General features: G+C 40.4%; 1 protein-coding gene across 1 annotated transcript; it reads right to left on the bottom strand.

The window, feature by feature from the left end:
* Positions 1 to 6,946: 6,946 nt before the first annotated feature.
* On the bottom strand, positions 6,947 to 42,276 carry LOC128702373 (anion exchange protein 2). Its single transcript, XM_070102182.1, has 14 exons — positions 42,067 to 42,276; positions 34,879 to 35,035; positions 34,378 to 34,546; positions 31,389 to 31,553; positions 30,956 to 31,229; positions 29,958 to 30,206; positions 29,010 to 29,158; positions 28,449 to 28,723; positions 27,871 to 28,141; positions 26,078 to 26,334; positions 25,521 to 25,735; positions 18,864 to 19,072; positions 11,961 to 12,134; positions 6,947 to 7,766 (listed from the first exon to the last, which is right to left on the bottom strand). The coding sequence occupies exons 1-14, from the start codon at positions 42,152 to 42,154 to the stop codon at positions 7,662 to 7,664; spliced, it is 2,757 nt and encodes a 918-aa protein (XP_069958283.1). The 5' UTR covers positions 42,155 to 42,276; the 3' UTR covers positions 6,947 to 7,661.
* Between the last annotated feature and the right edge of the window lie 29,813 nt (positions 42,277 to 72,089).

Consider the following 72,089-nt stretch of genomic DNA (forward strand, 5'->3'; position numbering starts at 1 on the left):
ACCATATCTGAGTAATTGAAATTTCTCATCGTTGAACTTCGAGTCTTTTGCTTTCGTAGGAGTTTACCTGGAGTTTACCTGGAGAGAGTTCCGGGGGTCAACGCCCCCGCGGCCCGGTCTGTGACCAGGCCTCATGGTGGATCAGGGCCTGATCAACCAGGCTGTTACTGCTGGCTGCACGCAATTCAACGTACGAGGTAGTGATATTCGTGCGTAAATTTCGTACTAATCCCTCCAGGGATTCCAGAGAATACAAGTTGAGGAACTTCAACCGTTCCCAGTAATTTAGATATTTTATCGTACTTATATGTGCCGTGAAGGTTCTCTGCACATTTTCTAAGCCAGCAATTTCACCTACCTTGAAAGGTGCTGTTAGTTTTACAGCAATATTCTAGCCTAGATAGAACAAGCGACCTGAAGAGTGTCATCATGGGCTTGGCATCCCTAGTTTTGAAGGTTCTCATTATCCATCCTGTCTACGGAAAATTTATAGGAGTGATTACTTGTACATACCTCAACATTACATGCATACGAGTAATCTCCTTGGGAGACAACAACGATACTGTTTACCGTAGTCACCCATGTAGACATGTGAGAAAACTTAACCACCTCTGGTCACTGCAGGTGGCCCCTCGACCCTCACAATCTTATCCATATCTATCCGAGACCAGTATAAATTGGGTAGCACCCTCAAGTACGGCGCAACTAATTAAATGTGGACTGTATAGACTATATTAGTTTAACTGAATGAAGGGGGGGGGGGGTAAGTTACACATGGATATACCCATCAAGGAAAAAACACTTGTACATAATCCCACCACTTACCAGATATTCTCTGGTGGTCACTTGATGTGGCTGGATCACCCATAACCTATCCAATTAAAACATACCTAATTGGCCAGTATCAGTCTGCTATAACTAGAAAGGTTACTTAACTGTGGGTGATTGATGCTCCTTATTTCCTCCATTCACCATCTCTTTTCTATGTCCTGCTACACCGACACGGTTCTTATTCCAGCAGGAGGAGGTATCCGTTGGTTTGTCCCGGTTTAGAAGTCGTGATTCCATAAAACTTCGCTATCCTCGGGACGAGAACCACATTCAAAACACTCCCGCCACCTCGTGCCCCAGTTCGACCTATACCCCCGCATATCTGCGCAGGCACAGCGGGAACCCAGTTGGTTCCATTCAAAATACAAATACTTTTTGACCCAAATCAACACTATAGCTTCGGAAATCAAATAATTTCCACACTGTCATTTTCCTAGCGGATGTGATAGATACAATGTTGTAGTCTTTGAAAGTGAGATCCTCTGACACACACACACATACAATACACAATATTGTTTCAGTATACATATCTATACGACACTGCACAGTTCATTACGATGCCTCAAAAGTTGATGTATTCACTGTGCAGAATACCACTCTGCCTATTACTGAGTTAATTTAAATAACGTCCTGAAAGTATTTAACCAAGATAGGACTCGTAGGAATAGATTTAAGGTGGACAAAGTTAAGTTTAGAAAGGATAAATGGAAGTACTGGTTTGGTAATAGAGTTGTAGATGAGTGGAATAAACTCCCAGGAAGCGTCACTGAGGCGAGAACTTTGGGTAGGCCTTAAATATAGGTTAAATGAGTAGTGTGAGTGTGAAATGGCCATGTTTGCTTAGAATTTTCCCTGTTCTAAATATTGGTTAGTCACTTGAAGTTGTTCAAAATCCTTGCTAAAATATAAAGTAATATAAATAATTTTAAAAAACCATATATAAGCTATACTTTAATATTTTTGTAAATTTATGTCTGCCTAAATAACTCATGAAACGACTGTATCCAGATATAAACATGTTAACAGTTCACTACCACTGTAATTTGATCAGCTATCAAAGTTTAGCGTCCCAGTTTTTGTACCAATTACGTGCCTCTATCATCTTTAAACTACATCCCTCAGGATGGGTATGAGTTATTCCTGGAATATATCTGGATGGGGTTTCAGGGGTCAACACCCCCCGCGGCCCGGTCTGTAACCAGACCTTGCGGTGAATCAGGCTGTTACTGCTGGCAGCATATTAAAAATATCAAATTAACTTGTTGCGCCGTTCCTTCACTCTTATAAGAACATAAGAACATAACATAAAAAAGAAGGAACACTGCCACAGGCCTACTGGCCTATGCGAGGCAGGTCCAATTCTCCCACCGGCTTAAGCCAATGGCCCACCTAGTCAGGTCACCTCCACTTAACCCTTTGTAGCGCAATGACCCACCCCCCGGATAAGCCCAATGACCCACCAGTCTGGTCACCTCCACTCAAGGAAGGAGCACGGCATCTGACCCAGTAGCACCAGTTAGTCAGGTCCAACTCACACCCACTCATGTATTTATCTAACCTATTTTTAAAACTACACAACGTCTTAGCTTCTATAACTGTACTCGGGAGTTTGTTCCACTCATCCACAACTCTATTACCAAACCAGTGCTTTCCTATATCCTTCCTGAATCTGAATTTTTCCAGTTTGAAATTATTGCTGCGAGTCCTGTCTTGGCTAGATATTTTTAGTACGCTATTTACATCCCCTTTATTTATTCCTATTTTCCATTTATACACCTCAATCATATCCCCCTTAATGTTGCCTGATTTCTCTTGTTCTTCTTATATTTTCTCGTAACTCGAAACGGCCTCATCTAATCAACTTCAAAATTTCAACGCTTATGCAGTCTGTAGAGTCAAATTACTGGAACAATTGATATGTCCAGGTTTCTCATAACCGAAGTTGTTGAACTCAATGCCTTCAGCTGTTGTATTTTCTAATTTCCTATTTTTATTGTAGGGATTGTGATATTAATTTACATACAGTGACCTGTGAATATCTTCCCTGATTCGCTTCAGATCTCCAGTGTTGATATTAAACTTTGAACAATAAAATGGTATAAAATACCGACAGGTTGTTAGGTAAGACACATGTGCAACAGTTAGGTATCTTTATTTCGAAACGAAATATTGTTTCAGACAATGGAACAATACTCTTCTCCAGACTGAGGGACTGACCACCTCAAAACTTTAAGGGTGATGGACTGATTACATCGTCTTCAAGTCTCTTCTGCTTCTATCAACTTCTCTGTACTCGACTGAAGAAGCCTACTGTGTAGGCGAAACGTTTCGAAATAAAGATACCTAACTGTTGCATATGTGTCTTACCTAACATATTAAACTTTGTTACAGACTATTAGTACTCTGCGCTATTCCAAGTGCATTGAGGTTTAGCGGGTTGGGGTTATGCAATACGGGGATATCTTCCTTGAATCGTGCAGCGACAAAATTACATCTGATTGCTTTTTAATTCTCTTGAAACTTAATTCAGCGTTTCTCATTAAATTCTCAGTTTTCACAAAAAATTACGTGGCAACATGGTAATCCAACCCCATTTGTTGGTGTTCTATCAGTGTGGATTAGTTTATACTCTTTGATGTTAAGAACATAAGAACATAAGAACGAAGGAACACTGCAGAAGGCCTACTGGCCCATGCGAGGCAGGTCCAAGTCTCCTACCGGCTTAAGCCAATGCACCCAACCTAGTCAGGTCAGGTCACATTGACTTAAGGGAGGAACACGGCAACCGACCTGTTAGCACAAGCTATCAGGTCTAACTCACACCCACCCACATCTACTCATGTATTTATCCAACCTATTTTTAAAGCTACACAACGTTCTGGCCTCTATAACGGTACTTGGGAGTTTGTTCCACTCATCCACAACTCTATTACCAAACCAGTACTTTCCTATATCCTTCCTGAATCTGAATTTTTCCAACTTAAAACCATTGCTGCGAGTCCTGTCTAGGCTAGATATTTTCAGCACACTATTTACATCCCCTTTATTTATTCCTGTCTTCCATTTATACACCTCAATCATATCCCCCCTAATTCTACGTCTTTCTAGAGAGTGCAGTTTCAGGGCCCTTAGTCTATCCTCATAAGGAAGGTTTCTGATACATGGGATCATCTTTGTCAGTCTGTGAAGAGTAAAATTAAACATGCACAATAAATAATAGCAACAACAATACTACTACTACTGCTAATAATAATAATAATAATAATAATAATAAGAGGTAAACCATAGAACTAATGAAGGGAAAAGGGTGGGTGGTGCAATGAGGTGTCTATGGAGACAAAGACAATATCCATGTAGTCAAAGAAGGAAATGTATGAGAGTATAGTGGTACCAACACTCTTATATGGGTGTGAAGCTTAGGTTGTGAATGTTGCAGCGAGAAGGAAGCTAGAAACAGTGGAAATGTTTCTAAGGGCAATGCTTGGCATAAATGTTATGCAGAAAATTTGTAGTATGGAAATTAGGAGGAGGTGTGGAGTTACTAAAATTATTATTCAGAGGGCTGAGGAGGGGTGTTGAGGTGGTTTGGTCATTTAGAGAGGATGGAGCAAAATAGCATGACTTGGAGGGTGTATAAATCCATAGTCGAGGGAAGGCGAGGGTAGGAAGCGTCGTAGGAAATGATGGAGGTTTTGTGTACAAGGGCTAGGACAAGCAGTAGGCATGTGTGAGCGTGTTAGCTAAGAGTATGTGGAGACGAATGTTTTTTTTTGGGGGGGACTTGACGAGCTGTTAGAGTTTGAGCAGTGTAACATGAAAGGATTCAAGGAAACCGGTTAGTCAGATTTGAGTCCTGGAGGTGGGAAGTACAATGCCCGCACTTTAAAGCAGGGGTTTGGCATATTTGCTGTTTAGAGTGACATCTAAACTGTCGTATCTGTGCGCCTCTGGCAAGGCAGTGAGTGTGATTGATGGTGAAAGTGTTTCAATTTTGGGTCACCTTGCCTCTGCGGGAGACGGGCAGCGTGCTAAAAATAATAATAATAATAATAATAATAATAATAAAGGAAGAAATGCAAATGAAAATACACAGTAAAATTTCCAATTTATTTCAGATAGTCATTCATACACTATACACACAATCTAAATATATACATTATGAAATAAAAATTAAGAGTACGGTAATTTGTAAGGTACTCAGACACAAAATACATATGTACATAATATTACAACTCATAAATACAACGATAAACAATTTGTTGAGTGTACACCCTTCATTTCCTCCAGCTGCTTTCAAAGTTCAACTAGTCGGAAAGACTGGACAAACTGCCGTCTAATGGGTAACAAAGATTATTGTGTCTCTAATATAAAACATCTAAAGAGTATTGATTCATTGAACTATAAGACATACAAATTCCAAACAAATGGTTAATATTACCAAACATGCTGACACCGACAAAATGGAAAACTTTCCCAAACCTTCTGTTGATAAATAATTACTAATCGGCAGAAATATCAATAGATTATAATTACTGCTTTGATAGCTACCGTTGCTATCTTGTGTGGACTATTGTTTCTCAAGCACACATGTTTCCCTTGGGGAACAAGGAGTGCAGAGACAAGATAAAAGATCAAAATACAAAATAATTCGGTATCCCCCGAAGGAGTATCTTATGATGGTTGCCTGAATGTGTTTTCTTTCTCCACTGTTTTCGTTGATAACTTATGAAAGCTTCATGTGATCAGCTTCAGATTTCCAGTGTTAGTTAACTATAACTATGGAAGGAGTAAAGAACAAAAAGGCACAATACCGTGACCGGAACAATACACAACCCGTATTGGACTGATGAAGCCACTGTGTGGCGAAACGTTTCTTCATTATTATTATTATTATAATCAAGGGGGAAGCGCTAAACCCGGAGGATTATACAGCGCCTGATGATTCAGCCACTGTGCCCCTCACCAACATGGCGAAACGTTTCTTCAATAAAGATTCCTGTATGTTGCATAAGTGTGTCAATCTTCAACTTGTCGGTTTTAAATAATTTTTCACAATCTGCATATAGGAGAGGGAAAAGCTGAAGACGACGTTTCGGTCTGACTTCGACCATTATTATTATTATAATCAAAGGGGAGCGCTAAACCCGTAGGATTATACAGCGCCTGCTGACTTCGACCAGTGTGACTGTAAATGGTCCAAGTCGGACCGAAACGTCGTCATAAGCTTTAGTCCCATGTGCGGGTTATTTATGTAATGGGAAAGAGTTCCTGTAATTATTGGCTTCCGGCCAATCTCGCATAGACTATAAGTAAGTAAGTAAGTAAGTAAGTAAGTTTATTCAGGTATTCACAAATACAGTTACATAGAATTATCTTACATAGCAGCATATGTGTAGAGAACCTAGGATAACCCAAAAAAGTCAGACAGAGTGACTTATTATTTACTACAAGCACATGTACAAGGTATACAGGCCTAGCTGACATCAATAACATACTACCATATAGAAAGCCGCTTGTTATGCAGAGCATTTCGGGCAAATTAGGTCAATTTTGTCCCAGGATGCGACCCACACCAGTCGACTAATTCCCAGGTACCCATTTTACTCATGGGTGAGCATAGACAACCAGTGTAAAGAAACATGCCCAATGTTTCTACCCTCGCTGGGAATCGAACCCAGACACTCGCCGTGTGAAGCGAGAGCTTTAGCCACCAGGCCACGGGGCACCCAGTTTTAGTTTCCATACAATAACTTTAGAGGAACTCTTTTGATCTCACCCTACTTAGAAGTAGAGTGAGATCGTTACTGGATAGTCTAGGGATCAATCTGCCAATTTCATTCTTAAAAACAGTGTTTTATTACGTGAAATATTTTGGCTAGGTCTCATTTGGTTTCAGTTGCTCATAGCTGATGCATCTATAAGTTTAGGCTATGCAGGTGTAAATTTGTCAATATCCAATGATTCCATTCCTGAGCAGCCGTTGATAAGTTGGGGTCACAGTCTAGCCTCTCAGGTTTCAGTAAACGCTCCATGTTGTGATGTAGTCTAGCGCAGGATCACCACCGGGTAGCCCAGGATTCTATGTTCAATAAATTGTTGTGATAGAAACACAGGCCTTATCTCTAGGCTTTATTGAACATAGAATCTTCATAGTACTTCTGCAACAAAATATAATGACTAGTACATCTAATAACTGCTTCTACAGGGAGGGTGATGTCTTGCATATGTCAAGAGAAAAGTCATAACTACAGGCCACATATTTAATCTCACCATGTAATCTGCATCACTAATATATGGATATAAAAGAGAATCACACACCATGTGTTGGCGCCCATGACACACACCAAGCTGTTGTTGTTGTTAAGGGCCCCGAGAGGTGGTGCAGTATTATCCTGCTGCTGCTCCCCACAGGAGCAGTATCACTACAGCATATAAGGGAGAGATTACACTTCACGGTCAACATACAACACCTGAACCTTTTATGATGGTGCGGGTGAGGTGGTCAATGCACATATACATAAGCACACCAAGATGTATACATACGAATATACTCAGGGACACATATGCATGAGTTAAAGAACACCTGCATTGAAAATCTGAAGCTGATTGGATAAGGCGTTTTCAAGTTACAAACAGAAACTTAAAATAAAAAAAAGTTTCGACCACCTAAAAGTACTTCAATGATACATAATGAAATTTTATACATGTTAGTGAAATATAGATTTACCACAAAAAAAGAAATAGTTTCTTTTAGGAACTATGTACATTAGCAAGAGACAGTGTGAATGTTTGTGTAATAGGGCAGCTGAGAGAATTAATTTATTTAAGCCTCAGCTCTGGTGATCATGGTCAGCATCGGTAGGAAGTTGGTGAGCAGCCTCGTAGAAGTCCAGTTCATCTTCATCCTCAGGAAGGTTGGATTCTGTACCATCAAGCTATGGAGAAAATTACAGGTAAATATCAATTACATAATCTTGTTTATTACTTAGCCTAGACGTTCCACACACACACACACACCCACAGGCACAGACAAGGGGACGGTAAGAAACAAAGGAGATATGCCGTATTCGAAGGCCCTATCAGACCCACGTGGGGCAAGGGAAGAGACGAGGAACATACTAAGATCAAATGACAGGTCCGAAGACAATGAAGGTATGTTATATGCAAAGACTCTAACAGCCAACTGCAGTAGCAAGGAACAGCTGATCATGAAAGACAGTTCCCTGAGAATAGAAGTTTCAGATAGGACAGGGACGGAAGGCAAGAACATTTCAATGGAAGGAAACAAAACACCTCAGAGGATGCAAGGGGGACAACTTCGAAGAAATAAAACAGAAGAGGAAAAAATGATTGAAGGCATCATGAAAACAATAGGTGAGGATGATATGACCCAGGCGACAAATTTTCGGAGAATTGGGGGGTTTGCGAGTGGAAGGATACTGCCTGTCAAAGTAATTTTCAAGAAAGGATCAGTTCGAACCAGGATTCTGCAAGAGAAAGCACGACTGAGGGACAAACAGGGGTACCAGAGAGTATACCTCGATCGCGACAGAACACAAGAATGAAGGACTACACTGAAAGAGAGGGTACAGAGACGCAAGGAGGAACGAGAGGCAATGATGAAGATGAGCAGGACCCAGACACAGGAGGAAGGGCAAACACACCCTGCAGAATCTCCCACCGAAAGACTCCGACCGTGACAATCCAAACGCAACTGAGCAACCCAAACCACAACCCACTCATTGTTCCCTCTTCCAGCAACACCCACATCACAAATCTCATCTCAATAGCTGTCCCTTATGGGCATTCTGACCCCACCCCCATCATCACAAACCCCACCTACACCATAGCCCCCCACAGGCCCCCACCAAGGCTCCTGCTTCCCCAACCCCAATATTCTTGCAGGACCACAGCAATAGAAAAGAAGCTGAAAGTTTGGTACACAAACGCGGACGGAATAATAAACATGAGGAGTGGCACGAAAGAACCAGTGAGAAATCCCCAGACATCATAGCAGTCACAGAAACAAAACTCGCTGAGACAATAACAGACACAATCTTCCCACCGGGATATCAGATCCTGAGAAAAGATAGGAGTAGAGGGGGAGAAGTTGCACTGCTCATAAGAAACCGATGGGGATTTGAGGAAATGGAAGGCATGGACGTGATTGGAGAAAGAGATTACATAGTAGATACAATTCAGTCTGGAGAACATAAAGTAGTCATTGGAGTGATGTATAACCCACCACAGAACTGCAGGAGGCCAAGAGAGGAGTACGAAGAAAACAACAGGGCGATGGTGGACACACTGGCTGAGGTGGCAAGAAGAGCTCACTCGAGCAGAGCAAAGTTACTGGTAATGGGCGATTTCAACCACAGGGAGATCGACTGGGAAAACCTGGAGCCACATGGGGGTCCCGAAACATGGAGAGCCAAGATGATGGATGTGGTACTTGAAAACCTCATGCATCAACATGTCAGGGACACTACCAGAGAGAGAGGGGAGGACGAGCCAGCAAGACTGGATCTTGTGTTCACCCTGAGCAGCTTGGACATTGAGGACATCACTTACGAGAGGCCCCTTGGAGCTAGCGATCACGTGGTTCTGAGTTTTGATTATATAGTAGAGTTACAAGTGGAGAAGGAAACAGGAACTGAATGGGAAAAGCCAAACTACAAAAGGGGGGACTACACAGGTATGAGGAACTTCCTGCAGGAGGTTCAGTGGGACAGAGACCTGGTAGGAAAATCAGTAAACGAGATGATGGAATATGTAGCAACACAGTGCAAGGAGGCAGAGGAAAGGTTTGTTCCCAAGGGAAACAGAAATAATAGGAAGACCAAAGCGAGTCCTACCCGAAGGTGTAGGGAGGCAAAAACTAAGTGCACCAGAGAATGGAAAAGGTACAGAAGGCAAAGAACCCAGGAAAATAAGGAGATTAGTAGAAGAGCCAGAAACGAGTACGCACAGATAAGGAGGGAGGCCCAGCGACAGTACGAAAACGACATAGCATCGAAAGTCAAGTCTGACCCGAAACTGCTGTATAGCCACATTAGGAGAAAGACAACAGTCAAAGACCAGGTGATAAGGCTGAGGAAAGAAGGTGGAGAACTCACAAGAAACGATCAAGAGGTATGTGAGGAGCTCAACATGAGATTTAAGGAAGTATTTACAGTGGAGACAGGATGGCCTCTCGGGGGACAGACCAGATGGGGACACCAGCAAGGAATATACCAACAAGTGTTGGATGACATACATACAGATGAGGAAGAGGTGAAACTGCTAAGGGACATCGATACCTCAAAGGCAATGGGTCCGGACATCTCCCCGTGGGTCCTTAGAGAGGGAGCGGATATGTTGTGTGTGCCACTTACCACAATCTTCAACACGTCCCTGGAAACTGGGCAACTACCTGAGGTATGGAAGACGGCAAATGTAGTTCCCATTTTTAAAAAAGGAGACAGAAAAGAGGCACTAAACTAAAGACCTGTGTCACTGACGTGTATAGTATGCAAAGTTATGGAGAAGATTATCAGGAGAGTGGTGGAGCACCTGGAACGGAACAAGAGTATAAACGCCAACCAGCATGGATTCATGGAAGGAAAATCCTGTATCACAAACCTTCTGGAGTTTTATGATAAAGTAACAGAAGTAAGACATGAGAGAGAGGGGTGGGTTGATTGCATCTTCTTGGACTGCAAGAAGGCCTTTGACACAGTTCCTCACAAGAGATTAGTGCAGAAGCTAGAGGATCAGGCTCATATAACAGGAAGGGCACTGCAATGGATCAGAGAATACCTGACAGGGAGGCAACAACGAGTCATGGTACGTAATGATGTATCACAATGGGCACCTGTGACGAGCGGGGTCCCACAGGGGGGAGGTCCTAGGACCAGTGCTATTTTTGGTATATGTGAACGACATGATGGAAAGGTTAGAATCAGAAGTGTCCCTGTTCGCAGACGATGTGAAGTTAATGAGGAGAATTAAATCAGATGAGGACCGGGCAGGACTTCAAAGAGACCTGGACAGACTGGACACCTGGTCCAGCAACTGGCTTCTCGAATTTAATCCCGCCAAATGCAAAGTCATGAAGATAGGGGAAGGGCAAAGAAGACCGCAGACAGAGTATAGGCTAGGTGGCCAAAGACTGCAAACCTCGCTCAAGGAGAAAGATACTGGAGTGAGTATAACACCGAGCATGTCTCCGGAAGCACACATCAACCAGGTAACTGCTGCAGCATATGGGCGCCTGGCAAACCTGAGAACAGCGTTCCGATACCTTAATAAGGAATCGTTCAAGACACTGTACATCGTGTACGTCAGGCCCATACTGGAGTATGCAGCACCTGTTTGGAACCCGCACTTGATAAAGCACGTCAAGAAACTAGAGAAAGTGCAAAGGTTTGCGACAAGGTTAGTTCCAGAGCTAAGGGGAATGTCTTATGAAGAAAGGTTAAGGGAAATCGGCCTGACGACACTAGAGGACAGGAGGGTCAGGGGAGACATGATAACGACATATAAAATACTGCGCGGAATAGACAAGGTGGACAAAGACAGGATCTTCCAGGGAGGGGACACAGAAACAAGAGGTCACAATTGGAAATTGAAGACGCAGATGAGTCAGAGAGATATTAGGAAGTATTTCTTCAGTCATAGAGTTGTCAGGCAGTGGAATAGCCTAGAAAGTGATGTAGTGAAGGCAGGAACCATACATAGTTTTAAGACGAGGTATGATAAAGCTCATGGAGCGGGGAGAGAGAGAACCCAGCAGCAACCGGTGAAGAGGTGGGGCCAGGAGCTAAGACTCGACCCCTGCAACCACAAATAGGTGAGTACACACACACACACACACACACACACATCTTTCTCGGCTGTTACCTATTCAAGCAAGGCGATTTAACAAAGAAAAGTAAATTTTTCTGTGTGCACTGAAAATATACAACAGACGCAAAAAATAATCATTTGTACACAGTGCTACACCTGATGAAGAATTATCGTAAGGGTTATTTAGAATATTCATGAAAAAAACGAAGACTGCACACTGGCAATAGACAAATCTGAATTTCCTTGTTTAACCGTAAAGTATGAGCTCTGGACAAAATTATAAGGTATTGCATATAGCTTACAGCACTGAGCTCCGTTTTGTTGAAAATATATGGAAGAATACAGAGCCTGAGAGGGATGAGTAGGATGAGCACGAAGGGTAGAGCGAGAGAGGCTGGAGACTGTTTCACGGCCCATAAAATGCCCAGCATCAACATCTGCACAAAAGTGAACAAGTGCATCTTAAGTGGGCGAACCTGCAAAGAAACAGAGAGGTCACCTGAAGATTCTCCAACAAAATGAAAGCGGAACTGATGGGATCATGACAGAAATGTTAAAAGCAGGGGGAAATATAGTGTTGGAGTGGTTGGTACTGTTGTTTAATAAATGTATGAAAGAGAGGAAGGTACCTAGGGATTGGCGGAGAGCATGTATAGTCCCTTTATATAAAGGGAAAGGGGACAAAAGAGATTGTAAAAATTATAGAGGAATAAGTTTACTGATAATACCAGGAAAAGTATACGGTAGGGTTATAATTGAAAGAATTAGAGGTAAGACAGAATGTAGGATTGCGGATGAGCAGGGAGGCTTCAAAGTGGGTAGGGGATGTGTAGATCAAGTGTTTACATTGAAGCATATATGTGAACAGTATTTAGATAAAGGTAGGGAAGTTTTTATCGCATTTATGGATTTAGAAAAGGCATATGATAGAGTGGATAGAGGAGCAATGTGGCAGATGTTGCAAGTATATGGAATAGGTGGTAAGTTACTAAATGCTGTTAAGTTTTTATGAGGATAGTGAGGCTCAGGTTAGGGTGTGTAGAAGAGAGGGAGAATACTTCCCGGTAAAAGTAGGTCTTAGACAGGGATGTGTAATGTCACCATGGTTGTTTAATATATTTACAGATGGGGTTGTAAAAGAAGTAAATGCTAGGGTGTTCGGGAGAGGGGTGGGATTAAATTATGAGGAATCAAATTCAAAATGGGAATTGACACAGTTACTTTTTGCTGCTGATACTGTGTTTATGGGAGATTCTAAAGAAAAATTGCAAAGGTTAGTGGATGAGTTTGGGAATGTGTGTAAAGGTAGAAAGTTGAAAGTGAACATAGAAAAGAGTAAGGTGATGAGGGTATCAAATGATTTAGATAAAGAAAAATTGGATATCAAATTGGGGAGGAGGAGTATGGAAGAAGTGAATGTTTTCAGATACTTGGGAGTTGACGTGTCGGCGGATGGATTTATGAAGGATGAGGTTAATCATAGAATTGATGAGGGAAAAAAGGTGAGTGGTGCGTTGAGGTATATGTGGAGTCAAAAAACGCTATCTATGGAGGCAAAGAAGGGAATGTATGAAAGTATAGTGGTACCAACACTCTTATATGGATGTGAAGCTTGGGTGGTAAATGCAGCAGCGAGAAGACGGTTGGAGGCAGTGGAGATGTCCTGTCTAAGGGCAATATGTGGTGTAAATATTATGCAGAAAATTCGGAGTGTGGAAATTAGGAGAAGGTGTGGAGTTAATAAAAGCATTAGTCAGAGGGCAGAAGAGGGGTTGTTGAGGTGGTTTGGTCATTTAGAGAGAATGGATCAAAGTAGAATGGCATGGAAAGCATATAAATCTGTAGGGGAAGGAAGGAGGGGTAGGGGTCGTCATCGAAAGGGTTGGAGAGAGGGGGGTAAAGGAGGTTTTGTGGGCGAGGGGCTTGGACTTCCAGCAAGCGTGCGTGAGCGTGTTAGATAGGAGTGAATGGAGACGAATGATACGTGGGACCTGACGATCTGTTGGAGTGTGAGCAGGGTAATATTTAGTGAAGGGATTCAGGGAAACCGGTTATTTTCATATAGTCGGACTTGAGTCCTGGAAATGGGAAGTACAATGCCTGCACTTTAAAGGAGGGGTTTGGGATATTGGCAGTTTGGAGGGATATGTTGTGTATCTTTATACGTATAAGCTTCTAAACTGTTGTATTCTGAGCACCTCTGCAAAAACAGTGATAATGTGTGAGTGTGGTGAAAGTGTTGAATGATGATGAAAGCATTTTCTTTTTGGGGATTTTCTTTCTTTTTTGGGTCACGCTGCCTCGGTGGGAGACTGCCGACTTGTTGAATATATATATATATATATATATATATATATATATATATATATATATATATATATATATATATATATATATATATATATATATATATATATATATATATATATATATATATATATATATATAACTTGTCAATACTCATTAATATATATAGCAGTAGGTTGGTAGACAACAACCACCCAAGAGATACTACTGTCCTACCAAATGAGTGTAAGACAGAAACATGTATTTGTTTTACCCGTATTTATTCTGGTTTCTTTTTTGTCTCATATACACACAAGATAACAAGTATATCTTGCTACTTTTACTTACACTTAGGTTACATTACACATGCCTGTACACGTTTATGAACACACACTCATCTAAGTTTTCCTTGATTTTTTCTTAAAAGCTCTTGTTCTTATTATTCTTCCTTACATATGCACGGGGAAGTAGAATGAGCATATTTCCTCTGTAAGCCATGCGTGTTGTAAAAGTCTACTAAAATGCTGGGAGCAATGGGCTAGTGAGCCCTATTTCCGTATAGCTTACTAAAAACAATAATTAAAACTAAGTTGGGGTGCTTGAATGTGTGTGGATGTAGTGCGGATGATAAGAAAGAGTTGATTGCGGATGTTATGCATGAAAAGAAGTTGGATGTCCTGGCTCTAAGTGAAACAAAGCTGAAGGGGATAGGAGAGTTTCAGTGGGGAGAAATAAATAGGATTAGGTCAGATGTTTCTAACAGAGCTAGAGCTAAGGAAGGCGTAGCAATAATGATGAAGGATCAGTTATGTGGGGTAAAATAAAGGTCAGGTGTGAAAAGTGGGTTATAGTAAGTGTTTGTGCACCTGGAGAAGAAAGAATTGCAGAGAAGAGAGAGAGATTTTGGCAGATGTTCAGTGAGTGCTTGGGGAGTTTTGAACCAAGTAAGAGTACTTGTGGTGGGGGACCTAAATGCTAAAATGGGTAAAACTATTGTGGAGGAAGTAGTAAGTTTGGGGTGCCAGGGGAAAATGAAAATGGGGAGCCTTTAATTGAACTATGTACAGAAAGAGGTTTGGTAATAAGTAATACATATTTTAAGAAAAAGAGGATAAGTATACAAGATATGATATAGCACGTAATGAAAGTAATGTGTTAGGTTATGCATTGGTGGATAAAAGGTTGATGGGTAGACTTCAAGATGTGGATGTTTATAGAAGGGACAACAGATATATCAGATCATTATTTAGTTGTAGCTAGTTAGATTGAGAGGTAGATGGGGAAAAAGGAAAATGGCAACAAGAAGTAAGAAAGAGAGGTAAAAGTTTATAAAACAAGGGAGGAGGAAATTAGGGTGAGATATAAGCAACTATTGGATAACGGTGAGCTAGTGAGAGTATAAGTAGTGCAGGAGTTGAAGAAGGGTGTTAGAATGCAGAACAGTTTGTGGCTATAGGAGGGTGGAAGAGGAGTGATAGGTGGAATGATGAGGTAAAGGGTGTGATAAAAAATGTATGTCAAACGAGTTAGGTAAAGAAAAACTGGATATCACATTGGAGGGGGGAGTATGGAAGAAGTAAATGTGTTCAGATATTTGGGAGTAGACTTGTCAGCGGATGGGTTTATGAAAGACAAGGTAAACCATAGAATTCACAAAGGAAAAAGGGTGGGTGGTGGGTGGTGGGTGGTGTGTTGAGGTATCTGTGGACACAAAGAACGTTATCCGCAGAGGCAAAGAAGGGAAAGTATGAGCGTATAGTGGCATCAACACTCTTATATGGGTGTGAAGCATGGGGAGTTTTGAACCAAGTAAGAGTACTTGTGGTGGGGGACCTAAATGCTAAAATGGGTAAAACTATTGTGGAGGAAGTAGTAAGTTTGGGGTGCCAGGGGAAAATGAAAATGGGGAGCCTTTAATTGAACTATGTACAGAAAGAGGTTTGGTAATAAGTAATACATATTTTAAGAAAAAGAGGATAAGTATACAAGATATGATATAGCACGTAATGAAAGTAATGTGTTGGGTTATGCATTGGTGGATAAAAGGTTGATGGGTAGACTTCAAGATGTGGATGTTTATAGAAGGGACAACAGATATATCAGATCATTATTTAATTGTAGCTAAGGTTAGATTGAGAGGTAGATGGAGCAAAAGGAAAATGGCAACAAGAAGTAAGAAAGAGAGGTAAAAGTTTACAAAACAAAAAGAGGAGGAAATTAGGGTGAGATATAAGCAACTATTGGATAAAGGTGATCTAGTGAGAGTATAAGTAGTGCAGGAGTTGAAGAAGGGTGTTAGAATGCAGAGCAGTTTGTGGCTATAGGAGGGTGGAAGAGGAGTGATAGGTGGAATGATGAGGTAAAGGGTGTGATAAAAAAGAAAAAGATGCCTTATGATGAGAGGTTTTTACAAAGAAGAAGTGATATATGAAGGATGGAGTATATGGAGAGGGAAAGGTACCTAGGGATTGGAGGAGGGGAGGGGGACAAAAGAGAATGTAAAAATTATAGGGGGATAAGTTTACTGAGTATACCAGGTAAAGTGTATGGTAGGGTTATTATTGAAAGAATTAGAGGTAAGACAGAGAGCAGGATTGCAGATGAATAAGGTTTTAGAATGAATGGGGGGCTTTACAGACCAAGTGCTTACAACGAAGCATATAGGTGAACAATATTTAGATGCATTTAAGGATTTAGAAAAGGTATATAATAGGGTGTATAGAGGAGCAATGTGGCAGATGTTGCAAATGTATGTCAAACGAGTTAGGTAAAGAAAAACTGCATATCACATTGGAGGGGGGAGTATGGAAGAAGTAAATGTGTTCAGATATTTGGGAGTAGACTTGTCAGCGGATGGGTTTATGAAAGACAAGGTGTGGAAATTTATTTGGTCCCTAAAGTTCCACAGGACAGATACGGCGTACGAAGGGGTCCCAGCATAGCCGTAATGGAACGGCTGAGCTGGGTGGCCCTTAAACCCACCCAAACAAAAAGTGTTCTCCCCGAGTTGGCGTGGATGGTAGGCACTTATTTATTTATAGATTTACCCTTCAGGGAAGGAGTAGGTAGTTTTACTGTTAGTATATTAATATTAGGTTTACTAAGGCAACTGTAGATAATAATAATGTAGACCTAAGACCTTAACATAGGCAGTAATAGGCCGATAATGTAGGTAAACACTAGGTTAAGTTAGCTAGGGAGAACTGGCAGCCCTAGCTTGAATGACGAGGCGCGGGTCTCAAAGACACAATAGCGTTCTTCTTAAGACAGACACCAACTGGACAAGACGTGCCGTGATCAGCAGACGGCGCCCCCCACGTGTCTTCACATTCGAGACCTGGGGAAATCTGGTAGAGGCACCTCGATGTACCGTAGATGACCTCGGTCAGGCCCATACAGTAAGACAAGACCTCCACTTTATCTCGTAGATTTCTGGCCAGTGTCTGGGGAGAATTGTGAGTGAGTTTGATCTGTGGGCCCGGTGTGCAGCAGGCAGTGCATGCCCAGTAAGTACCAGTGTCTCTTGGCAGTCTGGAAGCTAGTGTCCGTGTCTGCATAGTTATACTAGGGGATACACACCCTCTTGGATATAGGAATTTCTGAGGTGCAGGCAGGTCACTAATAACGATTGAATGTTGCAGGAATTAAGGCTCCCGGTTGCACGTGGTTTCTGAGGGGAAGTCCAAAGGGGCTAAGGCTAAGCTTAGGAAAGTTGAAGATCAGGATATATGCTGCAACACCAAGTAAGTTAGTCCTTTATACGTGCATGCAGGCGAGTTTCTTGCAACATCAATCATTTGTGAAAATCTGTCCTATAAGCCACTTGTGAGGCTGAGGTACCCACCTCAGAGCTCGGTGTCAACAGAGTTTGCCAGGGTAGGCGACTCACTTGGAGGCAGTCCACACAAATTTTCAAACAAGGTAAACCATAGAATTCACAAAGGAAAAAGGGTGGGTGGTGTGTTGAGGTATCTGTGGACACAAAGAACGTTATCCGCGGAGGCAAAGAAGGGAAAGTATGAGAGTACAGTGGTATCAACACTCTTATATGGGTGTGAAGCATGGGTTGTAAATACTGCAGCATTCCAGGCAGTCCAGATGCCATGTTTAAGGGCAGTGTGTGGTGTAAACATTATGCAGAGAATTCATAGTTTCACAGTGGAGAAATTAGGAGGAGGTGTGGAATTACTATAAGTATTATTCAGAGGGCCAGGGAGGGGTTGTTAAGGTGGTTTGGTCATTTAAGGAGGATGGAGGAAAATAGGATGACTTGGAGGGTGTATAAATCTGTAATTGAGGGGAGGAGGGGTAGGGGTCGTCCTAGAAAAGGATGGAGGGGATAAGAGAGGTTTTGTGTGCATGGGGCTTGGACATATAGCAGGCATGTGTGAGCGTTTTAGAGGAGTGAATAGAGAAGAATGGTTTTTGGGACTTAACGAGCTGTTGGAGTATGAGCAGGGTAATATTTTGTGAAGGGATTCAGGAAAACTAGTTAGCCGGACTTTAGTCCTGGAAATGGGAAGTACAGTGTCTGCACTTTAAACGAGGGATTTGGGATATTGGCTGTTTGGAGTAACAACTTAATTGTAGTATCTGAGCACCTCTGCAGACAGTGATTGTGTGAATGATGGTGAAAATGTTGAATGATAGTGAAAGTGTTTCTTTTTGGGTAACCCTGCCTAGGTGGGAGACGGCCGACGTGTTGAAAAAAATCTGTATGAATGCTGTTAATAATGAAGCAAGTTATATAAAGGGAATCCATATGATTCTGCAATTTAACTGTAAAATACTCAGTGATGGGTTAATTTAATATTAGGCTTTCCTTTATGTTGGCCACAACCTGCATACAACATTGACAGTGATTTTTACAATTTTATTGATAATTTATCAAGCGTGCTTTATATCACTGAATTCCATACCTTCCTAGCATAGGGAGTATCCGGGTAGTACTTGACTGGCATGAGCATAAGAATCGATCGCTCAAATAACTGAATACCAGCCGTGGAAGCAATCCCCATGTACAGGAAGACGCCGAACAGAACTGGCTTTGGTACCAGGTTCAGGGCGTCTGAGAGCAGGACAGCCAGCCCTACTAACACTGACACCACAAAAGCACTCAATCTTTGTTCTGCAATAAAAAAACAAATTTGCATTGGAATCGGTATGGTGATACAAACAATTTGTATTTAAAAAATACTCATTAACAAATGTAATACTGTACATCTTTGAGGAAATACGTATGTATGGATGTTTAATGACTGTACAACAAAATATTGACTACATTTCATTAATAATGTCTGTATGTGTGGTTTTGATGCACTGCTCACAAAAAATGGATATAAAAACTGAGAGTTTCTATCTGTATTGGAACAGTATCGTTTAACATTTTTATTATGCATCCCATACCCATCCTGTGGACGGTAGTCAAAAGATTCTTAAAGGCACTTAATGGGTCCCGGGACTGGGCCCCAAAGTCCTGATACTTAAACAAGACATTCGTCTCTCAGCCCTTGAGTAGAGAGGACGTGCGCTGCTGCTACCCCCTGGTGTTGATTAGTGGCAGTTATATTTTCACAGCATGGCGCAGGCAAGCCGGAGACGCATAAACACAGTCTGTGTTGAGCTTATCCGTGGGGCTGTGACAGGAACTTCTATGGACCTGATACTACCTGCAATCATACGAGATACATATGGTATTGCTGACGAGGAGATATATGGAGTAGCGCTGAATGGCACGACGAGGATCTTTGTCAAGTTTAATTTGGCAAGTGTGTATGAGGCGGTAGTAGACAAGTACCAGGAGGTTACTTTGACAGTTAACTCCGCTGTGACCGTGCGACTTCACGACGTTTCTCGCCATTACACATGGGTTAAGATTAGAAATGTGCCATTCGAGGCGGATGATTCTGACATCCGTCTTGCGATGGGCAAATATGGTACAGTACATATGGCCACTGTTGGGAAGTGGGCCACTGGGCCATACGCAGGGAAACTCGAAGGAACGTATTCTGTGAAGATGACGTTACGTTACCCTATTCCGTCGTACGTAGTGCTGCCAGAATTTCGTACCCAGGTGTTTGTGACATACGCTGGGCAACGCCGGACCTGTCGGTTATGTGGGTCATATGATCACCTAGCGGCTCTGTGTGAAAGGAGGCGTGGCAACATAGAACAAAGGCAACGACATACAGCAATAGAGAAGAGTGAGGATTTGCCTTATGTGACTCTGCCTACACAAGGTGGGTCCTGGAGTGAGGAGGTCGAGAGAGCGGAGGAGATGGAGTCAGCAGGTGTGACGAGGGGGGGGGACACCCCTTCATTGAACGCAGCTCGGGTGTTGGAAGAGGACACCCCGACTGCGAGTGCTAGCGATGTGGAAGACTCATTAGCCATGGCTTTAAATGTGTTATTGGCTGACAAGAGTCTTGGGAAGGTTGGGAGTCCAGATCTAGTTCTTGGGTCTGTTGTGGATCCGGGCGTGGAACAGGATCTGAGGTCTGCGCAGTGTGATAAGAATCTTTTGATGCAAGCTGTGGAGGTGGAGGTCCACCGGGACAATGTATCAGACGACATGATGGAAGCAGAGGGAGCATCACGGAAGCGCGCTGCTGCACTATCTGACTCCGAGGACGTGATCACGCCTGCTCAGCGCACTGGCAAAAAGTCCTGGGCGGATGTTACGCAGAGAGGAAACAGCGACCCTAAGGGGCAGGAGTTGGTTAAGAGCGTTTCTAAAGGGGGGGAGAGGGACCGAGGTGTCACGAAACGATCTGGTGGCAAGACAGTACCAGGGTCAAGAAGGAAAACCACTCTGTAAGCTTCAAGTGCATGACATTGAACATTAATGGATTGAGATCAGAGAGAAAGTGTGTATGGTTTAGTGAATATTTGGTGCGTAATAGTGTTGACGTGGTGTTCGTGCAGGAACACAACTACAGACCAGGTTATGAGTTGAAGGTAAATGGGTATAATGTGTATGTGGAGCATGCGATAAGGTTGAAAGGAGGAGTTGCCATCCTGGTAAGGGAAACTAGCCCGTTCGTAGTGAGGCATTGTGAGGGGGGGGAGGGGAGGGTGATTCGTGTAGATGGGTGGTGGGGTAGGGTACAGATGAGTTTGGTGTGTGTGTATGGTCCAGCAGAGGGAGATGTGCGTAGTAAGAATAAATTTGTGAAGGATGTCTTAGTATATTATTTGCGTGCTTTGCCGGGTGTAGCTGTAATTGGTGGTGATTGGAATTGTGTGATAAGGCGTAAGGATGTGGAACCTAGAGGGGCAGGGTATTGTTTGGGGATTTTGGGGGAATTATTAAATGGAGTGGGGTTAATGGACGTTGGACGGGGTGGGGTTGTAGAACATACTTTTGTTAGACGTGGATATGCGGCAAGACTGGATCGATTGTATGTGCCCCGAACAGTAATAGTGAGCAGAGTGCGTGTGGTGGACGCGGTTTTTTCGGATCACAGAGGAGTAATGGTGGACCTAGAATGGGAGGGATTGCCTAGAAGGGGTCAAGGTTATTGGAAGTTAAATGTGAAGCTTTTGCAGGGTGAGGAATGTCGTCAGTCTTTTGCGCAATTGTGGGAACGGTTGGTGGATGAGGCGCCGGGGGATGATGAACTGGTAAATTGGTGGGATTCGGTGGCTAAAAATCGTATCAGAGAATATTATATTTGTCGTGGGAGGGAAGATAATCGGTTAAAGTATGGGTTTCAAAGATATCTTGAAGGGCAGCTGCGGGACTGTTATGCAAGAGGAGGAGCAAGCTATCCAGTGCAGGACATTGAGGGTTTAAAGGAGAGTATTAGGGTATTGCAAAACGAGCGTTTTGATGGTGTGCGAATTATGGGAGGATTGGAAGAAGTGCTATGGGGTGACCGGCCGTCGGCTTGCGTGTTAAGAGGCCAGAGAAAGAGGAGAGTGACGATGGAGATGATGGGGTTAAACGTACATGTAGGGATGGAAGGGTATAGAGCGGGTCAAGCATTGGTAACGACAGAGGGTATGAGTGGATATGTAGACGCTTGGTTTAAGTCATATACGCAAAGTGTGGGCTTCCGTGAGGTGGCATTGAGGGAAATGGGAGAGTATGTGCAGTGTGAGCTTGATGGTCAAGATCGGGTGACATTAGGTGGGCCGATTACGGAGTGTGAGATTTGGCAGGCGTTGTCAGGAGTGAGTTTGGGAAAAGCGCCGGGTATAGACGGACTGCCAAATGATTTCTACGTAAAGAATTGGGGGGTTCTGAGGTTTTTTTTAGTAAGGCTGTTTAACATACTTAAGGCGGCTGAGGTAATGGGAGAGCAGCAACGGACGGCTGTTGTGGTGTTGGTGCCGAAAGGGGAGCAGTCAACGGTAATGGATTATCGGGCACTTTCGCTTATGTGTGGAGATTATAAGTTGTTTGCGAGAATATTAGGGAACAGAATCAAGAGGGTAATAGGCAAGGTAATTGATAAGGGGCAATATGGGGTGCCAGGAAGGTCGATGTATGAAGGGCATGGCATGATTCGAGAATTTATAGAGAAACAGGGGGAGTTGGGTGATGGAGGTGTATTGGCGTTAGATTGGAAGGCTGCTTATGATAGTGTAGAAAGGGAAGCGTTATGGAGGTTTATGCGTTGGCAAGGTTTTGGGGAAGAAATAATATCTTGGGCAAAATTATTGTATCAGGGGGCATCGATGAGGGTGCAGGTTAATGGGAGGCTGGGAGTTAAAATACAGATGCGACGGGGACTGCGCCAAGGCTGCCCACTATCACAAATATTGTTTGCGTGTATACAGGATCCATTTTATAGGGCCATTCGGAGGTGTGTTGCGGGAGGTGGGGAGGGTACTGACCGGGGGGAGGGGGGGCTGGTATCGTAGGTTATGTGGATGACACGACTGTTTTGGTGAGAGGTAATGGGGATTTGCTTAGGGTGGGTAAGGTGGTGGATGTGTTTGGGGAGGCTTCAGGTATGAAAATTAATGTTGAGAAGACTAAGTTTCTAGACTTAAGGGATAGTACAAATGGGGATGAGGTGGTAGGGGGTGGGTGGAAGGTGGTGGATCAACTAATGATATGTGGGATAATTTATGTGAGAAATACACGGGTGGCTCAAGAGGTGAATTCGGTGAGAATAGTGAATGGAGTATTGAAAAGACTTGGTGGTTTGAGGGCGGCGCAACTAACGCTGCATCAAAGAGTAATAGTGACGAACGTGCTATTGTACAGCAAGATATGGCATGTCGTTGTCATGTACCCGCTGATGAGACGTGAGGTGAAGCGTTTACAACATGGGATTTTTAGGTTTATATGGGGATCGGGCTGCGAATGGTTAAGTAGAGCGGTGTTAACACTTCCGGTCAGTCGAGGAGGGCTGGGACTTTTACCTCTGGAAAAAAGGATGATGAGCGTGTACCTAAAACGAAGTTATATAAGGGAGGGGTGCGGGAGGGGAGGTGGACTTGTGCGAGTACGTAAGGATATGCAACGGTGGTGGGGGGGTAGGGATTTAATAGTTGGTGAGGCCATGTTGAGGTTATTAATGACAGTGAGGGATCCGTCGTGTGTTAAATTGCGGGTCCTCGAAGGAGTGGAAGGTAGGTCAGTGGTGGCTGCTGTTGAAGGGGCATACCCTATGTATGCGTGGAACGAAATATGGACGCGTCTAAAACAATTACGTGTAAAACCGGGTGTTCGGGAGGTAATGTTTAGATTTTTACATGGGATTTTGCCGTCTGGGGTTGTCCTATTCAATAGGAGGATAAGGGAGGGAGGGGAATGTAGAGCGTGTGGAAGCATGGAGACAATTTTGCATGCGGTATATTTTTGTGACTGTATAGAAGTGGTGCGGGTCTGGTTAGGAAAGGTGTTCAGGTTAGTGGGTGGGGGAGGATTGCAGGTGTTGCGGGCTTTAAGTTTGGATATAGGAGGGGTGAGTAAGATGGTGGAGAATGCAGTGGCGTATTTGGTCACGGATTTTATATATACGTCATGGGCCATGAGGGAGGTGGGCGTGGATGAGAGGATAAAGGTGTTAGCTGCGACATTTTACAGAACTAAGTGTCGTAATAGGGAAATTTATGGAGGGAATTGGGAGAATGCGTTTACTGAGGGCTATCGGAGTTTTAGGTTGAGGGATTTATGGGATTTAAGTGCAATGTAAGGGGTCGCGGCGGGCTGGCTTCCCGATGAGGACAGTGTGAAAGGGTTTAGTGTGGAAGAGAATGAATATAGTACTGAGACATAAGTGCCTTTGACTGTATGATGAGCGGGTTGTGTGTTGTGAACGATACATGTTCTTCAATTTAATTATTAATTATGCTAATGACAAAGGACGACAGACGTCGTAATGTGATGGAATATTATATATCTGCAACGAAATTATTGGTATGTGTGTAATGAAATGACAAAATGGGTGCACTGTGTGAATGCGAAATATATATATAGACATGAAGTATTGCGTGTGGTAGGAAGGCTTCAGTATTTATCGACGTGTGAAGGTCATGCACTGTTATTTGTGATAACAGACTTACATCTTAGTAGTGGTTTTAATGATATGGGCGAAATATTTTTAGAAAGCTTGACTTATCCTGTTTTCTTAATACATACTGTTTTTTCATGGGAGCTCTATAGAGCCCGTAGGTTTAGGTTACCATTGAATTGATATATATTATAGGGTAATTGATGGATGACATAGGATTAGGTATTTGTGTTTTCACTGGTTGTGTTGTAAAGTGTTTGTAACATATGTATATATTTATACCTTCCTGGAGAAGGTGATATGTTTGGGTGTTTAGTAGATATACGTTGTACATGAATCATGTAGAATTGAATTTTATATTATCTCAATACATTGAGTGATACTGAACGTATCATGTTGTTCAATATGGAATAATGAAAGTATTTCATACAATATACAGTTACATATAAAGATTGTTACGTGTCGGGTGGCTTGACACGCAAGAAGGGGGGGGGGTAGTGCTTTCAGAATGTAAGGTGTACATTCCGTGGCAGAATGTACAATCAGGAATTAGATGTACTTGCCAAGGAGTCTTTAGGTTAGATTTAGTGTTCCAGACATAATGTCATTACTTCAAGGATTGGAGTGGTCATTGTTTACTGTACAGATTTGTCTTTCAGATGTAATATGTTAATTGGAAAGTACATGTACTATGCAGAATTTTTCATCACTGTTTTCACTATGTAATTTGTCGTTTATTTTTATGTACTATGTATGTCTTTTCAATAAAATATAAAAAAAAAGATACTTAAACAAGTGACAGTGATAATGAATTGTTTACGTTTATATGTTACAATAGTAATAGGTTATCTATGCAGACATGAATTCCTTGAACAGTATAAGTCACGATAACTATCCACGATGGAGGGAAACGTTGGATAAATAGTATAAAATACTGACATGGAGAAAAAAAAACCAGACAAATGTAAAATAATGAATAACATTATACTGCAATTGTCTTTTTCTTTTCCACAGTTCGGAAACATAGCTTACTATCTTTTTATTTTGTGAGTCAATTATAAATTGTCCCAGCTAGAGTATTGTGGTTTTAAAGATTACCGTACATACCTCTGACACCTTCAATCCTAGGCGATTCTCCAGGACCGCGTGCAGAGGAAGTGATAGTGAGGGCAGCAGTGTGTGACACAGTCCTTACACAAGCCGGACCCATGAAGGGAGCGCCTAGTAGCCCAGAGAGGAAGTTGATGAAGCACGATAGAACAAGGTCCAAGTGGAAACCTGATCCCTTTACCATCTTACGCTCTGGCTTGCTTAAAATCAAACTGCCACAAGAAATAGGAAATAAGAACATTATCAAGCTGCTCAAACCAGGAGAAAATAACGAATACTGTAGTTCTGGATCTCCGGTTCATAAATTATGAAGATAAATTGATAGAAAATAACAACTTTGTTAAGATTGAACAGTTTGTTATGTATAGAATTAGATAATGCATTAATTAGTTTTGTTGAATAAGACGTCGAGCACATAGATTATATAAAGAATTTTAATGTACCCTTAAAGAATTTTTATGTACCCTTTACATAAAAATTATCCATGGTAATTGCAGGCTTGTATATGTACCTATATACTAAGACTCGAAGAACTTTTTTTAACCACCACTTACTGGCAGATGTTTTCTTCGAGAAAGATGAGGAAAAAGACGAGTATAGAAGCGGGAGCTGCAGCAAATATGCAATAAATAGGCAGAGGCTTCTCCTGGCCCATAGGGTTGATCAACCAGCCTCGGACTGCAGGGTTGGAGGGCTGTATACCTTCAGGCATAGTGAGCTTGTCGGTGTAAGTGTCCTTGATGAGATAATCTAGCAGCACCATGAGAAAAATGGCGATAGGAACACCAAAATCTCCCAGAGAGCGACGGATCTGTTCAACAGGGAATGTGCGAACACGACTACAATATGAATATGATAAGGGTACACAGTACCGAAAAGTTGATACGTAAGACACATGTGCAAGAGTTAGGTATCATTATGAGGATGTAATCAGTGCATCACTGATTACATCTTCTGCATATCACCGTTGCCGTCTCTGTACTCGACTGAAGACTGAGACACTTATGCAACATATGGGAATCTTTATTGAAGAAACGTTTCGCCACACATTGGCTTCATCAGTCCAATACAAAGCAGAAAGGTGTAAGTGGAGGAGCTTGAGGTAATCAGTCCCTCAGCCTGGAATCGATGTGTTCAGTCCATCACTCTTGTAGAAAGTACAGCATAGGACCAAAGAGGTAGCTTATATACTGCAGTCGGGTGAGTGGAAGCAGGAGGAGGCGGGTTCACAATGGAACCATCAACTAGTGTAAGTGACGGACTGAACACATCTATTCCAGGCTGAGGGACTGATTACCTCAAACTCCTCCGCTTCTTACACCTCTCTGCTTTGTACTGGACTGATGAAGCCACTGTGGCGAAACGTTTCTTCAATAAAGATTCCCATATGTTGCATAAGTGTCTCAATCTTCAACTTGTCGGTTTTCAAAACCATTTATCACACTCAACTGAAGACGCCTACTGTGTAGGCGAAACGTTTCGGAATACAGATGCATGTCACACATGTGTCTTACTTAACAACTACGATATGTTGATATATGAAGGCAAATTCATTATTTAGATTAGCATTCATGATTTTTTTATCAGGAAATGTTTTACAAACTGCCAGCGAATTATTGCATATAATCATAAATACGTCATTTCTCACTGGGTCTGCAATATTAATTCATTAAAACAAAAGTGCATGTGTCCTGAAATATGATTAAACAAACATAATCCAACTTCCTATAATTAAAATGTCCAGATGCAACCATGTTATTAATTCGTATTATATCCATAGCATAAAACGTAAAAAAATCAAGGGAATCAATCTACACCGAGATTACTTTCTCATTGTATATAGCCTTAAGATAAGATTTTCTTTGGATTTTTAACCCCGGAGGGTTAGCCACCCAGGATAACCGAAGAAAGTCAGTGCGTCATCGAGAACTGTCTGTCTTATTTCCATTGTGGTCCTCAATCTTGTTCCCCAGGATGCTACCCACACCAGTTGACTAACACCCAGATACCTATTTGCTGTTAGGTGAACGACAACAGGTGTAAGGAAACACGTCAAAATGTTTCCGCCCCGCCGGGAATCGAACCCGAGCCCTCCGTGTGTGAAGCGAGAGCTTTAGCCCCAAGACTTCAGTGTGCTTATTTTAATCCCGATTTTAAAATTAAGTATCACTGGTGGATTTACTTTATGTAGTCGGTGGGTGTTAAACCTAACGAAACAAGTTAACTGTACGTAGCCTACCATCAAAGTACGTACTTTAATCCCGATTTTAAAATTAAAGTATCCCTGGTAGATCTATTTGATGCAGTTGATGGGTGTTAAACTTATAAATAATAAATTGGAACTTACGCCTCTGCCTAAATACTTAGAGTTACGAAAGTATTTGAGCTTAATGGCAATAATAAAGGTTCCCAGCATGAGGATGAGAGAGAGGAGAGCAGTGTTGGGCTGGGGGTTCATTTTGCGCTTTTTCATAGCTTTCTTGATAGTGCTATTGACGCTAACGCTGATACTGCCGTTCACACTGTCGATGATACTGCCGTCCTCACTGTCGATGATACTGCCGTTAACAGTGTCAAGCAATGACATATCACTGATGTTATCGAACCCGACTTCCATTCTGAAACAAGCAAAAATTATGATGGAAAACTTGAGTACAAATATCTTCCTCGTTCGTATTGCAGTTATCTTTATAAATTGACGTGCATATCTATTCATACTTTCAAACAGCATTATGGTATCAAGACACGAAACACTAAGATAAAAAGGAGCAGTAAAGCAGTATTAGCTTACTAAAAGAGACCGTAAGTGCATTTTATATTCAAAGGCATATCCTAAAGCCTTTACTACTTTCGATACTCCATGTTCGTGTTTTCCCATATTAAAGGTTCTGTCATAAAAAATGGAAGCAAACAATGATTACTTACGTTGTATTAGGATAAGATGTTGTATTTGAGGGATAATATCCACAGCTATACACCTCCAAGAGTGGATGGTCATAAAAGATAGCCGCCATATTTGTAATGGCCTCGTAGACGAAGATGATGCAAACTAAGGAAGCAAAAATCTCCTCGATAAACCTGGTGAACTTCCTCACAAGAGCTATGGCTTCCACAGCAACGACTAATAACCCAATGACCGTCATCCATATGCCAATCCACACTCTCATGGACAGGAAATCAATTTCATTTGTCTGGCAAAACTAGAAAGAAAGACTATTTAATATTTTTTATTATTCTTATATTAAGATTAATAATGCTTTTTAAAACAGAAAATTAATGGAACATATAAGTTACATTACCGTAACTGATACGTCTAGTTTTATCTCAGTTTGTGGGCAAGCAGAAAAATAAGCAAGTTACTATGCTTATAGTGACATGTGACGACAACTAACCCACTGACTGGAGGTAAACTTTAAACGACTATTCAGCCCATTCGCAAATTACCAATATATATTATTAACAATATCATTATACCGAAAAACTCACTTGGTAAAGACTCATGTCAAAGACCATAAGAGGACCGGTGGCGCCTACAATCAGCAGTGGTTGAGCGGCGAACAGAGCAAAGATGACACCATTCACGCAAGATAAGAGCAAGCATTCACCAACTCCAATGTAATTATCCATTTTGTCAGCTGAAAAATAGGAACTATTCGTAAAATAAAAATATAGAGAGAAAGTAAACACTATACTTTCATATACGATTACAAATACTATACGCATATACATGTTATTATAGTCATGGGGAGCGCTAAACCCGTAGGATTATACAGCGCATGTGGGGGGTGGAAGGTATTCAGGCTCAGTTCAGGGAATCAGCACGGATCCAATTCCCTAGATCAAGAGCCCCTCACCAGCGTCAAGGAACCTTCCTTGAGGGGCATATATAGCCAAATACTCGTGGAGAATTCTCCCTCCGTATGACATACATATCGTAAGAGGGGTAAAAAGGGGTTAGTAACCCCTTCTCTTGCATAAATCACTAAATGTAGACAGAAAAACTTTCTGAAAGTGCTTCTTTTTCGCGTCACTCTGCCTCGGTGGGAAACGGACAGCTGTGTTAAAAAAAATTGAAAACTGCAAATTGTTTAAGGAGAGTCCAGGGGACCGATCCGGCGACCTCAGGCGAGACGACCACCATAGCAACTAAGCTACATGTATATAAAAAGCATTTAAACTTGTACTGTTCTTAGACACAAGGTTGTCAAGTTCCCACCTTTAGAACTACCCGTCCATTCCTTATATCAAACCAGACTGCGTCGTATTCCCCGGGCACTGTAACCCCCACTGCTGGTTTTGTACCTAATGTGGAGTCTTCTACTATTTCCCAATCCGCATTTTACAGTTAGACCGGTAGTAATATCACGTCTAAGCTAGACATTAAATACTTTTTGAAACAAAAATGATTACATTCTCCAGTATATGATAGCTTACCATACATGCCACCAAATGTAATGGCCGGTGAAAGGGCAGCAAAGAAGATGAAGATGGCTGCAGCAGCCACTTGAGCATTGAAACCGTCTATAATGTCTGAGGGATACTTCATGTAGCGGTCCTTAATATCCCGATACACGCCATAGAAAGGTATTCCGACGCGAATCAGAGGATTACGTTCTGGTGGTTTCTTATCCCCATCATTACCATCCCCGGCCGCCGCTGCTGCCGCCGCTGCTGCTGCTGCGGCTGTAATAGTAAAAAAAAAAAATGCTCAAGTGCTGTAAAGTTAGTTAGTTTTATATGTTTATTATGCACCCCATACCCATCCTGTGGGCGGTACAAATTAAAAATGTTGCCTGCATTGTTAGGCGATAGTATCAAAGACAACTGAAATATCTTAAAAATAATTAACATTTAAAGCACACAGGGATTAAATTATATCTTCAACAGAGAGAGAGAGAGAGAGAGAGAGAGAGAGAGAGAGAGAGAGAGAGAGAGAGAGAGAGAGAGAGAGAGAGAGAGAGAGAGAGAGAGAGAGAGAGAGAGAGAGAGAGAGAGAGAGAGAGAGAGAGAGAGAGAAAGAGAGAGAGAGAGCATATATTCTAAATTAAAAGTGAGTACTTTCTTAGTGTAATGAGAATATAATCGGCTCTCGCCAATAAGGAATCTTTATATCTAGTTATGATACAACAAAATTACCTCTAATGTAAAAGTAATTTTTTAACTGTCTACTCAATAATTACTTTAAAACTTTTAATTTTAATTAGAATACTGTCCGGGTGTTTTCTCTAAAACAAACTTTTTTCCACTGTATTAAGACTTACTACTGTAATATATAAACACCATACCGTACTGGATATCACGGTTCAGGTCATTTGAATCATGATATGTGTATGCTCCTGGAAAAGCCTGCTAAAGAATGAGTGATGGCGATGTTTTCACCTTCGCGTCACCTTAGTGGGAAAAATCACTTTAGGTTATCTTTTTTTCATTACCTTGTTCACACTGAGCGTTCTTTATTAGGATGCTTTCTCTCTTCTTCATTATCTGAGTGGCATCTATAAGATCTATATCTCTTGTATAGGAAGGAGGAGGTAGAACTTCGTTAGCAGCAAAAAGCAGCTGACTCTTGGATTGTACAGTGTATGCCGCCTGGCGGAACGCCTTGCTTGCCATGAGGTTGGAAATGGAAAGACCAATGTCTTGATAGTCCTTCTCATCATGGAATGGACCAAGGAGGACATATATGAACCTCACAGGTATTGAAGCCTAAAGAAAACAGTAAATACAATTAGATATGGATGGAATTTCTACACAAAACAAAAACTTATCGGTAAAACATTATATACAATCACACATGGTTAAAATTTCCATGATTACACACGATTTAGCTTTTCAAACTTGACAAACGTGACATAAATAGCTTACTTCGATAAGATCTCTGAGCAAGACTCCTTCAGCGAGTCTGACGAAGATGAGGATGGGACTCTGCAGGAAGCTCACACCACCAGCCATTACCGCAGTCATCTCACCTCCCTCAGGAAAACACTTTGTCTCCTTATTGTTATAGAGTACATTTGAATCTATGTCAATCTGAAAAAGTAATTATTATTATTACTATTATTATTATTATTATTATTATTATTATTATTATTATTATTATTATTATTATTATTATTACTATTATTATTATGCAGGAAGATTTTTTACTTTAATAACAATAGTTTACAAGACTTCGGAACAAATACTGGAGAAATAATTACTTTTAGGTGTTATTAAGAAGCCAGTCCAAGTAACACAACAGTGCGAGCATGTATTTAATATATTCATTTAATTTCATAAGCTTGAATTTCATAATAATAACACTTGTAGCCTAAATATACAGAGCAGTGAATGAAGTGTATTTATAATTATTCAACAGCAAGTATTCCAAGTGTAAGACAACTATTCACAAGGTGCCAAATTCCATTAATCACTGTATATAGAAAGAGAAGCACCTATATTAGCGTGTAAACATCGTGTAAGGTTTGCATTATTATTTTATAATGTAAATGAAATTAATGTACAAATAAATTGCGTCCTTGGTGACTTATGGAAGGTTGGTTAGTAGTGTTTAAAACCTATCGACTACACTAGAGTCATTAAGATTTCAGGTAATTTTTTTCACTAGACAAGAATACTTCAATTCCTAAATTAGGGATTAAGGCAAACTCTCAGCGTATGTACACTAAAAGAAATACACCTTTTGGTGCAAATATCCTGTGATGACCTATGCATAGTCGATAGGCTTTGAAGCTAACTAACCACAAAATTTGATAATGGTGATTTGATAATGGTTCATGACCAAAACGCCACCAAATTACATATTAAATGACCTAAGTAAGTAAGTGTATTCAGGTATACACAAATACAGTTACATAGACTGTCATACATAGCAGCATATGTGTAGAGAACCTGGGATAACCCAAAAAAAGTCAGACAAGGTGACTTATTTCCATTGGGGTCCTTTTACCTTATTATTATAATATAAAGGTTGTAACATTTTATTATTCTATAATGAAGATAACATCTTATTATCATACTAAGAAGACTATCTACTACACGAGGGTCATTAAGACTACAATACGAGGGTCATTACTAGGAATAAGGTAAAATTATGTTAGCTAAAAAAAAAAATAATCATTCCCCTCCCTTTCCGTAGCTACAGTCATCAAACACCTTTTGGCACTCTTCTTGAACTGGTTCATGTTATGACTGGCTTTGACATGTGCAGGCAGTCTGTTCCGTTCCTTTATTGCTGTACAATAAAAGGTGTTTGAAGCCTGGCCACTGACTGTGGGTACTACAAAGTTGTGCTCTCTCCCCCTAGTACTATGATTGCTTTGGTTCCCAACCTTGACAAAACTGACAGCAAGATATTCTGGACACTGTTTGTGAGCAATTTTATAAACATGATTTAGCTTCAGTTGTTTTACTCTGTCTTCAACATTCAGCATATCCAACTGCTTTAATTCGTTCTGGCCTACATGCTCTCTTGGACCCAGGTCCAGGATGAATCTTACAATTTTGTTCTGGGTGATTTGCAGTCTATCTTTCAGTTTTTTTTTTTTGTCAAGGCAGAGTACCATGAAGAACAAGCGTAATCCATATGACACTATAAGTGCTAGACATAGGGTCCTGCGAGCCTCAGTGTGTAGACACTGTGCTTGTCTATAGAGGAACTTCAGTCTGGCATTCGCTTTATTTACTACACTGTCGGTTGAGTAAGATCTTCTAAAGCCCGATTGATAGCTATGGAGAATGTTGTTGTCATTAAGGTACTTAACTACTTGACAGTACACCGCCCTCTCTAGAATTTTGGATATTATACTGAGTATACTAACAGGCCTATAGTTGCTTACATCAGACCTATTATTTTTCTTGAAGACAGGAGTAACTCTGGCCTCCTTGAACCCATCCGGTACGGTATTAGTGGTGATTGATATATTTATTATGTGAGCAATAGGGATTGACAATTAAGAAGCACCATCTTTTAGGAACTTAGACGGGATGTTATCTGGGCCAGTGCTCTTAGTTGGGTTTAACCTGCTTAGTTCTTTTTGAATAAAGTTATGAGATACACTTACTAGTTGACAACTGTTTAGGGTTACCCCTTTATTGGTATAGTATGTTTGAAACTTATTAGTCTGTGCTAAAGGTATTTGAGGCAGCTGGTAGTTTACTTACTAGTGTTGATGCAACAGATGTGTAGTAGGAATTAAAACAATTTGCCACCTTAGATGTTTCGTGGCATACCTCGTTATCGATAGTGAGTACCATGTTAGACCTGTCTACTGGTTTATGGCTATACCCCAACTGTTTTAGTTGTTGCCAGAGCTTTCTGGGGTTATGCTTATACTCTTCAATTTTTGAGCAATAGTGCTTTGCCTTTGCTCCTTTCATAAGTCTCTGCACTCTGTTCCTCACCCTTTGGAATTCATTTAGTGCTGCAATATCTTGTCTGTTTGCTTTAAATCTTTTTAGCAGCTGGTCTCTGAATTTCATATTATCTAATATCTCAGTAGTCACTCAGGGTTCAGTTCTTCGTTTAATCCTAGCCTCTTTAACTGGTACAATATTATCAAGGATGGCAGTGAACACTGTTTTGAATTTTTCTCAGGCATCGTTTACGTCCGTGCAACTTGTTATCTCTGTCCAGTCACAATTGTGTAGCCTATTTACCAGTGTTTCTTTACTGTAGTTTATAGTTGTCCTCATTTTTATTGTCCTGTGTAGGCCTATCCTATCCCTGGTGCAGTAAATGATGAAATGATCACTGAGAACTGTGGTAATGACGTCTGACTGACTGATGTTCTCAGAGCGTTTCCAGACTACTTACGTCCGCAGGTCAGGCTGCAGTGTAACAGCAAGCACTCACCTCTGTGAAAAGGTTATGGCGGATATACCCAGCAGGATCTCTGTGGGCATCCTTGGGGATGGTGCCGTTGGACATACCGTTAAGTTCATCATTATTGAGAGGAAAACCATTGGATATCCTACGTACTGATGAACGTCGTCGACCTTCTGAACTGGGCTTTTCTTCCGTCCTAAGAAGGTAAACAAGAGCATTTGCTGTCTTACTTCAAATAAATAAAAGTAATATGGTTAAAGAACTTTATTGCTCATCTTATAAATAAAAACAATGATGTAGTAAAGCTACTGTAAAATAATTTAAAAGGAACTATTGTGGTTAGTCTAAGTAAAATTTTAAATACACAGTGATACAAAGTTTGATAAAAAAATATGGTTAAATTGGTTTAAAAATAAATTTTACTATAGTTAACTTATTTATAAATAAAAATAAAAACAATAATAAAAATAAAACAGAATTGGTCAAAACGGGAACTTTACCGTTCCTAGCAGGGAGAAGGATGCATACCCGGCTGTTACAATGGAAGAATTGCGCTTTTGCAAGAGAATTCTGAGGAGAGTCTCACGATGTTCCTCTGGAATCTGATCACTTGTGATCATTTGGTCCACCACCCGGGACACTATACCTGGAAGATCTCTCTCGTCCAGGTCCAGCAGCACAGCCCCTACAACACAGGTAATGTATGTTCATGTAGGTAAATGATTCACAGAGCTGACAAGTTGGTAAATATAGACACATGCGCAACACTTGGGTATCTTTACTGTGGAAACGTTTCGTCATACAGTTGCTTCATCAGTCCAATGTATAGAAGCATGGAGACGATCAGAAGGTGTTTGAGAAAATCAGTCCCTCAGCCTGGAGTCGATGTAATCAGCCCATCAAGACTGATGGATTGATTACATAAAGAAATGGGTTAATAATAGTAGCTTTACCGCATACACTTGACATAAGACAAGGGGACCACTGCACTTGTAAATGTGTTAACAACGTTAACACATGGTTTTAGAATTTTAATAAGTAGAGAGTTGCCTGTTGACATATTCCCCATATAACAAAAAAAATTTACAAATACAAAATTGAATAGATGTGTAAAAAAATAAGGAAATAAGGACATACATTGCAATAAGTTACTACCCCCTATTGTACTACTACCTGACTGTGAACTATATAGATAAAACCAGTCAAACAGTACTGCAGAGGATTGGTATAATTATATTTTGTCCAGTGTATATGCTGACCTAGTAACAATCCTCGTGGTGCATGGTCAAAATGGCACAAGTGAAAAATACGAAAAAAAGTGGTGCAGTAATTGCTTGTTTTACTTTATTTTCGCATGTGGCTGTATATAAAATGAATGAATGCTGGTTAAGTATATACTGGTTAGGTTAGAATAAGTTAGGTATGTATACTGGTTAAGATAGATTAAATTAGGTATCTTGGTTAGGTTAGTGTAAGCTAGGTAAGTATGCTAGTTAGGTTAGGTTAAGTTAGGTGTGCCATTAATAACTGTAAAAGATAAAAAGGACAATACAGTGACTGGAACAATATACAAATAACCCGCACATAGAAGAAACAACTTATGGCGACGTTTCGGTCCGACTAGGACCATTAACTAGTTGGTCACAGTATGTGACTAGTTTGGACTGAAACGTTGTCGTAAGCTTCTTTTTTCCTATATGTGGATTATTTGTGCACTAATAACTATAATTTTTACCTAGCACCATTCCCTACAGACGTCAAATAACCCTAATTAAGCATCGTTAAAAATCATTGCAGTAAACCGACTCAGATGGGCAGGTCCTACATAAACAATTCTTGGCTAGGATAGTTATAAATGCATTATAATACGACCATCTTGTGGACCATTGCTTTAAAAAACAGTAAAAGGAATGTGACGTGTAAGTTACAGTTTTCAAGAACTCTTCCATGTATATATAGGACTATGGTTAAGCCTGAAAGAGTGTCAACATAAATCTAAAGAAAATAATGCCATTCGCTACCATATGACAAAATATACTTAAAGTCAAACTGGTTAGGCCACGTAACCTGTCCACGTAACCTGTCCATCCTTAATCCTTTTCGCCGCTCAATGCTGTTCCCACCCTTCCTTTCCTCATTCTTGTTATCATTAAGGTCTAGAAAAAACCAGCCCAACATACTTAAAGGCTCGTAATTAATTCAAAGGGAAACTTGGTAAACCACAAGTACGTTTTAATTTATGAAGTGACACGGACATTGTCCTGGAGGTATGGCAGATTGCTCTGTGGTAACTGTTAAAAATGGGGTCGATAGTTCCATAACCTCCAGTTACCATTTGAGAAGTAAACTTCAACACGGTTTGTTAAGGGACAGTTCTTGTCTATTAAATTTGCCTTTTTTTCATAAAAACGTTTTAGGTGGTGTCTGATAAAGAGTACAACTTTTATTTGAAAGTCGTAAGACATTTTATTGCTTCGCAATAGCGACTGTTAAAAGCGGCAACGCCCAGTACTGGAGGATAAGGCCATTTGTGGATCAAGAAATTGTTGACAAAAATTAGCATAAATTGGGAGAACTCAGGATGGGGACTATTTATGAGTGGCGTTCCACGGAGTCAATGTTTAAATCCTTGTTTCCAGTATAAATAGTTGAGAGAATGAATAAGTTCGTTAGTATTCGAGATGCAGGGAAAATTTGTTTAAAAATAGGGTATACAAATATAGGCTTGGCTATCCAAATCCTACACACGCTTAACTATTCTCACTCAAATATTTACGTAGCCTATTTTTTTTTTTTAACAATCAGATTTTTATCTTCATTGTTGCTACTTGTTAGTGCGTTGGCATTTATCTATAACTATTGCTGAACCAGTGCAACCTCGTACTGTATCCTATCTAAATATGAGTTTACTTGACTAATTCATTGTTCCGATTTTGTGTTTGCATAATTTCAGTACCCTATGCAAAACCTGTTGCCTGTTAGTAACTAACTAACGAAGACTCGTGTCGGGAGACACTTCCCTGATCCCTAATGAACATTCTTTTAAAATCTCACTCTGGTCACTGCTCCCCACTTCACCATTAACAAACTTATTAGGATGAAGACCCAGATTCTGGAAATTGGGGATTAAACACAAATGCAGTTGCAGTCCTTTACTGACTACATTTCGCCCACACAGTGGGCTTTATTAAGTCACAAACAGATCTTCCTGGATAAAGTGAACATGAGACGGACCTGTACAGGACGGGTGACAATGTCCGTCTCAAATCCAACCTACCCAGCACTCTCCACCTGACTCTCCTCCCTGTATATACTTGTGTACTCCCTACACTGGTACATCTATTTGTGACTTGATAAAGCCCACTGTGTGAGCGAAACGTATCCAATAAAGGGTGGCATTATACCACATTTTGTGTTTTATTTTTCCACTGTGTCGGTTAATCGCTAAGGATTCTTCATCAGTGCCTAATCTAGTTAAAAAATAGGAAAAAATAAGGGGAACGTAAGGTGCAGACCGAAACAAGGGAACATAATATATATATAGTTCCTTGATAATGTGAGTAGTCACGAAAGCGCTTGGAATTTCTCTATTCTTTCAGAGTGGTTGTTTTGCATATTCTGAAATCACCTGTTTACTGTGATCTTATTGCATATATATATATATATATATATATATATATATATATATATATATATATATATATATATATATATATATATATATATATATATATATATATATGTGTGTGTGTGTGTGTGTGTGTGTGTGGCTCGTACGTTGGTTTGCGTGCAGCCAGCAGTAACAGCCTGGTTGATCAGGCTCTGATCCACCAGGAGGCCTGGTCACAGACCGGGCCGCGGGGGCGTTGACCCCGGAACTCTCTCCAGGTAAACTCCAGGTAATATATATAATATATATATATATATATATATATATATATATATATATATATATATATATATATATAATCCCTTGTTTCGGTCTGTACCTTACGTTCCCCTTATTTTTTCCTATTTTTTTTAACCAGATTATATAAAGTTAACTAGATATGTTTTAATTGCTGCACAGTCCGGGAAAGGTATCCCATATCTCATAAGCTCAGCCCCGTCTACCTCGATGCAGACAAAAAGAAAAGAGCAGGTGGTCATAAAATTCTAATACATCAAAATGTAAAAATATGTATGTGTGCATATGCATATACATATGTGTATATATACTTGTGAGTATATGTGTATATGTATGCTTGTATGTATATTTGCGAATATGGTTATGTATTTATATGCATATGTGTATAAAGTAATAACCCACGTAGAGACAAACTGTTAATGAAGGCTACAATAGAGGGGTCGAAATATATAGACCAAGCTCAGTATTTTTCACTGTGCATATTTTGCATATTGTGATATCAACTGTTTACTGTAATTTTTATTGCATCAACGGATATCACAGGACTCTTGAGAACATTTTTCGTAAGGTTTCTTAATCTTATTTCCCATTTATCTTCTTTATTTTCGGACTTTCTGCATCTACGTGGGCTGTTAACATCGAAAAGTGTTAGGTTAGGTAAGGTTCGTCAAGAAACAGGACAAGTGTTTCCTGATGTGGGTCTTAGTCAGATGATGACCCACCGTTGAAGCTTCTGGTCATCTGGCAGAAGCTTTCCGCTGGCTTACCGGACAAGTGTTCATTACACTTTTATTGGTCTTACTCGTACGTGTGCATAAATGGGAATGTGTTTGTGTTCATATGTATACATGTGTGTATGACGAAACGAGACGAGCTGAATGCCAACCAGTGTATTAATACGGTATATTAAGACAAATTACTCGGCGAGTTGAATAGTCCAACATAAAATATAAGTATTACGAATGTTTGGAACTGGTTTTCGGGGGGGGGGGAGGATTGTTTTCCCGTTTATACCACTGAAAGGAAACATAATATACGATAAAAATAATAAATAATATGCAGTCCCTAGACGCTGAACGTAAAAAAATACAGAAGAGTCTAGAAAATATGGAGAACTTGCCTATCATTATATGTTCCCATAGGCTCAGAGATCCTTGGCTCATAGGGAAAGCGTGCATCTAAGTTCCTTAAGGAGCTAAGGCAAAAGACTCATCAGGGTAACTAGGGATTCCAGGGCAGCTAGTTTTCTGTTTCAGCGACTCAGCGCTGCTGTTCAGAGGGGTAATGCCTGCTGTATTTTGGACACGCGCCCCAGTTCTGAAGAACTGGATGAGATTTTCGCATTATAATCAGTGATAAACGTGTAACAATATGTGCTAGACATATATCTCTCACATCTCGTGTACTGTATATGCCATCTTTATATCAACAATGTATCTTTTAAACCTTTTGTACAATATTATGTAATAAAATATACCTATTGGTAAAAAAGAATGAAAAGATGGGGTGGTAGGGAAAGTGGAATATTTAAACGGCTTCAGGAAGAAATACAAATATTCTTTCTTCCTTGAAGCCTTTTTATCCACTTCTCCAAGGCTATGGGTCCACAATTTACACCAGAGGTGGACCCTATCATATATTAAAAAAAAAAGAAGACTGAGTGTTCTGCATCTAAGGCTAGTACACCACCTGGTGACAGGGAGAAGAAACTTACAAGGGAGTAGAAATTCTGGAATTTCTTGAGTTGCTCTGTGAACCTCTGGTGGTAATTATAATTACCTGGCAACGCTGTCTCCAGATGGCCATACTGCCACAGTAATGCAGAAGAAGCTTTCCTTAGGACAACTTTTCGCTCAGCTTTATGACTGAGGCTGCAGACAAGCTTTTATCCTGACAAAGTGTCGCTCTCCGTACAAGTTTCAAAACAAGGTAAGGTTTGTTCCTCAAAATGTTTTCTTCATGGCTTCTCCTTCCCACTTTCCGGTAAGTATCCTTGTTTCCTCTGTGAATAATTTAGTTTTCTCAAGTTCCTCACATTATGCAATCTTCCTCCGAGATTGTGTATTTATTTGGCATAATCTTTAGTTTTAGCCTTGAGGCCTTTTGCGTGTGTTTTTTATAGTTATTATATTTGTTATCCATTATCCACATGTAGATAAGTATGTCACTTGTGCAGCTGTTTGGTACCTTTATTGATGAGATGTTTCGCCTGCTCAATAGGCTTTTTCAGTCGAAATACAGAGGAAACAGTGTAAGTAGCCAAGATGTAGATATGAGGTGAATAGTCCGTGAGGAACTGGCCACTGATGGACTGATTACCTCATAGCTACATCACGATTTCTGTTGTTTCCTCTATATTTCGACAGAAGAAGCCTGCTGAGCAGGCGAAACGCCTCGCCGACTGGTGAGCATGCTGTATAGCCATGACCTATGCGCGTTTGTAGTAAATACCTCCGTATGTAAAACAGCTTAAGTTTATACACAGTTCAAACAGCTCAATGAAATCTTGACATTGTAAGAATAATTCAGAGTTGTCGTTCATTTTTTTTAGGGTACATCATTGGCCTGTTCCGTTGTCACGCTGGTGAATAAGGAAATGACGTCGCTCTGGCTACTTTCATGTTGGAAATGCCGATTTCTTTGAGGTGTGATAGTAGATCCCCTGAATGTTTAGTTGAAGTGACGGACCGTAAGGGGATAATGGATTTGTGCGTTTTGTGTTCTAGACTGTACATACTGGCAGGTCTCGAGTTAATAGGGATCAAATATGGTAGTTTTCTTCTTCGTTCCAACTTCCACACTTGTAAATTTTGCCTAACTTTGTATGGGAATTTACTGACTGGATCCGTCATTTCTCTTGGTAATACAGTGGAATATGTGTTACCATCATTTAAGATGTCTCACATTTTCTCTTTGTAAACCATGGTGGTTAGTATACGAGACTTCTGCCTCGGTGACGACGATGGTGTTGTCTGCAGAAAATCCTTTTCGTTTTCGGTGTGAACAGGCTAGTCATTATTCAATTTATAAGTTCCAGAATTATTTTCATTCCCAAGGATTAAGACTTTGCATTGTTCCACAGTGAACTGCATCTACCATTTTTCCGACCATAACATTAACCTAACATAATCGTTGTGTATGTATTGCTTTACTACCCTTCAAGCTACCCAAATAAATTTACGTGTTTTAAACGCAAATAAATCTGGTGAAAACCTGCTGTATGATACCGATAAGTTGTGAAATTTGGAGTGAACAAGGTCCCAGAACCAACACTTATCCATAACAAAACGTAAAAAGTATTTTGGTCATGCGTTTTTAATCACAAAAGCGGGGAGTATGTTATCCCGTGTGACGGCCACAATGTATTGTTAATCGTCGTGGCTAAATTCATTGGAAATCTAACGCTCTTATAGTTTCCAGGAAGGGCTGCAGATCACCGGTGATAAACTAATAGAAGTAATATCTCATCTACATTCTCACAAGTGAAGCCGAGGGGAGAGTATGTTGTATCCCTGAGATACATGTAACGTCAGACCCCTACTGGGTCAACCTGATCACTTTTAGGCAAAACAAAGTCACTTTGTCCTAACAAAATGTCCATTCTGCTTTTGTGTCCTTATTTTGCCACTTGCCGGTATTTTATACCTCCTGTGCTCAACACTTACATGTAAGATTCGTTTGATTAGTACCGGACAGCATAATCTAAAACACATTTCACGAGCATTATGCCGATTAGCTGCAAGTTTGTTCTGAGCATCCGAACATCAGATAATTATTATAGCTTAATGCAAAGGCTAAAATACACTAACCTATCGGGAAATCCGGACGTGAACTATACATTTCATTGTCATACGCTATGGTGAAACTCTCTTTATCGCCTATATTATTGAGATCCATCTTGATGTGGACGGTGGCCGGTGGAGCGATAGTACCCTGGCCCTCCACTTCTGTTACGTTTGCTGCTTCTGTGGTAACTGCCAGACACTCGATACAACAGCCGTAAGCACACTAAACTATGGTGATCGCGCGCTTCCAATTATAAGGCAGACGTTTACATTATCTTCAGAGCCCCGCCCCTTTAACTCACCTCCAGCGCCTCCTTCATCACTTATCTTATGGTCAGTTTTCTTTCCTAAGTTTCCCCCACATTGGAACACTCACTAATACTTTAGGTTCATATGTATTTTGTATAAAGACAAATTACTCAGTATTTGCAATTACATTAACTCTTTAATAGCAATTTCAGTAATCGCAACATGCATCAGTTGGCAATAAGAGTACTTGGAAGAGTCAGTGTTATGTGTAACATATGAGTGCAGTATGACCCAATCATCTGATAACTAACACTCTACACGTAAATATATAGTCAAATAACGACTAAAGCAACATTTGATTATAATAGCAGAGCACATGAAAATTGTGGGGCACTCTGATGTCCAGTTATTTCCTGTTTGTCTTCACAAAGACACGAATGGCAACCCAGCAGTTAATACTTAAGAGGCTCTGAAGAAAACAGTAATATTACAAGTCAATAGATACATGATTATCAAATAAGCAGACCTGATGTAAATAGAAATATATGCAGCTTTTAAGACATTAAGGAGACATCTTTCACCAGGGGTTTCGTCAATCTAATACAGAAAACGAGGCAATATAGTGGCGGAGGTCAGGTGCTGTGAGAGAGGGCGGGGCTAAGTCAGGGCCGTGTGTTACTTTGGTAAATTGAGTTCTCAGAATTTCGGAAATCATGAAGATTCCAATATTTCATGCTGTGGTGTTGGTTGGAGCGATGAATGATGCCCAAATAGCATCTGCTGCGTTGGTTTGATTCCCTGATTACTAGTTTGGCATTGCGGAAGTCCTTGAGGAGTTCACAGCACTGCAGCTTTTTCATAACAAAAATCCCCCTCAAGGGAGGTTCCTTGACGCTGGTGAGGGGCTCTTGATCTAGGGAATTGGATCTGTGCTCCGGTTCCCTGAACTGAGCCTGAATACCTTCCATCATCCCCCCCAAAGGCGTTGTATAATCTTACGGGTTTAGCGCTTCCCATGATTATAATGACAACATTCTTCACCGAAAGGCTTTCCGTACAAGCATTAGAGCTGCTCAAACACAAGGTGCATGTTGATCTCAGTCTACTTATTCCTGCCAAGGACTTCCTCGACGTAATCGACTTTTGCGTCAACTACAGTTACTTCTTCGGGGACTCCATCCATAAACAATCTGTCATGCTTGTGGCTTGGTAGTAGCTGAGGGACCCGGTTCGATCCCGGCACGCGTGGAAACGTTAGGCATGTTTCCTTACTCTTGCCCCTGTTCATTTAGCGGTAGGTAGGTATTTGAGTGTTAGCCGACTGACATAGGTCGCATCATGGAGAAGAGGATTAAGGACAACAATGGAAATAAACAAGATAGTCTTGACAGAGGCTTCATTGGATTATCCACGGTTACTAACCGAAGGAGGAGATTCAAAATCCATATCATAAAAGACGTGGTATAATTTAGTTATGTCGACGATGTTTTGTTCATCTGTCTTTGACGCCTGAACACTTAGTCTTATCAACAACATTAATACATCTTCATTAGTACATTATTTTCAGAAACGATGGTAAAATTGACTTTTGAATTTATCGAAAGCCCACTAATAAAAATGACCTACACTTCTTGTCAGGTCATCATTGGGTACGTCAGAATCTCCCCATCCAAGAGGATTTGTGATTACATGTGTAAAGTCTTCATGGATCGACACTGGACGCGAGACATTTCACTGACTGTTAAAGTAAAGCGGAAAGTATTCCATATAAAGTCAGAACAAATACACAGTCCTCCCCAAACAAGCAGTAATCTAGCCAACATCTTAGCCAAAACCAGCATCACTGTCGCATACATAGCCTAGAGTACTATCAGGGACTTAGAAAGGTGACTAAACCAGCAAACACGACTGCAGGTGTTTACATCATACCTCGTAGAGACTGAAAAATGTTACATAGGGAAAACTACTGTGAACTTAAACACAATAATCAGGAAACACAAATATCTTCGTCAGAGGGACGATACTAGCAACGCGTGTCGTCCAGTCTGCATCATAACAACTGTAACTTTCACTATCAACACCATTTCACACAACTCTAGGTCATTCTTGATCATCAAGGTTTTAGCAAAGTTAATCCTACATAAAACTGACAGTCATCACCTGAGATCTTGCCCTCTCCCAGGAGACCTCAGCTCCTTGCCACAGACTACTGAACTCTCTGGTCACCTCGCTAACCTCTCTTCAGTCACTATATAACCTCAGGTTTTTCTGTCCTCGAATGAACTGATGAAGTCCCGGCAAACGAAACGACTTATAACAAAATACCGTAGCAAATTATGTTATCACCATACTGTATTTATTACTATCGTAAGTGATAGACATAATTAGCGTGAAGGAAAGGCTCTCTGATAAATGTGGCATTTTTGCCGAGGGTTGGTGTTCCCAGTATATGATTGTGCAAAGTAAATGGTGTTAATTGCTGGATGGAGAACACTGTAATAACATTGCAGTACCATTTATTGTTACCCGGGACTTGATGGTAGACAGTAACACGTTGAAGAATAAGACAAATGTGCATTACTTTTGGTATCTTTATTACCGAAGCGTTCTGCCTGCACAACAGACTTTGTCAGCCGAATACAGGCGAATGTAACACTAGAGACAGTGGTGGTAGTTTTGACGTGATTAGTTCGTCATTCTTGGTACGGCGCTCAGTCTTGGTACGGCGCTCAGTCTTGGCACGGCGCTCAGTCTTGGTACGGCGCTCAGTCTTGGTACGGCGCTCAGTTTTGGTACGGCGCTCAGTTTTGGTACGGCGCTCAGTCTTGGTCCGGCATGGTTAGGCCCTCAAGTTTAATTAAACCCTTTACCGGGCATACTGCTAGACCTTACCTACTAGAGAAGAAAGAAGAAATTGGGATATTAGTCTACATGTAATAACTTGTGAATGGTGGTCCGTGGCCTGGTGGCAAAAACTCTCGCTTCATACGGTGAGCTTCCGGGTTCGATTCCCTGCAAAGGTTGGAAACATTGGGCGTGTTTCCATACACCGGTTGCCTATGTTTACCCATCAATAATAATGGGTACCTGGGTGTTACTCGACTGGTGTGGGTCACATCCTGGGGACAAAACTGACCTAATTTGTCCGAAATGCTGTACATAACAAGCAGCTTTCTATATAGTAGTATGTCAGCTATGGTCTGTATACATGTACTTGTAGAAATAAAAATGGTAGATTATAATGGATTCAACTCTTCAATACTGATATTTAAATGCATTAGAAAGTTATGCCAAACTCTGTATTATTCGTTTTGCATGCATTGTGGTAGAGGGGTTATACCGGGACACTTTTCTCGGATCATTGAAGTAGAGGAGACTGAACTAATAGAATACGAGAATACCTTTCTTCGATCATTGAGGTAGAGGGGCTGGATCGGACGCTGGGACACCTTTCTGGGATTACACAGCAAATGAACCACATCTGCGTTTCGCTCATCAGGAACTTTATTAAGCTTAACGAAGCTCCTGGTGTGCAAAACGTAGCCGCAACAAATATACTAGTTGCACATGAGTCCATTTACTTAACTGACAAGAAATAATTGTTAAAAATTGAACTTATTTCACTGTTGATGAGTGAACAACACTCGACAGAGACTGCTCCTCTCCACTGCTTTTTCTTCAACTTTCGTACTCCACTCATTCCTTTTGAACCACTTTCCTTTATTCTCCTTGTTCAAATTGTTATATAGGTTAGTTTTAAATACTAAAATTATTATATGTTTTGTCTTCCGTCTGTGCATAATTATTGCTGTGTGCATTAAAATATACCAAGAACAGTAGCAGGTGATAATACTAGACTTCAGTAAGGCAATGAGGATATTGACAGGTATTCCATTAAAGGTTCATCAACTATGGCAGCTTGAAAGGTTTTTTTTCTTCAGCAGAGCTGGAGTTACTATTCATTGGGAATTACCATCTCTCTGACTTAAGACTGAGAGACACTGACACCAGTCAGCCCATCTATCATCATTCTATCATGCAGGAGCCACGTGTCTATGGTGCATGCAACAAAATAAGCAGACTCTTCGATGTCACTATCGCCCGGCTCCGGCTGGGATACAGGTATCTTTGGCAGGTTAAATCACCACCACCAGGTAGGTATAATGTTTGTCAGGAAACAGGACAAGTGTTTCCTGATGCGGGTCTTAGTCACATGATGACCCACAGCTGGAGTTTTTAGTCATCTGATCGAGGACTTCCGCAGGCTCACCAATCCACCTCTTTAAAAATCATACACACCACCCCATACCACGGGTGGGGATAGAACCCACGATTAAAGAGTCATAAAACTCCAGACCGACGTGTGTCATTAATATTTCGTGAATCATGATGACAGCTTTGAGGGGACTGGAGCTAGGGTTCGTCACGGCCACGCTGGCGGGAGATTCGTCTGAAAAACTTGCATTTGTGGTCACAGTCCCCTCAGGGAAGGTTCCTTGATGTTGGTGAGGGGCTCTTGATTTAGGGAATTGGATCTGTGCTCCAGTTCCCCGAATTAAGCCTGAATGCCTTCCACATCCCTCCCAGGCGCTGTATAATCCTACGGGTTTAGCGCTTCCCCTTGATTATAATAATGTGGTCACAGTGGTGCCTATGCTAACCTTCCTATTGTATATAAATATACCTAGTTGGATGTATCTTATCGTAGCCAGCTGGCCAAGTGGCTAACGCGTCGGTCTGGAGTTTAATGACTCTCTGATTGCGGCTTCTATCCCCGCCCGTGGTATGGTTAGTTTGCAATCGTGTCATTACGATTTCGTGAGTCACACACACCACCCACAGGTGTAGACCAAACGAAGTGTAAACTTTATCTGATGGACAGTTATCACACCTTGCGACACCCATCAAGGGAGGTTCTTTGACACTGGTGAGGGGCTCTTGATCTAGGGAATTGGATCTGTACTCCAGTTCCCTGAATTGAGCCTGAATACCTTCCACATCCCCCCCCACACAGGTGCTGTATAATCCTACAGGTTTAGTGGTTCCTCTTGATTATAATAATAACACGTTGCGACATTATGAACTGGAGTGCGATAAAATTAATGAATTCAGAGACAACTCAGAAATCTTCAAGATATGTCAAAGTATTTTATCCAAAGTGGTATATTACAAATAATTCTGGAAAAATACTCTGGCTTTCCTCACTGTAAAGAAAGCATTACCACTTTGTGTGTGTGTGACCTAATTAATATCTGCTTATTAATTAGGTCACACATATTTATATCCTGTCACAATCGTAACAAATAACTTGTTACGATTGTGACAGGATATAAATGTGTAAATAGTTCATCAAAACTTTGCGGTCCAGTTCTTGGACCCATTGTACCTTTGTAAACTTTTGACTACCATCCACAGGATGAGTATGAGGTGCATAATAAAGATATTATAAACATAGGATAGCCTATCCTATACGCAGAAAAAAAAGGAAATTTTTATTAAGATGTCTCCAACTTCACCGAGCAGGGCAACAAAAATATTGTATAGGAGAGAGAGAGAGAGAGAAAAAAAAAAGAGGGGTTGGGGAGTAAGAAATTTGGATTACATTATACACGCTAGACAGTCGTATGAGGGATCGCAAGTTCTCTGCTGGCAGGATGAATGGACTTGCATTCCCTCATACGACTGATTGGCGTGTATCTAAGATATCCTGGAACACGTTGCGTGGTGGTGGTCATTTGGAGGAGGGACTGATGTGCCAGCCCGGGTGGTGTGTGCATGTAATATTCTGCCCTCAACATCCGTGGTAAATTCTCCATGATGCTTTTTTTGAGACGATTGTCATGTCATGCACGCTGGGCACAACAGTGGTCGGGGACACCATACTTCAGTATCTTTTTAGGCATTGCGTTTATTTGTGTATATCCAAGTTGGTGTCACTGACTTGAGGGCTGTGGCCGTCTCTCTGCCTGAGATTATTCCATTCATTGTTCAGGGCCGCTTGTTCCATTTTTTCCATCCCATGAACACCGGGAGGTGACCTAGTTCATGCCTCTAACTCCTGACAACGCTTGATAAGTGGTGTCAAATTACACTGTAATCATGGCCCTATAAGAGGCCACGGCCGCAGTGACCGCTGGATTTCTCAAGCTAAAGTAATCTGACATTATGGTGGACCACGGCAGCAGTGACCACTGGCTTAATTGTGATGGACTAACTTGTGAACCACTAGAGAAAAAATCTAGATTTATAAAGAATGAAGTGCTTTCAATATACGAAATGCTCACACTTTCAATATACGAGGTGCTCACATTTTCAATATACGAGGTGCTCACACTTTCAATATACGAGGTGCTCACACTTTCAATATACTAGGTGCTCACACTTTCAATATACGAGGTGCTCACACTTTCAATATACGAGGTGCTCACACTTTCAATATACGAGGTGCTCACACTTTCAATATACGAAGTGCTCACACTTTCAATATACGAGGTGCTCACGCTTTCAATATACGAGGTGCTCACACTTTCAATATAAGAGATGCTCACACTTTCAATATACGAGGTGCTCACACTTTCAATATACGAGATGCTCACACTTTCAATATACGAGGTGCTTACACTTTCAATATACGAGGTGCTCACACTTTCAATATACGAGGTGCTCACACTTTCAATATACGAGGTGCTCACACTTTCAATATACGAGGTTCTCACGGTTTCAATATACGAGGTGCTCACACTTTCAATATACGAGGTTCTCACGGTTTCAATATACGAGGTGCTCACACTTTCAATATACGAGATGCTCACACTTTCAATATACGAGGTGCTCACACTTTCAATATACGAGGTGCTCACACTTTCAATATACGAGGTGCTCACACTTTCAATATACGAGATGCGCACACTTTCAATATACGAGGTGCTCACACTTTCAATATACGAGGTGCTCACTTTCAATATACGAGGTGCTCACACTTTCAATATACGAGGTGCTCACACTTTCAATATACTAGGTGCTCACACTTTCAATATACGAGGTGCTCACACTTTCAATATACTAGGTGCTCACACTCAATATACGAGGTGCTCACACTTTCAATATACTAGGTGCTCACACTTTCAATATACGAGGTGCTCACACTTTCAATATACTAGGTGCTCACACTTTCAATATACGAGGTGCTCACACTTTCAATATACGAGGTGCTCACACTTTCAATATACGAGGTTCTCACGCTTTCAATATACGAGGTGCTCACACTTTCAATATACGAGGTGCTCACACTTTCAATATACGAGATGCTCACACTTTCAATATACGAGATGCTCACACTTTCAATATAGGAGGTGCTCACACTTTCAATATACGAGGTGCTCACACTTTCAATATACGAGGTTCTCACGCTTTCAATATACGAGGTGCTCACACTTTCAATATACGAGGTGCTCACACTTTCAATATACGAGATGCTCACACTTTCAATATACGAGGTGCTCACACTTTCAATATACGAGGTGCTCACACTTTCAATATACAAGGTGCTCACACTTTCAATATACGAGATGCGCACACTTTCAATATACGAGGTGCTCACTTTCAATATACGAGGTGCTCACACTTTCAATATACGAGGTGCTCACACTTTCAATATACGAGGTGCTCACACTTTCAATATACTAGGTGCTCACACTTTCATTATACGAGGTGCTCACACTTTCAATATACTAGGTGCTCACACTTTCAATATACGAGGTGCTCACACTTTCAATATACGAGGTGCTCACACTTTCAATATACGAGGTGCTCACACTTTCAATATACTAGGTGCTCACACTTTCAATATACGAGGTGCTCACACTTTCAATATACGAGGTGCTCACACTTTCAATATACGAGGTGCTCACACTTTCAATATACGAGGTGCTCACACTTTCAATATACGAGGTGCTCACACTTTCAATATACGAGATGCTCACACTTTCAATATACGAGGTGCTCACACTTTCAATATACGAGGTGCTCACACTTTCAATATACGAGGTGCTCACACCTTCAATATACAAAGTGTCGACACCTTCCAATAATATTTTTCATTATTTTGTTTATATATATCATTGCACTATGTTATGCAAACTATAATTGCCCAAGAGAAAGAATACATAAAATATTAGTCATTTATTGTACAAGATCATGATAATTTTCACAATGTGCTGTTATTTTGTAACGTTAAAGTACAGTAATATGTACATATAACACACACAAATATCCCGCACATAAAAGAGAGAAGCCTACGACGACGCTTCGGTCCGACTTTGACTATTTACAAAATCAGTGTGACTTTGTAAGTGGTCGAAGTCGGACCGAAGCGTCGTCGTAGGCTTCTCTCTTTTATGTGCGGGTTATTTGTGTGTCGTTCCAGTCACGGTATTGTGCCTTTTTTTTTTTTGTTATTTATGTACATATAAAATAGTTTTTTAGAAATCATTAGGTGACAGTAGACGGGCTGGAATGTGTCATTTTCAGAGTAGATGTAGGAGGGGGGAATAAATGAAATGGGAAATCAGGTGTAGACAAATTGGGAATTTTGTAGTAGACAAAACGGAAGTAAACAGTCCAGGAAGGATAGAAACTTCGTCTAAGGTGGAAAGTTTTCCTCTCCTAATTTTGTGTTGTGATTTGTACTTCCCATCAGTTCCTCTTTGTTTTCTCTTATTTTCCAAGGCTTAAAATGAGGGGTGACGTGGTTGAGGCGAGCAAGTGAAAGCTTGGCATAAAGAAGCTGCACACTAAATAACGATATATAACCAAGAAAGAGCTCAAGTTGGATAAATTAAAAATTATGAACCAGAACTTGAATTCATAAAATTCTTGCAGTTGTTCGTGTTTCCGAAACTAGTCTTAGAATGTGTAATAATTAGGTATTTTGCTTTGACTAATTACGTTTGTAATTTGAAACGTAAGCTTTTCCCTAGCAATATACTTAGACATGAAACACGCGTCCACTGATACATATTACACGTATATACATACACGCAGGCAGTGGAAAGATCTGAACAGAGAGGTAATGGATACAAACCTTTTATATATAGTAATTTAAAGAAGAAGTATGATGGATCCAAAGTGATGAGAAAGTAAACCCAGTAAGTAGCAAGAGGCAGAGCCAAGAGCTGAGACTCGACCCCTGCAACCACAAATACGTGAGTGCACGTACTTAACACATGAACAGATACGTAACACACACATACGGACACAACACACAGACACATAACATACGGACACAACACGAAGTAGTCACATGATATATTCAGTGATGCAAGATGGTTCACTACTATCCTAACAGGTGATTATTCTAGAGGTGTGCCAAAGCTTATTCAATACTCCACTCACATCATGTAATTGTATTAGCCCAACCAACAACGGAGAAGCAATGTGTGTCGCAAGCGCATAATACAAGCTGGCAAGGAGACACTCGTTAAGTCAACCCTGGTTACACTAGACTAAACTAGACTCTTCAGGGTTTAAATTATTTGGGAAAAGATGGACTGCGTGAGCCATGACTGTAGGTTGCTGAGACAGGCTCTAATTATGTTTGTCACGGTATACTGTATCATAACCATAAGACTAAGAATAGATGGGCAATGCAAGTAGGTTTCCTGTCCCATTTTTCTTCAAGAAGGGTGGCTCACTGTTGATGGAGGGCTGTTTATTCGACGAATTGAAGCTAGCCTCCCATTCCTTGAATCATTCCTGATTACCTATCATCCTCTAATAATACAATAATACTCCCAATGCAAGACAGGTCCTTCTCACATCCAACCATTCCTACATATTTGTCTAATCCAGTTTATTACCGTCATCTACACTTCTGCTAAAACAGTACTTTCATATATTCTTTCTAAATGTGAATTTATCCACCTTGAAACCACTATTGCGAATTATTTCATGGTTAGAAAACCTTGCACATTTCAGTTCTGTCTTTACCTCATTCTAAATCTTTGAAGGAGTTGGTTCAGGGTTCTCAACCCGTCTAGGAAAAATTTCTGATGCTAAAAAAAAAAAAAAAAAAAAAAAAAAAAAAAAAAAAAAAAAAAAAAAAAAAAAAAAAGGTCTTTGCTCTTATTTCGGAAAGCCTGATCGACTTTCGGAAATAATTATATAATGGGAACAAATGATAAGTATGTCTGCCTATCATATTCCATTACACAGAAAGTCTTTTGCACAGTAGGTAATAAAATGTCAGGGCTCACGCACTACTGTCTTGGCTTCAGACTACTGCTAACAGTAACCCAGAGTTCTTTTTCACATTCAGAGTGATTAAGATCTACATTATTTAGTATACAATTGTCGTGGTTATTTTATTTTCCAAGGCTTAGAACTTAGCATTTGTTTGCATAAACTGCATTTGCCACTTCGACTCACAACCAAAGAAGCTAGGTTCAGTCATGGGTAAGTCGAGACACATGGACAAACCACCTTACATCTGCTGACTGGTACCTGGATATCAGCAGAATGCTTAAGTTGCAACCTATAGAAAAGAACCAAGGAACCCTAATGGAAATAAGCCACACTGGCGTAAATTGTGCCGCCTGAGCGGCGAGTTTACTACGCACCCGCAGCTCATCCTGGAAGCGGTAGCACAAAAAAAAAAGGATTACAGAGGTCACGATGGGTTTTCATCAGACTCTCACAGGGCATAATTACATCAGGAAAAATATATTGCAGTAAATTTATATATATATTACAATTTCTTCATATAGCTAACGAACATAACACAATATGGAATAACAATCTCAAAAACATATAAGCATCTTATCACAGAAATATTACTCATTTTTGGGTCTAGAGTCTCTTCAAGAATATATCATTCATCTAATGAATGCAAAAATGTGAATCCAACCTCAAAATATGAGGTATCTAATCATTAACAATGAGGTGTTTTTTCATATCCTGTAAGGGTTGCATGGAGGTGTCTGAAAGGTTGTATGTTTGTACACTAAGATATAATGTTCCAGTGTATGGCTCTGTCTCTGTCCACACACTTTGAATTTTATGTCATTAACATCTCTATACAAACCATACTGCCAGAGAAACTTAATCTAGCAATAACTATCTTTTTCAGTCTACTTTCTCTATAAATATACTTGACACATTTCATTGTGACAGGCAATTGATCAGCTAGTTCCTATTTGTACTGTTCTACTTTCTTCAAACTCGTTTGTCAGTTCTTTTCTGACATTTTTTAAAACTTCTATTTGAGGAACCAAATTATATTCAACATTTTCGTTATTTTACGCTTGCTTGGTTATCAAGTTTGTTATGCTCCTGGAGGCCTATGCGAGAGGACAATCCACAAAAACTTAACCATAATCCCGAGTTTCATACACAGACATGCTACACTCTTGAAGATCTCAGGCTATTTACTGTAAGTAATGAGGAAAGAGTTAAATTTTATTCAGAGATAATATTTTAAGGCAGTAACCACCTCAAAAAAGGCCTCTTACCAACTATCTGATTGATCAGAGACCAGGCCGCGCTTACAGACAAGAGGACTGATCCTCCACTGCCTCTTGCGCTGAATAACCTGGAGTTTACCTGGAGAGAGTTCCGGGGGTCAACGCCCCCGCGGCCCGGTCTGTGACCAGGCCTCCTGGTGGATCAGAGCCTGATCAACCAGGCTGTTACTGCTGGCTGCACGCAAACCAACGTACGAGCCACAGCCCGGCTGGCCAGGAACCGACTTTAGGTGCTTGTCCAGTGCCAGCTTGAAGACTGCCAGGGGTCTGTTGGTAATCCCCCTTATGTATGCTGGGAGGCAGTTGAACAGTCTCGGGCCCCTGACACTTCTTGTATGGTCTCTTAACGTGCTAGTGACACCCCTGCTTTTCATTGGGGGGATGTTGCATCGTCTGCCAAGTCTTTTGCTTTCGTAGTGAGTGATTTTCGTGTGTAAGTTCGGTACTAGTCCCTCTAGGATTTTCCAGGTGTATATAATCATGTATCTCTCCCGCCTGCATTCCAGGGAATACAGGTTCAGGAACCTCAAGTGCTCCCAGTAATTTAGGTGTTTTATCTCCGTTATGCGCGCCGTGAAGGTTCTCTGTACATTTTCTAGGTCAGCAATTTCACCTGCCTTGAAAGGTGCTGTTAGTGTGCAGCAATATTCCAGCCTAGATAAAACAAGTGACCTGAAGAGTGTCATCATGGGCTTGGCATCCCTAGTTTTGAAGGTTCTCATTATCCATCCTGTCATTTTTCTAGCAGATGCGATTGATACAATGTTATGGTCCTTGAAGGTGAGATCCTCCGACATGATTCAAAGTTTATTCTCTATAAGGATTACAATGCTGAGTTTACAGAAATTTGGTTATTGTGTGGTTTACATGTAGTAAAATTGTGATTACAGAGTGTACCACGAGAACGCTTAGCATGGCTAGGCATTTCGGGCATACTTAGTTTTATTCTTAATTGTAAAATATTACAAATTATGAGGTAAGTTGGTATTATGGCTAAGTGACTAAATACTAGTTTGTGAGTTTAGCAATGTGAATGCTTTTGTTTTGGCACAGTACATAGTTTCAGTATTGGAGTATCACAGGATTCATTATTTTAAGATTGAGATTAATATTTCTGTTTATGGTCAAATGAGTGAGTGAGTGTAAGTGTGAACCACCAGGTGGTATTCGTGTAGTTAGTTGACGGGGTGTATCAGGGAGATAAGATGTTTTCTAATGGTAGTTTTGAAGGTGATGAATGTGTCTGCAGTTCTAGAGTTCTCAGATAGGGTATTCCAGATTTTAGGGCCTTTGACATACATTGAATTTTTGTAAAGGTTTAGTCGGACACGGGGAATGTCGTAGAGATGTTTGTGTCTGGTGTTATGCCTGTGGGTTCTGTCACAACTATCAAGAAAGCGTTTTAGGTCAAGGTTGATATTAGAGTTTAAGGCCCTGTAGATGTAGATTGCACAGGTCCCAGGTCTTTGACGTTGGTGTTTCGCTCTATTTTGTGGCCAGAATTTGTTTTGTACTCTGATTAGCGCTACGTAAGAAAATAAATAAAAGTAACTACCTAACAACAAAAGCTCTCGCAAGTTTCCATAGGTATATCTGCTGAGTGCTCGCAGCAGCTTCCTCTGCACGAGTGTGGTCTATCCTCCTGGGTTGTGGCCTGGATGTGACTACCATCCAGTAAGTGGGTTTTCCTTCTCTCACCATAGATTTTTTTAACATCAATCTTGGTAATGATCTTAGTTCATTTCCTAGAGCATAGTTTAGTTCATTCATCGAAGATCGAAGTTTTCACTGTTGGGTCAAATTGTGAGAGGTGTGGGTTTTGTAGGGATATGCGTTGTACCAGGTTGATAACAGAGATCTCCATATTTCCTGCAAACCTTATTTTCCTTGTGTCCTTGATCGCTAGCTACGGTGGGTCACTCTTCAATCTTTATTCTGACTCTCAGAGTCAGAGTAGCATATTTCACTGCATCCTAAAGATTACAAAATTCAGAAGTCGTTGGCTCGTCTACGTTTCAAACACAAGGAGATGGAGTTCTGCTAGTGCCTGGAACATGTCAGAGACCCAGGTAATGAAAAGGCGGCTGAAGAGGCTTCGGTGACTTTGGGCCAAGCCTGTCACATAATTGTGAAGCAGAGGTCCCAATTGGCCTTAAAGAAAATGTAAAAGTTTTGGGAGGACGTGGGTGTTTGGCCCTCATTATTTTATATGAATCGCCACTATTATAAGATCTGGCACACCCATGTCACCCATTGATTCCTGCTTGTAAGAAATCAAGCTCCTCTGTACAGCTTCAGTGACATGCTCTAGGTTACAGCCATAGCTCAGCCACCTCCAGAACTAAGTATGGCTAACTGGTTTTCCAGTATGGCTTGAGGCGACCAAGACCATTCTTAGCAAGGCCTGTTGTATACTTCACAACATAAAGTAAAAAGAGTTCTGTACCTTTCAGCAAAGGTAGAATACCTTGAGGCAAAATGCATCATAACAGACATCTCTAACAAATTAAAGTGGCAGTGCTACGTAGACAACATGTTAAAACAAAATTACTTGAAGACTTGACATTCACACCGTCCTTAAGACCATCAACAATGTGAAGTCCACCATCAAATTTACGATAGAGAAGGAAAGTAACAGCCAACTTCCATTCCAAGATGTCCTAAATACATACATCGACAGATTAAACTTGAAATAACACAGGGAACCAACTAGAAAATACAACCTCGTATTCTTCCATTCATTCCATGACACTAGAACCAAGTAAGTAAGTTTATTCAGGTATACACAAATACAGTTACATAGATTATCATACATAGCAGCATATGTGTAGAGAACCTAGGATAACCCAAAAAGTCAGAGTGACTTATTTCTATTGGGGTCCTTTTACCTTATTATTATAATTTAAAGGTGGTACTATCTTATTACTATTCTGTAAAGGAGATAACATCTTATTATCATACTAAAAATACTATCTACTACACGAGGGGTCATTAAGACTATCTACAATACGAGGGTCATTACTAGGAATAAGATAAAGTTACACGTGTGTTAGCTAAAAAAATAAAAAATCATTCCCCTCCCTTTCTGTAGCTACATCATTGGATTCTACATCACTGGATTCTTCTTGAGAATTCACAGGATTGCTGCCCCACAGTTCCCTGAAGAGGAATGTGACTACAATAAACGAATATTCAACCACCTACATTTCCCATCATACTCCATATCAGACCATTCAGAGCTCGTCCTCCGCATCACTACCACACGTGAGAAAGCAGCCACCAGACACGTTATTTCCTTTAGCACTGTAGCCAGCAACACCCCTAGGGAACTCGTAAATAACAAACTCAACGTAGCTATGAGCCCTACTGCCACTATTAGGACTTGGTCAAAAAGATGCTAACCAGTGCAGTAGAGACTGGAACCACTGTGTACAGAATCCGTTGCAGGGGAATATGCAGTGAAGTATATATACGTGAGACTGGTAGAACCCTGGACCAACGAATTGAGGAATATATTCACATGTATTGATGTGATAATCTGAAAAATACAAGTGTGATACATTGTAACACGAAAACTTCGTGAAATGAGCAGCAAAACGTTTCTTTAATAAAATACCTTAGCTTAGTACTTGTAATATATTATTTTATGTTTTGTCTCCCTGTGGGTTCCTTCGTACCATTCACCACTGTTGATTACACTTGTGTGTTCTTAGATATATTCAGTATACATGTCCATATATATATATATATATATATATATATATATATATATATATATATATATATATATATATATATATATATATATATATATATATATATATATATATATATATATATATATATATATATATATATATATATATATATATATATATATATATATATATATATATATATATATATATATATATATATATATATATATATATATATATATATATATATATATATATATATATATATATATATATATGTCGTGCCGAATAGGCAGAACTTGCGATCTTGGCTTAAATAACAACGTTCATCTTGCCATATAAGACAAGTGAAAATTTGTGTATGCAATAATTTCGCCAAAGTCATTCTGAACCTAACGAAAAAAATATATTTCACTGGGTTTGTTTAGTATTAAATTATTGTAAACAAATCTAAAATATATTTAGTTGGGTTAGGCTAAAATAAATTGCTCTTGTTATAATAAGGTTAGGCAAGTTTTCTAAGATACTTTTGGTGCAAAATTAAAATTTTTTACATTAACATTAATGAAAAAAATATATCTCTAAACGTATAAGAGAAAATTTCAGAAAGGACTTAATTTTAAATGAGTTCTTGCTAATTGACCAGTTTTACATATTCGGCACGACATATATATATATATATATATATATATATATATATATATATATATATTTATTATCACACTGGCCGATTCCCACCAAGGCAGGGTGGCCCGAAAAAGAAAAACTTTCACCATCATTCACTCCATCACTGTCTTGCCAGAAGGGTGCTTTACACTACAGTTTTTAAACTGCAACATTAACACCCCTCCTTCAGAGTGCAAGCACTGTACTTCCCATCTCCAGGACTCAAGTCCGGCCTGCCGGTTTCCCTGAACCCCTTCATAAATGTTACTTTGCTCACACTCCAACAGCACGTCAAGTATTAAAAACCATTTGTCTCCATTCACTCCTATCAAACACGCTCACGCATGCCTGCTGGAAGTCCAAGCCCCTCGCACACAAAACCTCATTTACCCCCTCTCTCCAACCTTTCCTAGGCCGACCCCTACCCCGCCTTCCTTCCTCTACAGACTGATACACTCTTGAAGTCATTCTGTTTCGCTCCATTCTCTCCACATGTCCGAACCACCTCAACAACCCTTCCTCAGCACTCTGGACAACAGTTTTGGTAATCCCGCACCTCTTCCTAACTTCCAAACTACGAATTCTCTGCATTATATTCACACCACACATTGCCCTCAGACATGACATCTCCACTGCCTCCAACCTTCTCCTCGCTGCAACATTCATCACCCATGCTTCACACCCATATAAGAGCGTTGGTAAAACTATACTCTCATACATTCCCCTCTTTGCCTCCAAGGACAAAGTTCTTTGTCTCCACAGACTCCTAAGTGCACCACTCACTCTTTTCCCCTCATCAATTCTATGATTCACCTCATCTTTCATAGACCCATTCGCTGACACGTCCACTCCCAAATATCTGAATACATTCACCTCCTCCATACTCTCTCCCTCCAATCTGATATTCAATCTTTCATCACCTAATCTTTTTGTTATCCTCATAACCTTACTCTTTCCTGTATTCACCTTTAATTTTCTTCTTTTGCACACCCTACCAAATTCATCCACCAATCTCTGCAACTTCTCTTCAGAATCTCCCAAGAGCACAGTGTCATCAGCAAAGAGCAGCTGTGACAACTCCCACTTTGTGTGTGATTATCTTTTAACTCCACGCCTCTTGCCAAGACCCTCGCATTTACTTCTCTTACAACCCCATCTATAAATATATTAAACAACCACGGTGACATCACACATCCTTGTCTAAGGCCTACTTTTACTGGGAAAAAATTTCCCTCTTTCCTACATACTCTAACTTGAGCCTCACTATCCTCGTAAAAACTCTTCACTGCTTTCAGTAACCTACCTCCTACACCATACACCTGCAACATCTGCCACATTGCCCCCCTATCCACCCTGTCATACGCCTTTTCCAAATCCATAAATGCCACAAAGACCTCTTTAGCCTTATCTAAATACTAAATACACTTATATGTTTCACTGTAAACACCTGGTCCACACACCCCCTACCTTTCCTAAAGCCTCCTTGTTCATCTGTTATCCTATTCTCCGTCTTACTCTTAATTCTTTCAATAATAACTACCATACACTTTACCAGGTATACTCAGCAAGCTTAGCCCCCTATAATATATATATATATATATATATATATATATATATATATATATATATATATATATATATATATATATATATATATATGTATATATATATATATATATATATATATATATATATATATATATATATATATATATATATATATATATATATATATATATATATATATATATATATATATATATATATATATATATATATATATATATATATATATATATATGTATTGTGTGTGTGTGTGTGTGCCGAATATGTAAAACTGGTCAATTAGCAAGAACTCATTTAAAATTAAGTCCTTTCTGAAATTTTCTTTTATATCTGGAGTTTACCTAGAGAGAGTTCCGGGGGTCAACGCCCCCGCGGCCCGGTCTGTGACCATGCCTCCTGGTGGATCAGAGCCTGATCAACCAGGCTGTTACTGCTGGCTGCACGCAATCCAACGTACGAGCCACAGCCCGGCTGGTCAGGTACCGACTTTAGGTGCTTGTCCAGTGCCAGCTTGAAGACAGCCAGGGGTCTATTGGTAATCCCCCTTATGTATGCTGGGAGGCAGTTGAACAGTCTCGGGCCCCTGACACTTACTGTATTGTCTTAACGTGCTAGTGACACCCCTGCTTTTCGTTGGGGGGATGGTGCATCATCTGCCAAGTCTTTTGCTTTCGTTGTGAGTGATTTTCGTGTGCAAGTTCAGTACTAGTCCCTCTAGGATTTTCCAGGTGTATATAATCATGTATCTCTCCCTCCTGCGTTCCAGGGAATACAGGTTCAGGAACCTCAAGCGCTCCCAGTAATTGAGGTGTTTTATCTCCGTTATGCGCGCCGTGAAGGTTCTCTGTACATTTTCTAGGTCAGCAATTTCACCTGCCTTGAAAGGTGCTGTTAGTGTGCAGCAATATTCTAGCCTAGATAGAACAAGTGACCTGAAGAGCGTCATCATGGGCTTGGCATCCCTAGTTTGGAAGGTTCTCATTATCCATCCTGTCATTTTTCTAGCAGATGCGATTGATACAATGTTATGGTCCTTGAAGGTGAGATCCTCCGACATGATCACTCCCAGGTCTTTGATGTTTTTTCGCTTTATTTTGTGGCCGGAATTTGTTTTGTACTCTGATGAAGTTTTAATTTCCTCGTGTTTACCATATCTGAGTAATTGAAATTTCTCATCGTTGAACTTCATATTGTTTTCTGAAGCCCACTGAAAGATTTGGTTGATGTCCGCCTGGAGCCTTGCAGTGTCTGCAATGGAAGACACTGTCATGCAGATTCGGGTGTCATCTGCAAAGGAAGACACTGTGCTGTGACTGACATCCTTGTCTATGTCATATATGAGGATGAGAAACAAGATGGGAGCGAGTACTGTGCCTTGTGGAACAGAGCTTTTCACCGTAGCCGCTTCAGACTTTACTCTGTTGACTACTACTCTGTGTTCTGTTTGTGAGGAAGTTATAGATCCATCGACCGACTTTTCCTGTTATTCCTTTATCACGCATTTTGTGCGCTATTACGCCATGGTCACACTTGTCGAAGGCTTTTGCAAAGTCTGTATATATTATTACATCTGCATTCTTTTTGTCTTCTAGTGCATCTAGGACCTTGTCGTAGTGATCCAATAGTTGAGACAGACAGGAGCGACCTGCTCTCAACCCATGTTTAAAGATACGTTTAAAGATATATATTTTTCATTAATGTTAATGTAAAAATTTAAATTTTGCACCAAAAGAATCTTAGAAAACTTACCTAACCTTATTATAACAAGAGCAATTTATTTTAGCCTAACCCAACTAAATATATTTTAGATTTGTTTACAGCAATTTAATACTAAACAAACACAATGAAATATATTTTTTCGTTAGGTTCAGAATGATTTTGGCGAAATTATTGGATGCACAAATTTTCACTTGTCCTATACGGCAAGATGAACGTTGCTATTTAAGCCAAGATCGCAAGTTCTGCCTATTCGACACGACATATATATATATATATGTATATATATATATATATATATATATATATATATATATATATATATATATATATATATATATATATATATATATATATATATATATAAATATATATATATATATATATATATATATATATATATATATATATATATACATATATATATATATATACATATATATATATATATATATATATATATATATATATATATATATATATATATATATATATATATATATATATATATATATATATATATATATATATATATATATATATATATATATATATATATTCTTCAGATATTTAATACTTTTTTATCAATATCTAAGTATTTTCCAACCTCTACATCCAAATTGTCTTTAATTATCATTGATCACCAAAACTAATATTTTGACGCACTCAGATTTATTCAGTACAGTCCATATATTTATGCTTTCTTAAAGCAAAATGTTATCTAAATATATGATTGAGTTCGGATACCAAACTATTCATCAAAATATTAAATGAGAAAGGACTCAGAGTTGGTCTTTGTGGTGCACCTGGATGGGAAAACACTAGCTTTGTCACACAACCCTTAAAACCATACCTGAGCCTTTCTTTAAAGGGAAATAATCACCTGTCCAGCGTCATGTTTTAATAATTCATATGTGATGACTTATCTTACCGCTTTAACAAAGACTTTTAGTAAGTCAATGCGTATTCGACGATTGTCATTTTCATTAAATAAGCATTTACTTATCCAGCTCGGTGTATTTTTGACTAGCCAAGTATAACATTGTGTATTGTCAAGGTAACTTTAAATTTATCCTCATCTTTGAGGGATTTGACTTAACTGTACAAGAATAGATTTTTTCTTACTGTTAAGAAGTCGTTTACGGACGACCCGAATTATTGTCCGAAGGTTCTCCATTTTGTGGGTCAGTTGTGAATTTGAGTATTGTAACATCTGTGTACGTTTCTAATTGGATACTTTACTCATCCCTGTCTCTTGTAAATGCTCATCCATTGCAGTGTGGGATTACGGGTCACATTAAAGAGCGGGCTAAGAGAAAGGACGGAATTTCTCCAGCCTCCGCCAGTCTCAGGTTGACTAATCCCTCCTAATGATCTGTGACCTGAAAGGATGTAGAAGGACGCTGGATGACAATAGAGTTGTGGAGAGTTGTGGATAAGTGAAAGTTTCTTTGGTCATTTGGACAGATTCAAGAGTGGGAATGACTGGTCGTGAGTTAGACCTGCAGTGCTACTTTTCTCTTGTTCTTAAATAATATGAATCCATATGGAAGAAATCACCATAAAACGCCTGATTGCAAATATGAATAAAAATACCAGTGAAAATAGGAAATAAAACCTGAGCACTTTCATCTGCTTACACAATCTTCCCCTGAATTTGTATTTAAATTGTTAAAGCGTTTACAGCCAGTGACGATATTTTTAGTATTATGTCCTATTTTTTATACTATGGCCTTTGAGATTTCTTATTTATATAAAACCCCTTTAAGAATAGTGTCTCAATAATATAATACCTCATTTTCCTTTATCTTATCGTTAGTTTTTACTCTCACACGAGTCCCTCCTCATATTTCCATGTCGTTTTTTCCTTCTGGCATTGACCACAGGTATAACTGCTTTATTATTGGTATTACTACACCGACAATAGCTAAATGGAGAAATGCCACACTTCCTGATGAGGAAACGTTAGTTTAACATCTTTATTATGCACCCCATACCCATCCTGTGGATTCCAGAGGTACACAATGGGTCCAGGGTCTGGGCCGCAAAGTTTTGCTAGATTATTTAGATTTAATATGCTTATTATGCACCCCTTACCCATCCTGTGAGCGGTAGTCTAAGTAAGTAAGTTTATTCAGGTATACACAAATACAGGTACATAGAATTATCATACATAGCAGCATATGTGTAGAGAATCTAGGATAACCCAAAAAAGTCAGACACAGTGACTTATTTCCTTTGGGGTCCTTTTACCTTATTATTATAATATAAAGGTTATAATATTTTCTTATTATTCTACAATGAAGATAACATCTTATTATCATACTAAAAAGATTATCTACTACACGAGGGTCATTAAGACTATCTACAATACGAGGGTCATTACTAGGAATAAGGTAAAATTTACACATATGTTAGCTAAAAAAATAGAAAATCATTCCCCTCCCTTTCTGTAGCTACATTCATCAGACACCTTTTGGCAGTCTTCTTGAACTGGTTCATGCTATGACTGGCTTTGACATGTACAGGCAGTCTGTTCCATTCCTTTATTGCTGTACAATAAAAGGTGTTTGAAGCCTGGCCACTGACTGTGGGTACTACAAAGTTGTGCTCCCTCCCCCTAGTACTATGATTGCTTTGGTTCCCAACCTTGACAAAATTGACAGCAAGATATTCTGGACACTGTTTGTGAGCAATTTTATAAACATGATTTAGCTTCAGTTGTTTTACTCTGTCTTCAACATTCAGCATATCCAACTGCTGTAATTCATCCTGGCCTACATGTTCTCTTGGTCCCAGCCCCAGGATGAATCTTACGATTTTGTTCTGGGTGATTTGCAGTCTATCTTTCAGTTTTTTTTGTCAAGGCAGAGTACCATGAAGAACAAGCGTAATCCATATGGCATTGTATAAGGGCTAGACATAGGGTCCTGCGAGCCTCAGTAGGTAGACACTGTGCTTTCTATACAGGAATTTCAGTCTGGCATTCGCTTTCTTTACTACACTGTTCCCCATCAATTCTCCTGACATGCATGGGTCAAAGGGGATTCCCAGATATTTTACTGATGAAACCAAAGCGATGGGCTCCCCATTACACTGAACATTAAAATTATTTACCCTTCTCAGTTTATGTTTCGTGCCAAAGAGAATGACTTCAGTTTTCCCGAGGTGTAATGATAGTTTGTTGTCTACTAACCATTTGCTGCAGGACTCCAGTTCTAGTGTTAAAACATCAGCAATATCTTGTGGGTCTTTACCTGACACTAACAGAGCACTGTCATCTGCATACAGTAGGAGTTTGCACTTGACACTGATAGGCATGTCATTGACATAACATAAGAATAATAAGGGACCCAGAATACTACCTTGAGGAACTCCACATGTTATCGGCAGGGGTTCTGATTCCGTTTTGTTGATTTTGACTATTTGTCTCCTGTTGCTAAGGTAGGACTTAAACCAGTCTACAGAACCTATACCGATAGCTTGAAGTTTCTTACATAATATGTTGTGGTTGACAGTATCGAAGGCCTTTTGCAGGTCTAAGGTTACCATACCTATGAGGTTCCCCTTTGACATTTCAGTTCTCAGGTAATCCCTCAGATTAATAAGGGAGGTGTCGGTTGAGTAGGTTCTTCTGAAGCCCGATTGATAGCTATGGAGAATGTTGTTGTCATTAAGGTACTTAATTACTTGAGAGTACACCACCCTCTCTAGAATTTTAGATATTATACTAAGTATACTAACAGGCCTATAGTTGCTTACATCAGACCTACTATTTTTCTTGAAGATAGGAGTAACATAATGAGTCCAGGGACTGGACTCCAAAGTTTTGATAGCTGAGCAAGTTACAGAGGTAATGAACTCACAATTACGAAGGTAATGAATGAACTCATAATTTACAAAGGTAATGAACTCACAATTTACAAAGGTAATGAACTCCAGGTAGGTCTGGTCACAATCATGACAAGTTACAAAGGTATTTACAGATTACAGAGGTACGTATTATTAAGGTATATAGACAGACTGGTTATAAATGACCATAATTTTTAAAGGGGTGGACCGGTAAGCCAGCGGAAGGCCTCGGTCAGATGACCAAAAGCTCCAAAGGCGGGTCATCATCTGACTAAGACCCGCGTCAGGAAACATTTGTCCTGTTTCCTGACGAACCTTACCTAACCTAACCTAACAGAGGTACGTGCTAGCTGAACAAGTTATAAAGGTAATTAGCTATTTATATAGCCACAATAAATGTTTTATTGTACATATGTTCGCTGAGCTAGCAGTGTTATTACTGTATTTGTGTCTACCATCGTGGTGGTATCACATATTGCATACCCCTGTTTTCATTATGTTTCCTGCTAAAAACTAATTTCTTTTTTTTTTGTTTAAAATGAAAATTTCCAATTACACAGGATATGAGCACCCAGAGTTGTATTTCTTTCAGCGTATATTTGCTGAGAGTCCACTGTAATCCCTATTTTAGGTATTAAAGAATTTTTGTCTAGTGGAAAGGTTACTTGCAGCACTAATCACTTGGGAGTACTCGCAGTAGATGGTCAGGCTTCAAATATCTTTTATTGTACAGCAGTAAAGGAGTGGAACGGACTGCCTGCACATGTCAAAGCCGGTCATAGCATGAGCCAGTTCAGGAAGAGGGCTAAAAGGTACTTAATGAATGAAGCTACAGAAAGGAAGGAGAATGATTTCTTGTATGTAACCATGTATGGATGTGTAAATGATTCATTACCTTTGTAACTTGGACATGATTGTAAGTAAGTTTATTTAGGTATACACAAATACAGTTACATAGATTATCATACCTGGAGTTCATTATGTTTGTAACTTGTTCAGCTATCAGAACTTTGGGACCCAGTCCCTGGACCCATTATGTACCTCTGTAATCCTTTGAATACCGCCCACAGGATGGGTATGGGGTACATAATAAAGATATCTAAAGTTGAACTTGTATATCTGGAGAGTTTATCTGGAGAGAGTTCCGGGGGTCAACGCCCCCGCGGCCCGGTCTGTGACCAGGCCTCCTTAGGTCAGTGTCCCAGGATGCGACCCACACCAGTCGACTAACACCCAGGTACCCATTTTACTGATGGGGAACATAGACAACAGGTGGAAAGAAACACGTCCAATGTTTCTACTCTGGCTGGGAATCGAACCCAGGCCCTCACCGTGTGAAGCGAGAGCGTTAACCACCAGGCCACCAGAGCCAACATAAATGTACCCATTACTGTAACATTCATAATATAATAATAATAATGATAATAATATAACTTTATGTCTACAAGTACATGTACAAAGTATAGAGGCCTAGCTGATATCAATGACATACTACTAAATAGAGAGCCGCTTGTTATGCAGAGCATTTCGGGCAAATTAGGTCAGTTTTATCCCAGGATGTGATCCACACCAGTCGACTAACACCAAGGTACCCATTTTATACTGATGGGTGAACATGAACAGCAGGTGTCTTATAAAAACAAGTCCCCAATGTTTTCCAGCTGTACTGAGATGCAAACCCTGGATTTCGGTGTGTTGAACCGAGCACGCTAGGGAATGGGCTACGGGACGGGACGCCCCTGTGTACCTATTACTGTGATCCGATCCTTATTCCTAGTGTGTGTGTATATATATATATATATATATATATATATATATATATATATATATATATATATATATATATATATATATATATATATGTAACTGTTTTCACTTAGCATTTTTTAACTAATAAGGTTTAAAAAGTAAGACATTACAAGGACTCCAATGGAAATAAGTCACTTTTTTACTTTTTCTGGGTTATCCTAGGTAATGTACACATATGCTGCTTTGGATGACAAATTATGTAGCAGTATTTATGTGTACCTTTATCTGAATCAACTTAACCATTCAAATTACTTGTGCCCCTCGTGAGTACTTCATGCATTACACAGATTGCTTATCAAACTCCCTTCAAGGGAGGTTCCTCGGTGCCAAGGAGTTGCGCTCCTCTACCATGAATGTAGCAATGCTCATTAAACTCCACAACCCTGGAACACCAACTGACGGTAGTGCTCTTGCGCTACAGTCCACAGGATGGATATAAGGTGCACAATAAACTAGCCTCTTTGGTGGCAATATCAATCATCAACCAAGGTTGATGGACTGATTACATCAGCTTTATTTCGTTTCTTCTGCTCCCTCTGTATCTGAAGAAGCCTACTGTGTAGGCGAAACGTTTCATCAATAAAGATACCCAACTGTTGCACACGTGTCTTAATCTTCAACTTGTGGGTATTTCATACAATTCTCAACAGTTCTGTCTACGCACGTAATGAGAGGTAGCACTTGAGGACACTCTTCACTGCGTATTATACTACACTTTATCCAGACTAATATCTTCGAGAAAAAAACCCGTCTTCATGTGTTCCAAATAGGTGGAATATTTGAACACGTTGACATTAATAAATAGGTCTTGTTTAGCAGGGACAAGTAGGTAAATCAACGATGCAGGCATTTGATCAAAGCCCAAGTCTTGATCAAATGGCACCACCAAAAATGTCATCATATGGCAGAGGCCTGTAACAGGTAATTTTTTAAGACTACCCTATTTTTTTAAAGGATAGGCCGGTAAGACAGTGAAAGGCCTCGGTCAGATGACCAAAAGCTCCAGCTGCGGGTCATAATATGACTAAAACCCGAGTCAGGAAACACTTGTCCTGTTTCCTGACAAACCTTGCCTAACCTAACCAGGTAATTTTCCCCAGTGACTGCAATAACAATGTAACCTTCATGCTCAAGTTCCTGAGAGCAGAGTCATAAAACTAGTGGTAATAGAAAGAGAGCGATGCAGCTTTGAGGTGACAGACTAATGATTGAGAATTAGATGTGTGGTCATGTTCACTTAAGAAGCAATTGAATTAAGTATGCATGCAGAGGACAGTGCCAATAAATGTATACACAGTACTGTAGTTAAGTGTAGAGGAGGAGTTTTCCCAGATATAAAAGGAGTACTTTACCTAAGGCTAGAGCGGAAGCTTCTTCAGATATGACTAGTACTCTTGACAAGGATATTAAACAAGTATTAAACCTATGTGAATCAAACAATATTCCTAGACAAAGGTAGAAAAGCGACACTGATGTATCTATTGTCGAAACGTTTCGCATGCACAGCAGGTTTCTTCAGTCGAATTCAGGCGATTATAAGACTGGGGATGGTAAATAAATGGAGAAGTAATTTTGAGGTGATGAGCCCTTCAGCCTTGATAGAAGGTAGTCAGTCTTTTGTGTTGAATCCGGTGTGCGACCTAGCCTAGTTATCTTATGTGGGTTGATAAACTTACACTTGACATGAAGTGCTTGTAAGCAAATATTATTTTAATTATGTTCTATATTGTAACTATTCTTTCTCACGTAGACTACAATTGTTGCTCTTTTTGCTTTACCAGAGGTGAGAGTTTCGATTTATAACCGTAAAATATTAGTCTACGACAGGCCGTGCTTTGGAAGCAGAGTCAAGAATATCTCAGTCATATCCATATCCAACCATATCCTTGTCAAGACCACACCCCACCTGGCTGTGAAGACCACACCCCATCTGGCTGTCAAGACCACACCCCACCTGCCTGTCAAGACCATACCCCACCTGGCTGTCAAGACCACACCCCATCTGGCTGTCAAGACCACACCCCACCTGCCTGTCAAGACCATACCCCACCTGGCTGTCAAGACCACACCCCACCTGGCTGTCAAGACCACACCCCACCTGGCTGTCAAGACCACACCCCATCTGGCTGTCAAGACCACACCCCACCTGCCTGTCAAGACCACACCCCACCTGCCTGTCAAGACAACACCCCACCTGCCTGTCAAGACCACACCCCATCTGGCTGTCAAGACCACACTCCACCTGGCTGTCAAGACCACACTCCACCTGCCTGTCAAGACCACACCCCACCTGCCTGTCAAGACCACACCCCACCTGCCTGTCAAGACCACACCCCACCTGCCTGTCAAGACCACACCCCACCTGGCTGTCAAGACCACACTCCACCTGCCTGTCAAGACCACACCCCACCTGCCTGTCAAGACCACACCCCACCTGCCTGTCAAGACCACACTCCACCTGCCTGTCAAGACCACACCCCACCTGGCTGTCAAGACCACACCCCACCTGCCTGTCAGACCACACCCCACCTGCCTGTCAAGACCACACCCCACCTGCCTGTCAAGACCACACCCCACCTGCCTGTCAAGACCACATCCCACCTGCCTGTCAAGACCACACCCCACCTGCCTGTCAAGACCACACTCCACCTGCCTGTCAAGACCACACCCCACCTGGCTGTCAAGACCACACCCCACCTGCCTGTCAAGACCACACCCCACCTGGCTGTCAAGACCACACCCCACCTGCCTGTCAGGACCACACCCCACCTGCCTGTCAAGACCACACCCCACCTGCCTGTCAAGACCACACCCCACCTGGCTGTCAAGACCACACTCCACCTGCCTGTCAAGACCACACCCCACCTGCCTGTCAAGACCACACTCCACCTGCCTGTCAAGACCACACCCCACCTGCCTGTCAGGACCACAACCAGCAAAAACGCACCCCTCCAGGTCGTCAAAACCGCATGCGACCTAGTCATGGATCCCAGATGTAAGCTAATACCCCATGCAGGATGCTATACCTCATCATGATGTGAAAACAGTGCAGTTGTCATGGTACTTGCAAGAATGTTAATACTTTTTCGTGTAGAAATTTTTAAAACTGAAGTTAGTCCAGTACCAAGGCAATTAAGTAGCGTAAACTGCGTTGTAAGGAGTTTAGGATTCTAAGGTGAGTAAGCTCGCTCGCTCTCTTGTATCTTGAACAAGGCTTGAAGACGGAACACTGTATTTTGAAGACCAAAATCATTACCGCCCGGCCAGTGTTATGACAAACACGATACAGCTTGCATGAACTTGTGAAGTTATGGTGTGTATTGCACTCAGGTTACACAGCGAGTGTCCGTGGTTCGATCCTCAGTAAGGGCGGAAACATTGGGCGTGTTTCCATAAGGCGCCTGCTGTCCTTGTTCACCCAGCTGTAAGTCGGTTCCTAGGTGTTAGCCGACTGGTGTGGGTTGCATCCTGGGGACAAAATTAACCGAAGTTGCCAGAAATACTCTGCTTAACAAGGGGCTTTCTATATAGTATATCACTGAAGTCATCGAAGTCTATATGAGTAGTATTATGTACTTGTAGAAATAAATATTTATTATTATTATTATTATTATTATTATTATTATTATTATTATTATTAAATAATAAAAGGTCACAATACCGTAGCAGAAACTATTCATAACTAACCTACAAAATGAATTTAAAATTCAGATGATGTTTAGGTTCCGTCCTGGACTAATATCAAAAATACATAACTAGACCAAGTATGATCTGGTAAAGACTTATTATGACTGTTGCAGTTCCTTAGTTATGAGGTCAGAGCTACCTCTCAGGGATGTACTGAAGTTGAACAGTAATGTGGTCTCTCAAGCGCCACAAATTAAAACAATAAACTTTTCTTTCTACTGTACCTTGATGTCAGCACAATTTCATTACGTATTTTTACGGGTTTAGTACATTTTTGTAAATATGAAAATAATGTTGTCAAACTGGATCGATTACACAAGTATTATTTAGAAATAATTTTAAATTATAGTTTATGGAAATAATACAAAAAGTAGAAACCGTACAAATCTGCTGTAAAGGATTAAGTTGGACCATTAATATATCAACATACGATACAATAAATTCAATGTTTTTCTCGGTGTTACAAGTGGAAATTGATGGGTGCATGAGGCTTGCTGGCTGGTGTCCCTGACCTTGTGTTCTTCTCTTGTGTTCCTCCTTGCTTAATTTTGTGGGAAAGGGGTTCTTTTTTTTGTCTTGATTGTCTTGATTTATTGGTTTTCTTGTGTTGCACCTTGATTAATTTTGTGTGGCACTTTTTTTCTGTCTTATCTACATAAGGTGAAATTGCTGACCTAGAAAATGTACAGAGAACCTTCACGGCGCACATAACGGAGATAAAACACCTAAATTACTGGGAGCGCTTGAGGTTCCTAAACCTGTATTCCCTGGAACGCAGGCGGGAGAGATACATGATTATATACACCTGGAAAATCCTAGAGGGACTAGTACCGAACTTGCACACGAAAATCACTCACTACGAAAGCAAAAGACTTGGCAGACGAAACAACATCCCCCCAATGAAAAGCAGGGGTGTCACTAGCACGTTAAGAGACCATACAATAAGTGTCAGGGGCCCGAGACTGTTCAACTGCCTCCCAGCATACATAAGGGGGATTACCAACAGACCCCTGGCAGTCTTCAAGCTGGCACTGGACAAGCACCTAAAGTCAGTTCCTGACCAGCCGGGCTGTGGCTCGTACGTTGGTTTGCGTGCAGCCAGCAGTAACAGCCTGGTTGATCAGGCTCTGATCCACCAGGAGGCCTGGTCACAGACCGGGCCGCGGGGGCGTTGACCCCCGGAACTCTCTCCAGGTGAACTCCAGGTATGGGTTTTCTTCACTGTTTGGCCTAGTGGTTTTGATTATAATAATTGTTTTTCATATTAATATATTTGCTTGATTAT

Source organism: Cherax quadricarinatus, chromosome 80 (genome assembly GCF_038502225.1).
Source record: "Cherax quadricarinatus isolate ZL_2023a chromosome 80, ASM3850222v1, whole genome shotgun sequence".
Lineage (NCBI taxonomy): Eukaryota > Metazoa > Arthropoda > Malacostraca > Decapoda > Parastacidae > Cherax > Cherax quadricarinatus.

Bases quoted from the DNA above. Each gene is read 5' to 3' on its own strand.
- LOC128702373 (XM_070102182.1), bottom strand. From the start codon at position 42,154: ATGGATCTCAATAATATAGGCGATAAAGAGAGTTTCACCATAGCGTAT. The intron at 28,142-28,448 runs GTAAGTAATCAT...TGCTTGTTTCAG, and splicing joins ACATCTTATCCTAATACAAC to AATGGAAGTCGGGTTCGATA. The intron at 26,335-27,870 runs GTAAGTTCCAAT...CCTGTTGAACAG, and splicing joins CTAAGTATTTAGGCAGAGGC to ATCCGTCGCTCTCTGGGAGA.